The following is a 72,089-nucleotide window of genomic DNA, read 5'->3' on the forward strand; positions in this document are numbered from 1 at the left end:
TTTGACGGTCACTTTGCATCCGACCATTGGATTCTTGTAGCTCATCAAGCTTCCTCTTCATACCCGTCGAATAGTTGTTGGCAAGCACGTGCAAACTTCTATTCTCGTACTTAAGCAGTTTGATCTCCTGCTTGAGACTTTCCACCTCTGCCATCAATGATTCCACCTGACGGGAGCGGGCAAGCAGGCGTTGGCCCATGTTGGACACAGAACTCGCACACTGAACACTAAGTGCGAGGGAATCGTGAACGGCCAACTCATCGGACCGTCCTGACAGCAGCCTACTATCTTTTGGAGTGAGGAGGTTTTTAGCTACTATTGTAGCTGTTGTGGCGTCCTGCATCACAGAGTCTTCACCTGAAAGAGGACCGTTAGAAGATAAAAAAGAAGGGCGCCATACATTACCTTGACGGGGCGCAACCGGATCGCTGCTGAGACTCAAATCTAAGCTAAGGTTCGATGAGTTTGCCATTTTTTTTTTTTTTTTTTCAAAAGTGTTCAAAGAGAAGGGGTGGATGGAGTTAAAATTTCACAAAGGGCCGGAGTCGAGTTTCAGGAATAGGAAATCTTCAGAGTGTGTGTGTTGGGGTGATTGATAGCTCTATAAAAAGCCAAGACGACGCGTCCACCGATTCAAAGAGCCGGATTTTCCGGCGTAATTTAGGCGACGCTCCCTCGGCTTTTCAGAAAACGCGTTTAACTTTGTCAAAAGATTTCTGACAAAGCTGAAAACACGTGGAGGCCATCATCGCATCTACACATCTTTAGCCGACAAGCGCAAAGTTCGGCGACGCTTTCTCTGCTTTTCAGAAGACGCGTGCAGCTTTGTCAAAAGGAGCCGCATCTGCACTACCACGTGTCGTTCAGAAAGCGAAGGGGCGTCGTTCAGAAATCGAAGGGGCGCCTGCTCAGAAATCGAAGAGGCGTATTCAAAGATCGAAGAGGCGCCACTATTTCAAAGAGCCGGATTTGCGGGATCAAAACGTTTGTCGACAAGGGTAAAAAGTACCACCACTTGATATTATCTCTATATATGTCGACCTTCGTCTTTTATGGCAGGGCAAACCTGAAGAAAATGCCCAACTCTCCCTCACCTCTGAGGGCGCACTCCCAGCAAAGCCTTTCAAAATACTCAATTCTTTCTTCTTCCCCAAAGATGATACCAGATGCCTGGAGTACATATGACCCAGGAGGAAACGGCGGATTGAAGCATGTGCTAATTCATTCACCGCTTCTTCAAAGCAAAGGTATCTCATATCATCAAGGTCAAAAGCAAAAGTATCTCATATCATGCTCTTTCCCTGTCTTTTTCTTTGTCCTTGTTCTTACTTGCATGGCAAAGTAAAAGAAGCAATCAGCCGGCACTTGGAGTCAGTCTTCCGATCTGGAGCCAACTGCCTGGAATCTATTCCTGATTGCTTACCTAGCGTTGCTCTCGAGTAGTCATCTTCAACGGTTGTTACACTTCCAGAGAAGGGACCACTCCTGCAAAGATTGAACAAAGAAACAGATAACAGGAGGAAGCTCAGACCTTCGGGGGAAACCAAAAGAACCATCCTGCTGCCCAGTTCAAGAAGTAGCACAAAGGAAAATCAACGATGGGCAGAAACCAGTTCAAGAGTAAGCCTGTGGAATCACAAAGATCAAAGCCTCAATGCAATCACCAAGGAGAAGAGGGAATTTACACTCCATAACCAGATTTGCGTCCCTAAACTCTTCTCTTTGTTAATTACATTATGCCATGTTTAATATGTTTAGTTGCTTTTTGTGTATTTACTTATGTTTTGTGTGAATCTATGCTTAAAACATTGAGGACAATGTTTGATTCAAGTGTGGGGGGGTAACTAAAGTGTTTTGATGCAAATTCGTAGGGTTTTATCCACCATAACTTCTAATGTTGTTCCTTGCTGTTTTAAGGTGTTTTTAAGTTGTTTTAGAGTGTTTTAGTGTGTTTTGTTTTATAATTCGAAAATCCCATAAAAATTTGAAAAATTGTTTTGAAAAATCCAAAAAGAGTTGTTTTAAAAGTCGTTTTTGTGTGTTTGTGTCTTAGGGTACCTTCCAACACAATGATAAGGATTTGGTTTATAATTGCATGACGGTTAGAAAGAGTTATAAACATAGAGAAAAGTTTGATTTACTCTTGGTATATGCTTGGTTATGGTTATAATGTATGACTTCACATGCAATCATAAAAGAAAAATTCGTTTTTGTAACATGCTTGAAGGAAGAAACTCAAACAAACGCTACATCCCTGTGAGACTCGAGCCATTACTTTCTTTGGAGAGTTATTTTCTGTGATTCTTTATTTTCTAAAGTTGTTGCATGATCTCATTATTCCTTGCTTGGTTGCTACTTAGAATGCAATTGTATCATGATAGAACTAAATGCTAGAACTCATGCCCATTTCATTCAAAGCATGTTATTGATTTGCATAACACATATTCAAGAAGAAGTTGTGTAGTGACCACCACCATAGCCAAATAGCCTTACTTCCCATACTTCGTATATGTTGTAAGTTTTAACCCCGTTGAGCCTTGTTTAGCCTTTATTCTTTGTTTACCCACATTTTCCTCACCTAGCCTAGTTTAGGACAATCCCCACCCTTGTTCTTAAAAGATAGTGAGCATGACTTAATTGAATTCGTTTTGAGTTACATTATGAAAGAAAATAAGTGTGGGGGAGAGAATGTTTAAGTGTTTATGTTTTGAGATTCAAAAGAAAAAAAAAAAAAAAAAAAAAAAAAAAAGAGAAAAGAAAGAAAGAAAGAAAAAAGAGCTTAAAAAAAAAAAAAAAATGAAAGAATAAGTGATTGAAGAAAGGTTCCAAACACCAATTCTGGGCGTAAATTGTCTAAATTCTCCCTTTTTGTTCAAAAGTTGAGTTTTCATTCAAAAGTGAATTCTAAGTTGATTCAAATGCTTTGCTCACTATTTCTTTAAAAACCTTTGTTTTCCATATCCCTTCTTTGTTATCCACATACCCCAAGCCCCGTTACAACCCTTGACTTCTATGTTGAGTGTTGTGTATTTCAATTTGTGGAGTTTGAACTTGGTATGAGCATATGGTATCACTGGTCCTCGCGTCTAAGTAGTAGCATTCCATTCATGAGATCATATCTAAACATGCTTATTAACTCCAGAAATTGCTTCCTTTGAAATACATATATGTGAGTGTTCGTTTTTATGATTACATCAATCTTCTCACATATACCTAGTGTAGGGTGTGTAGTCAGAAAATCTGTGTGAAAAACGAGAGTACATCTAGTAAGAAATTGAGGGAATTCTCTAAGGCATGTTACTACATTCAAAACATGGTTTTAAATGCTTAATTGTGAACTAGTATGTGGTGACTATGATTAAGAATGTACTTAAGTGTAAAGATGGCTCAAATCTGTGAGAATAATGATTTTTAACTTGTCATGTGCATTGGAAGTCCCTGATACGATTGTTGGAAGGTGTAGGTTGTGTTTTGTTCTTTTTGTTTTGTTTTTCTGTTTTGCTCGAGGACTAGCAAAAGCTAAGTGTGGGGGTATTTGATAGGAGCATATTTATGCGACTTAAATGGCTTGTTCTCGTACATTTACGTTATGTTTCTTTAGTTATTTTAGTACTTTAAGCTATTTTCATGTGTTTGTAGGTCCAAAGGGCTAAAGGAGCAAAAAGATGCATTTTGGAGACTTTTGGAGCACTTTTGGGCTAAGGACGGATAGCTTATGCTTGAAGCCAAAGTGTTGGACGAAATTGAAGACCTAATTGGAGCCAAAGTGTTGGAACCTTGTTCTCTTTAGTTTTAGGACATTTAAACCTTTCCTAATCCCAATCATGCCATGCATAGCACACATCCATTCTAACACATTGTCATTGCACATGCATTTCCTTCATTAGTTAACCCACATGCACTTATCACTTATCATCACCACATATCATATCACTTAATCACTTATCACTTATCATCACCACTTAACCACTTATCATATCATAACCACATATCATATCACTTATCACTTATCACTTAACATAACATCCACCTACTTCACCTACAACATCCACTTCACCTACAACATCCACCTACTTCACCTACAACATCCACCCACTTCACCTACAACATCCACCTACTTCACCTACAACATCCACTTCACCTACAACATCCACCTACTTCACCTACAACATCCACCTACTTCACCTACAAATGACATAGCCATATGTTCCCTCCACTACTCCTATAAATACCCTTGCATTCATTCATTCATGGACATCTCATTCCATTTCACAACACAACACCCCTCAAACACTTCCATTATTCCCTAACCGTGAGTCCCCCTTCCACCATTCCTCATCCATTTCCAGAATTCCCCAAACCTCACCTTAGACCTTGTGCTACAACAACGAGGAAGATAAGAGGGCCTAAACGTTCATACAATTCAAGTTTGAGTTGTTGGAATGTTTAGGTGTTTCTTTGATTTCAAAGTTTAAATTCAATTCTCTTTGTTTTGTACGTATGAGGAATGGAAGAGAAGAATGCCTAAACGTTCATACAATTCAAGTTTGAGTTGTTGGAATGTTTAGGTGTTTCTTTGATTTCAAAGTAATGAGGAACTAATCCCCCTTTAGCTAGGGGGTGATTCGAAACTATGTTTATATTTGCAATATGAATTGATTACTTTTGGTTGGAATTTCATAAGTTGTGGATTCAATTCGTTTAACTGTTTGATTGATAACTTATTTATGTATGTTCATTGAGATTGCAAGCTTAATTTTCATGCATGAATATGACGCTAGAATATAAGTGAGTTTCACCTAATCGTTATGAACTTATATTCACAAGTAGTGGAGGTTGCTTATAAACAATCGCGTTAAACGAATTCTTGGCATAAGTTTCATGCGTATTCCATAGTAACGAATGCCTCGTCAACACTTCTAATTTTCATTGAACTTAATGATCTTTGTTGAATGTCTCTATCATGCGTATTCCATAGTTAGGGACTTTGATTAAGAATAATTTGGTTGTAATGCGTATTCCATTCAATCCAATGAATTTAGGGAAATCTGAAAGTTAATTTAAGCGGACCTAATTAACTTGGAGCATTGAGTTTCATAATTTATCGAAAGACCAACTGAGAATCAATCTTGTATGCAAGTATAACATGTGTGGAGAAGAACCCCTTAGCTAGCCTTCATTCCATTTATTCCATCATCCATATTCACATTTACATTCTGCTTAGTTTATTAACTTGTTTTGTTATTTCAATTTTCGTCAAATCAAAACTCTTCCCCCCTTTTTCCTTATTGTTCAATTTAGTTTATGTTTTAAAGCATTTTGAGTCTTTGGTTTGTCTTAGTGGTTTAAAGTTTAGTTTTGCATTCTTTGAGTCTAGTATAGTGTTTTAAACTTTATTTTACGTTTTTGAGTCAAATCCAAGTGATTAACAATCCCTCCTAATCCCCGGTCCAGAACGATCCCTACTTATACATATACTACAATTGATAAAAAGAGGGTTTAATTTGTGTGCGCATAAATCACGCATCACCATGCAAAGAACCATCCATTCCATCAAAAACAATCCATCAATTCACATGCATTTCAAACCTTTCAACACCCTTTAATCATCCCCCTTTAAGTTATGATTTTATTTCCTAACCCTACATGCATTATTTATTAGCATCTTCACATGCATTCACACACACTTCACACAAACAAACAACTCAATACCGTGCATTTCCACAATCCCATTCAACACATGCATTCCCTTCACATTCACCCACATGCACATTCAATCATTCACTCATGCACCCTTTATTCTTCATCAATTCAGCCACAAGACATTATCATTGCATAACATTCCATTTCCACCTCTTTCCAACCTAATTCACATGCATATCAACCCTACATGCATTCACTTTTCATAATTCATCATCAATCTCACTCCTTTGCCGTGGCCCTTGCAAATCCATCCCATTTTCAGCCATTACACTCCTTCAATTCAGCCACCATTCATTCTTTATTCCACATACACTCATCATCACACACCCTAGCTATCATTTGCATTCACATGCATCACAACCCCAAAACCATCAAGAAAACACCCTTGCCGTGGCCTTCACTCACATTTCTAGCTTTCCACCTTGCATTTCCAGATTATTCCTTCATCATTGCATCCATTCCTCATGCATTCTTCATCATTGCTGCCACCTACATGCATTATTCATTAACCTTTCATCATGTAGCCAGAAAATTAGCAAGAAAACATCAATGCCGTGGGCTTTCAATGCAATTCCAGCATCTGCACATGCAATTCCAGCTTTCACATGCTTTCCTAGCTGTTTGTTCATCATTAATTAGCCACTTGCATGCTTAAACAAACAGCCATTTACACTTTCATTCTCCTATAAAAGCCCTTGCATTCACTCCCCATTAAAAACACATCTCATTTTTCATACACAACACACCACAAACACATCCCATTCTTCCATTGCCGTGAGTCCCACTTCCATTTCCTGCATCTTTTCTTCCATCTCCAACCACTCCTCACTCCATTCCACATACACCTAAAGCCCTAAACATCTCCTTAGACCTTGTGCCACAACGAAGAGGAAGAGAAGAGTGCCTAAACGTTCATACAATTCAAGTCCGAGTTGTTGGAATGTTTGGGTGTTTCTTTGATTTCAAAGTTATAATTTAATTCTCTTTGTTTTGTACGTATGAGGAATGGAAGATAAGAGGACCTAAACGTTCATACAATTCAAGTTTGAGTTGTTGGAATGTTTAGGTGTTTCTTTGATTTCAAAGTTATGAGGAACTAAACCCCCTTTAGCTAGGGGGTGATTCGAAACTATGTTTATATTTGCAATATGAATTGATTAACTTTCGTTGGAATTTCATAAGTTGTGGATTCAATTTGTTTAACCGTTTGATTGATAACTTATTTATGAATGTTTATTAAGAATGCGCGCTTAATTTTCATGCATAAATATGACGCTAGAATATAAGTGAATTTCACCTAATCGTTATGAACTTATATTTACAAGTAGTGGAGGTTGCTTATAAACAATCGCGTTAAATGAATTCTTGGCACTAGTTTCATGCTCATCATAGTAACGAATGTCTCGTCAACACTTATAGTTTTCATAATGCTTAATGATCTTTGATTGTATCTTTATTGTGCTTTTCACGTAAAGGACTTTTGGAGAAAGTGGTGAATTGCGTTGCGCTAACCCATCCAATTCATTAATTTAAGGAGAACTTGACGGTTAATTTAAGCGGACCTAATTAACCCGGGGAGTTGAGTTTCATAACTTATCGAAAGACCAACTGAAAATCAATCTTGTATGCAAGTGTAACATGTGTGGAGAAGAACCCCTTGGCTATTCCATCATCCATATTTTCATCACATTCATATTTACATTTTGCCTTTAATTATATTTTGTCCATTTAATTTAATATCGTCCAAACACATTTCCCCCATATTTCGTTGAGTCTTAATCATTCGTATTTGTTTTATTTTTGTATCTTTAAGCTTTTGGAGTCATAAACACTTTCAAATTCGTCTAAATCAAGTTCTAGTTTCTATTTGAGTCAATTTGATTGTTTTAGGCAGTTTGAGTTTTTCAAAGCCATTCTGAGTCATAGTAGTCTTGTTAAGAGTTTTTACATTTAGTTTTTGTGTTTTCAAGTCAATTCAAAATAGATTAGCATCCCTAGTTAATCCCCGGTTAGAACGATCCCTACTTACATCATTACTACAATTGTCACAAATAGGGTTTAATTTGTGTGCGCATAAATCACGCATCACATGTCCTTGTAATAGTAGCACTCCAAATCACAAGGCTCCATGAACCACGATTGTGTAGAAAACTCTCTCATATAGACTCAATGAGACTTTAATATTTACTGCACTATATGTATGATTATGTAAACAAATGAAAAGTTATTTTTGTAATATTTACTGCTCTCTAGTTCTTCTTTGCTTTTCACCATAGCTTTCTCTTAATGTTATCATGGTATCTTCGCTGACCATTGTTAACACCATTGCTTAACGATTCCTATGCTTCCGCTAGTCTTTATCGTTCCGGTGACCGGTATTGGTGGCTGTTTGCTGGTTGTTCGTGATTCCGATCAAGCGTCGATTAATCAAAAACCCTAAGTCGGTGGAATTTCTTCTTGTCGGTTGTTCGATTCTGTCGTCAGAGATTGTTGCTCTATTCGTTAATCTTTGCAATTGTTGTTGCTTCACAATTTGTTCAGCCGTGGTGGTACAATTAAAGTGTCTTCTTTCCATTTTGCTACTCAGTATTGTTTATTAATAGTTATGTATCTATCAAATTGTTGATTCTTGGCAATTCTTGCTACGTGATTCGTTGTGCTTCTGTTGATTTCTAAAGTAAAGGAGTTGTGTTAGTCGATTGTGTACTGTGGACGACAGATTTTGTGGTTCTTGAAAGTTACTTCCATTGTTGAATTGTTGATCTCTGTTGGTGCATTATAGTTACCACTGCAAAATTAGCCCTTAGACAATCTCCAATCTCTTCGCTTATACCTAGTGTTGGAAACACGGTTACTGTGAAATTGGATGATTCGAATTATGTTACTTGGAATTTTCAGATATCATTGTTACTAGAAGGGAATGGAATTATAAGGTTTATTGATGGATCCATTCCATGTCCTTAAAAATATACCGAATTGGAATCTGATGATGAGTCGGTTGTTAATAATTCTCCACTGACTGATGCTTATAAAGTTTGGAAAATCCATGATAAAGCTCTTGATCACTGCAACACTTTCTACTACTGCATTATCTTGTGTTATTGAATGTCAAAGCTCCAGTGATATGTGGAACAATTTGAAAGAAATATTTGCTCATATGACTCGCACTAGTATTGTTCAAATGAAGATTGACCTGCAAAACATTAAGAAAGGGCCATAATCCATTGATGCTTATATGCAGAGAATTAAATAGTGTAGGGATCAATTAGCTACTGCTAGTATTGTGATTTCTGATGAGGATATTATCATTGTGGCTTCACGAGGATTACCTACAGAATACAAAACCATTAAGTCTGTGATTCGGGGCAAAAAGAATTTGGTCTCATTGAAAGAGCTTAGGTCTCAGCTCAAGGCCGAAGAGTCTACATTAGAAGAAGTTCTTAAACCACAGCCTTTAATGGCAACTATGTTTGCCAATACTTCTGGTTCAACTTATGAAACTGGTGGCTCTTCCAACTCTCGATCACATATTGGCAGCTTTGATCTTGGATCTCATGGTTCTTCTTTTTCACCAATGGCTCAATTTCAATAATTGCCATTTCCTTCTTCCAATGGCCCTGTTGCTTTTGTTTCTCAAATTGGTTCTAGAACTTATAACAATTTCAGGGGGAATAACTATAGATCCAAAGGTAAAGGGAAGAGGTTCAATGCTGGTTATCAACAACCTTCTGGATATCTGAATTTTGCACAACCTCCACTCCAATCTCAGTCACAATTTCAAAATCCTGGAAATTAAATGGTTTCGGGTCAATCTTTTCAACCACTACTTGTTTGCCAAACATGTGATAAGAAGGGACATGTAGCTTTAAACTGTTTTTAGAATGGCTACCAAATCTGTCACAAAAAGGGACACACAGCTGCCACTTGTTTTGGCAAGAACAATCTTGCATCTATGACTATGCCTATGTCTCAGACTTTCTCCCCATCTCCTATGATGTTTCAGCAACATTCATAGCCTCTTACTCCTTCATAGTTACAGCCACATCTTCAGTCTCCAAATTCTTTTTCATCTCAAGTGCAGCCTCCCACTATGATGTCTCCATCTCAGCTTCCTCATGGGGTGATGTCTTCTCAACAGAATTTACCCATTGCATTTACTGCTAGAACCAATTTCTTTCCAACAGCCCCACAATAAGAGTATTGGTTGCTGGACTCTGGAGCAACTAATCATATGACATCCGATCTCTCTAATCTGCAAGTTGCTACTCCATATGCTTCCTCTGAGATTGTGACTAGTGCTAATGGTGAAGGTTTACAAATTTCACACAATGGTCAAGCTAGTTTATCTACTCATTCTCAAATACTTGAGTTAAAATCTGTGTTACATGTTCCACAACTATCACAACACTTACTGTCTCTGTATCAATTATGCAAAGACAACAATTGTAGGTGTATTGTTGATGAGTTTTCTATGTGTATATAGGACAAGGTCATCAACAGGGTTCTATATCAAGGACTGCGTCACCAAGTTGTCTACCCACTTCCTATTCTCAAATCACCAAAGACAAAACCTGCAGCATTTCTTGGACAAAATAAATGCATCTCTTTGGCATTGTAGATTGGGTCATCCCACCAATTCTGTAACTCAAGTAGCTCTTAGTAAGTCAGCCATTAATTTCCCTTGTAATTCACCACCTCAAACTTGTACTGTTTGTTTACAAGGCAAGTTCACCAAGTTGTCTTTTCCTATAATGGCTTCAAAGTCTCTTGTTCCCTTTGAAGCCATTCACAGATATGTATAGGGTCCCTCTCTTACTAAGTCTATAGAAAGGTATAGCTACTATGTGTCGTTTATTGATGAATGTACACGATATACATGGATCTTCCCCATGAATAATAAAGCTGCTGTCTTTGAGATATTTGTCCAATTTCATGTTTATGTTCACAACTACTTTTCTGCAAATATTAAAGTTTTGCAAAGTAATGGTAGAGGTGAATATATAAGTACTCTTTTTCAAAACTTTCTCACAACCAAAGGCATTGTTCATCAAAAATCTTGTCCATACACCCTTGAACAGAATGGTTTAGCTGAAAGAAAGAATAGGCATCTTGTTGAAATTGCTGTTACATTACTTCAAAAAGCCTCATTTTCATCTAAGTTCTGGTTTCATGCATGTGCCACAGTTGTCTATCTTATTAATAGACTGACTACTTCTATCTTAAAGATGCAATCTCCATTCGAAATGTTGTATAAATCTCCACCTCCACTTGATCATTTAAAGGTTTTTGGTTATGCTTATTACCCTTCCTTAAAACCTTATAGACATCATAAACTTGATCCTAAGACTACTCAGTGTATTTTCTTGGGATATGTTGCTCAATATAAGGGGTATATATGCGATGTTATAAGGGATAACAAGTTAATTGTTTCTAAGCATGTTTTGTTTGATGAAACTGTTTTTCCTAGTGAACATGGGTTGTCTTCTTCATTTTCCAGTCCTGCTATATCTTCTAAGTCACTTCCAGCTATCATAACTCATCCTACTACCTTTCATCATCCTCCCATTATTCCTATACCATCTCTATACATATCATCTTCTCTGATACTTGTTACTCAGTCATGTTCCCAATCAAATGGTGATCTTGGTCCTACTGGAGGTGTTTCTACTTCAGATTCTCCATCTTCCTTGATGCCATCTGAGAATCATCCTGATGTAACTAGTTCTCAAGCTCCAGATTTGCAACAAGTATCTGTGGTCAGTCTTAATACTCATTCAATGCAAAACATGTCCAAGTCTAGAATTTTTTTAAAAAAAGGCTTTTTCTGCTTCTGTTTAAGCAGATTCATCTCTGGACAAGGAACCTCAGTCTTTTCGAGTTGCTGCTAAATCCTCTCAGTGGCAACAAGCAATGATAGAAGAGATTGAGGCATTTCTCAAACAGAAAACGTGGACATTAATTCCTTTCCCACTTCATAAGAACTTGGTGGGTTGTAAATGGATATATAAAGTAAAAAGACATCCTGATGAATCGGTTGCCAGGTATAAGGCTCATTTAGTGGCCAAAGGATTTTCTCAAGAAACTGGTCTCGATTACTATGAGACTTTTAGCCCTATGGTTAAGCCTACAACAGTTCGATTGATGTTGTCATTGGCTGTAACAAAGGGCTGGAAACTTAAGCAGCTAGATGTGAAAAACGCTTTTTGCATAGCTTTCTAGATGAAGAAGTATACATGTCTCAACCATAAGGGTTTATTGACAAGGATCACTAGATTTTGTATGCAAATTAGAAAGGTCTTTGTATGGCCTTAAACAAGCTCCCTGAGCTTGGAATAAAAGATTTTCCAGATTCCTTCTTAGTTTGGGGTTCAAAGCTTCATATGCTAATCCTTCTTTATATGTCAAGAGTGATGGTCATTCTTTTGTTGTATTGCTGTTATATGTTGATGACATTATACTCAGTAGAGATGATGATTCCCTTGTTCAGTCTATGATTCATCAATTAACCAGGGAGTTTGATATGAAGGACTTAGGGATCTTACACTATTTTCTTGGGCTACAGATTGAGTATCAACCTCACGGATTGCTAGTTCATCAGTCTAAATATATCAAGGACTTGCTGCATAAGGCACATATATTTGATAGCAAGCCTTGTACCACTCCCTGTCATCCTCACCAAAAGCTCTTAAATCATGGTAGTCATCCATTTCATGAGCGAGGTCTTTACAGAATTATAGTTAGAGCCTTACAGTACTTGACTTTCACTCAACCTGATATAGCCTACTTAGTCAATCAGGTATGCCAGTTTATGCATTCTCCTCTTGAAAGTCATTTTGTTGTTGTGAAACGAATCTTGAGGTATCTAAAAGGATCAATGACTCTTGGTTTGTGCTTTAGACCTAGTAATCTGGATATAAGAGCTTACACATATGCTGATTGGGCTGGGGATCCCAATGACAGAAGGTCAACCACTGGTTTTGTTGTATTTTTAGGTGATAATCTGATTTCTTGGAGTTCTAAGAAACAACATACAGTTAGTCGTTCTTCGACTGAGGCAGAATATAGGGCAATGGCCATTACCACTGCTGAGGTTGTGCGGATTCAACAGTTACTCAAAGACCTATTTCTCTCTTCTGCAGCAACTCCATTGCTCCACTGTGACAATATATCAGTTATGGCCTTAGCAACTAATCCCATTTTACAGTCTAAAGCTAAACACATAGAGATTGACTGTCATTTTGTGCAGGAAAGAGTGCAGCAAGGCATAATTCTGTTGCAGTTAGTTAATTCCTCATAACAGTTTGATGATATTCTTACCAAGGGTCTATGTTTTCCATTGTTTAGTTCTCATTGCGCCAATCTTATGATTGGGAATGCCGAGCATAAGATTGAGGGGGAATGTTAGAATAAAAGTTAGTATTGTTTTACACTGCCATGTGTCACAATTGTATTGGAGATTCTAGAAGTTAGTTATGTGTGATTGTATTTATAAGGATGAATGATGTAGTAGTTGAGAAATAATGAAATAATAGTTTCTCTCTCTACACACACACTCTCTCTCTCTTCGAAAGCTCTCTAGTTCTTCTCTACCTTTCACCATAGCTTTCTCTTAGTGTTATCACATGTGACTATTCATGAAGAGTCAAAAGTTGCAACACTTCATTTAAGTGGATATATCTTTCTACCAAAATGTGACAACCTGTTCCAAATTTTACGTTTTTATTTTATTTTAAAAGCGTGAATTTACGAAATTGCCCTAGAGGAAAGGACTTTGACTTCCGTCGACCATCGACTTGAGAGATGTGGGACTTATTCTTTTAGCATATCCTCGTAGTACTCGTTGGTACGAACGTATAGGCGAAAGCCGTTTGCGAGTCCGGATTATAACGGTATAGTTACGGACGTTTGAAATTGGTTATTCAAGGTTTAGTGTTAATTAAATTAAATCCCCACTTTGTGGGGTGAAGCCCAATCAGAAATGGAGGAAAGAAAGAAAAGAAAAAAAAAAAAAATGGCTTTCCCGTCCACCCGCACCCACCACAAGTTCCCATTTTCCAAGGCCGATTCCGGCCAACTCCGGTGAAGTTTTTCGACGCCACCACCACCATCTTGAAGCTCTCATTCCCCTCTACAAAACCCACCCAAGAACCACCTTGATTAACCATGGTATGTGGCGGTTTGAGGCCACGAAAGTTGACGAAAATCAACGGTGCTCCGGCCACTCTTTTCGATTTTCCGGCAAATCAGCAAAGTGATGGCTGATGCCACCACTTGGGCTTTGTAGCCCATCATCCCAGGAGAAAAATCCAACCAACCTTGACCCCGTTGGACCACTGTAGAAGACGAATCGACATCAGGAAGTTTTAGGCACCCGCCGGCTTTGTGGGCAAAATTGACCATCTTTCGTCCACTTTTGGACCTCGTGGCAGGTATGAAAGTTGCTCCACTCACTGAGAGCTTCATTTCTGTGAAGTTTGAGAATTTTTGGAAATAGTTGGATTTTCCGGCGAGTCGGGGCGGCTGACCGCCACCCGCGGCGGCGCGTGGCTAGTGGGCCGCCAATGCTATTTTAGGCTATGTCGAATGTCTTGAATTCAGTTTTGTTATTTGAATGACTTAGGTTGATCGTTGGAACCTAAATTCGTTACGATACGTTGCTTGATGAAAATGTGAATCGACGATCCGGCTGTTGGATCGTCACCAAACTTGGATACATTATAATAAGTAATATTTAAAGATCATAGGAATTTATGGATCGGGAATCTGATGTACGGATCTTCCCGAATTGAATTTGTAAGTTAGTAAAATAAATGTTCACGTCCACTTGGTTTTGGGCAAATGGCGGAGATCCAACCGTTGGATCGTAATGAAATTTTAATATGTTAATTTAGAAACATATTGTGGATCGTTGGGAGTTGCAGATTATAAACATATTGTGGATCGTTGGGAGTTACCGACTCGTGTGCAGGTATACTTATTGAGCTATTGGCTAGCCATGATTGATGAGATATGGATAAGTCGTACAGGTCACAAGAGATGACTCTGACTTATATGCTAGCCATGATTGATGAGATATGGATAAGTCGTATAGGTCACTGTAGGTGACTCCGACTTATATGCTAGCCATGATTGATGAGATATGTATAAGTCGTATAGGTCACTGTAGGTGACTCCGACTTATATGCTAGCCATGATTGATGAGATATGGATAAGTTGTACATGTCATTTTAGATGACTCTGACTGATATATCACTTTGTATTGATTAAGTTCATTTGGCCTACTTATTAATGTATGGTGGAGTTAATGGCAAACCGTGGTTTTGGTCATTTCTGAGTATGGTTTGGATATATGTATATATGTTGTACTATCCTATAGAAAACGATAAGGGAATTACAGTGAGGGGTTATTACTGTTAGAAAGGTAATAGTTTTGGGAAGCTTGGTTTTACTGCTTACTCACACTTTCTGTTTTGTACCCCTTCAGGTTTTAACTGCTGAGTTTGTATCGACGAGGATATATAGTTAATCTTAGTATTGGTGGCTACTTTTAAGGGTATGATTCTTACCCACACTAATGTACCTTACTTATGCTCTAACATCACGTGTGAAATGGGTTCGCTCCCACTTGTAGCGCACTCTGGTGTTTAGACACTTTTAGATTCAAATTTATTCACTTTTTATACACTATCACATTTTATGGCTTCGTCACCTTCCAGGTGTCGGCCAACACAGCTCAATTTGGGGTCCTAGTGGACATTCCGGGTCGGGGGGTGTCAGTTTGGTATCAGAGCATATGTTAGGCAGTATTGTGTTCATCACACGCGTGATGTGAGCACTCTTGTTTTTGTGTTTGACGTTCGAATGATGCCACCTCGTCGAATATGGAAAAATATGCTAACTTTTCTTAAGTTTTGGACAATTATGTTGTCTTCACGACATTTTAGATGATCATTTTGGCCATGTCCTTAGAATTAAAACGAAGATTTCCCTTAAGGGGGGAAAATGTAGATTTGAGGCAAGTTGATGACCTAAATTAATGTATTGATAATCATGTATCACCAAAGGATTTACCAAATAATTTCATCATCATTCTTCCGTTGTTAGAATTGATCTTTTTGGGATTGGAAATCTCAGCTAGTTTTGATTTCTTGGTAGTATTGTTAGAATATCTCTTAATAGAAATCTTGCGAAGTCCCCTTTTTGTTAGGACTCTAGAAATGTCTCATGTGGCAAAGTGGTGTTAAAGTGGTAACACTCGACGGAAGAACATGTTGGGAAATTTCTTTTGGTCTCTGGTAGTTTAATATTTTGTGACATTACTTTTCGATCATCAAGAAATCTTGTTAGATTATTCTTAAATTTTACCTCTCTATTTTTTTGGCTTGGGATAATGTTGAAATTATTCAGTTTTTTGTTAACATAACTCATCACTTTTGGAATCGTTTGACTTTTTAATATTATTCTACGTCAGCTTTGTTCGTACCCTTAACTTCACCTCCTGGTATTAACAGCAATTGGGTTAATTTGGAGTCACCGGCCTATTTCCCATATCAGTTGGATAGGGACAAATTGTTCAAGAGGACCACTTAGATGTTGAAATTGTATATTTAATCCGGATATCTTGTACTCTAGATTTCGTGAACTATTTTGACCCTCAATTTCTTGAATGTTCTTTTAACCTTTATGACATGGTTTTACGCTTGGTTAGTGAGGAATTCATGACAGATTGATTTGGCGGGTGTATGCGCCACTTTTGCATCGATGCTAGCGAGAACTGTTTGGAATGAGTTATTTTATCCATGACTTGAAGTTAACATTTATTTATTTATTTACTTAGAAATCAAATGATATTTCTCGGTGGAGAACGTGTCCGAAATCCTTATCAACCTTAGAACTTCTTTGATACGCTCAAATTCTTGAAATGGACTAACTTTTTGACTGTGGCAGTGGGAGAATTTAATCAGCAATTATGAGTATCGATATGGAGTTACCTTTAACCTATCAAGAATTGGTTCGAATATGGTTCGAATGACTATGATCATTTTGTTATACGAGTGAAGGTTGGGAAGTATCATTGTTCACTATCAGTTCGGGATATTTTGTACATGTAGAGAATGTGAAAGTCAATAATTGTGATGCTGAACCAAGATTACACTCATGTGGTATTTCGATTGGTGGTTGTTTACTTAAGTAGAAAACAATATTCTTCTTGCTCTAAAAATTAAAGTATTGGCAATAGTTATTTCCTGAAAATGGGTGTTGAAATTTCAACAACAAGACACTTGTGAAGACCACTAAGATAAAAGTGGGATGTATTCAACCTCTTTGGGTGATGTGATCTAGAAGTTCTCTTTGTGACGTGATCAAATGTGGAAGTAAGGAAGAGATAAAATCGAGGCTCTCTTTGATGTGTTCGAAATGAATCCTCACTCTAGATGCACCCCGCTTTTGATTAATGTTTTTGGGATATTGAGGATATAAAGTTCAAACTTCCTGGACAACTACAATTTTCTAATTGCGTCCAGAGGACGATGACTTTTTGAGAAAACTACTCCTAGACTTCTATACAAATTCAGCAAACAGAAACCTGACAAGATTATCATCTTGGTGTATTTATATTTCATCGTGTTACATGTTTCATGAGGGTGCGGAGCGATGGTTAAAGCATATTGAGAAGATTTTTCGTGTTTTGCACAGTCAAGGGAATCTCCTTGTCGAGAAGTGGGTTGAGACGACATCGTGGTTTTTGGGTAAGGAGTCTACGTCCTGGTGGAAGCAGGAACTTCGTCGTTTGACTCCAGCTGAGAAGACGGATTGGGATGTTTTCCAAGAGTTGTTCAAGAGAAGGTTTGTGCCTCCTAAGTATATTGATCGAAAGAAGCAGGAATTTACTGAGTTGAGACAGGGGAAGTTGACAGCAAATGAGTACTACCGGAAGTTCACTGATTTGTCTCGCTATCATCCAGATGTTGTTGGTAATCCAGCGGAGATGCTTCGTCGTTTCCGTTTAGGCACTAAGAAGAAGTGGCGTTCGATGGCGACCACTACTCACTGTGATACCTACCAGGAGTTTTATGAGATTCTGCTGAGGATTGAGGATTCAGAAAATATGCCGAGCGAGAGTGAGGAGGAAGAGAATGATGGTAATCAGAAGAAGGATGATAAAAGTAAAGGTCAGGTGTCGCTCAGACCTTGTAGGACAAGGAACTTCAAGAGGGGTGGCACTAGTTCTAGCTCTTCTAGCGGTGGTTTTAGCGCCACTGGTCAGGGACGTGGAGGTAGGTTTTCTGGTGGTGCTAGAGGCTAGAGACAGGGTGATGCTGGTAGAGGTAGGGCCCTAGTTTGCTGCAGGTGTAATAATCGGCACTTTCGTGAGTGTAGGCGTGGCAGCAGTGGTTGCTTTACTTGTGGGCAGATGGGACATCGGGCTGCAAATTGTCCCCAAAGTCAGCAGCAGAAGCCGCATCAGACTTTCTTGCCACCACTTGTACCGATTCAGCAGATTCAGGGTTCGAGTAGTTATGGGCAGACAGGTCGAGGTGGTGCTTACTACTATCAGGGCGATGCTGTTCCTTATGCCCCGGGACAGTATCAGTATCCCCAGGACCCGTATTCCCAGGGCGGTTATCCTCCGTATTCCGGCGGCTATACGTCGTATCCTCCAGTTCCAGCAGGCGGTTCTCAGTGGTTTCAGGGAAGACAGATTCAGCAGGGGGAGATTGCTACGAGTAGTGCGGGGTCTTCGAGGCAGTTTGGTCAGCCCAGTCAGGGGCGTGGCATTCAGAGTCGTGGCGGCCAGACGAGCAGAGGTCGAGGTGAACGACAACAGACCCAGGGGCGTCTTCATAATATTTCTCTGCAGGATGCTCAGAACAATCCAGATTTGATCATGGGTACGTTAAATATCCTTGGTTATTTTGCTAGAGTATTAATTGATTGTGGTGCTACACATTCTGTGATTTCTCATACATTTGCTCAAGTGACGCAACCTCGCCCCACACCTCTAGGGTATGATTTAGAGTTCGCTATGCCTAGAGGGGAGAGGTGTATCGTAGATCGTGTGTACCCAGGATGTCCAGTAATAGTGGAGGATGTTGTTATGCCAACTGATCTTTTCTCGTTAGACATTGTTGACTTTGATGTGATTTCTGGGCACGGATTGGTTGCATTTCAATCGTGCCAATATTGATTGTTACGGGAAAATAGTTACGTTCCATCGTCCTGGACTACCTGTGGTTACTTTTGTGGGCGAGCAGAGTGGGATGAGACATGGTGTTATTTCGGCCGTGCGAGCAAAAAATTTGTTATCTAAGGGTTGCCAGGGGTACTTAGCTCATGTGGTGTTGGATGAAGCTGCTCCTAGTAGAGTAGAGGATGTGAGGGTAGTCAAACACTTTCCCGATGTTTTCCCTGAGGATTTACCTGGTTTACCACCATACCGAGACATGGAGTTCACTATTGAGTTGCTTCCAGGTACTAATCCTATTTCCTTGACTCCTTATCGTATGGCTCCCGCTGAGTTAAGGGAATTGAAAGTTCAGTTGCAGGAATTAGTGGATAAGGGTTTCATCCAGCCTAGTACTTCACCTTGGGGTGCTCCAGTATTGTTTGTGAGGAAGAAAGACGGAACCTTGAGGCTATGTATTGATTACAGGCAATTGAATCGGGTGACGATTAAAAACCGTTATCCGTTGCCGCGTATTGATGACTTGTTCGATCAGCTTCGAGATGCTTGTATATTCTCCAAGATTGACTTGAGGTCTGGTTACTATCAGTTGAAGATTAGTAGGGATGACGTTCCTAAGACGGCGTTCAGGACTCGTTATGGTCATTACGAGTTTCTGGTTATGCCATTTGGGTTGACGAATGCACCAGCTGCTTTTATGGATTTGATGAACCGGGTGTTCCAGCCATATTTGGATAGGTTTGTTATTGTTTTTATTGACGACATTCTGGTGTATTCTAAATCGAAAGCGGAGCATGTTCGACATCTTACTTTGGTGTTGAAAAGGTTGAGGGAACACCAATTGTATGCTAAGTTTACCAAGTACCAGTTTTGGTTAGACCAAGTTGCGTTTTTGGGGCACATCATTTCAGCTCAAGGTATTTTGGTGGATCCTCAGAAGGTCGCAGCTGTGGAAAAATGGGAGCAACCGCGAACCGTCACAGAGGTGAGGAGTTTCCTTGGTTTAGCAGGGTATTATCGGCGGTTTGTTAAGGATTTTTCTGTGATTGCTTTACCTCTGACGAGGTTAACGAGGAAAGACGTTAAATTTGAGTGGGATGATAAGTGTGAGCAGAGTTTCCAGCAGTTGAAGTATTGTCTCACTCATGCACCTGTTTTGGCACTCCCGGACGATAGTGGTGATTTTGAGGTTTATAGTGATGCTTCTTTGAATGGTCTGGGATGTGTGTTGATGCAACATGGTAGGGTGATTGCTTATGCTTCACGACAGTTGAAACCCCATGAGTTGAATTACCCTACACATGACTTGGAGTTAACAGCTATCATTTTTGCGTTGAAGTTATGGAGACACTACCTTTATGGAGAGAAATGTAGGATCTTTACAGATCATAAGAGTCTTCAGTATCTCTTTACGCAAAAAGATCTTAATCTTCGTCAGCGGAGGTGGTTGGAGTTGCTCAGTGATTATGACTGCATGATTGATTATCACCCTGGTCGTGCAAACGTAGTGGCTGATGCACTTAGCAGGAAGTCTCAGGGTCGTATCAATGCGTTGTATGCGAGTCGTATTCCTCTTTTGGTAGACTTACGTTCTACAGGAGTGAGGTTAGAAACAGAAGATCGAGATGTGGCTTTACTTGCTAATTTTCAAGTTAGGCCAATTTTGCTCGACCGGGTGCTTGAAGCTCAGGTAGCGGATAGAGAAACTCAAGAATTGATCCAAGCTCGAGATCGAGGAAGGAGGAGAGACCTCAGAGTTCGTGATTCGGATGACATGTTGATGCAGGAGGGTAGGACATTCGTGCCTAATAATTTGGATTTAAAGAAAGCAATTCTTGATGAAGCACATATCTCGGCTTATGCCATGCATCCATGAGCTATTAAAATGTATCATACCATTCGACCGTTTTATTATTGACCGGGTATGAAGAGGGAGGTAGCTGAGTATGTGAGTAGGTGTGCTATTTGTCAGCAAGTTAAGGCGGAAAGGAAGAAGCCGTTTGGGTTGTTGCAGTCGCTTCCCGTTCCAAAGTGGAAATGGGAAAATATTACTATGGATTTTATGTACAAGCTTCCACGTACACATAATGGTTTTGACGGCATTTGGGTGATTGTTGATCGACTTACTAAGTCGGCGCATTTTATTCCAGTGAGGGAGAAGTATTCTTTGGGCCGATTAGCAAAGTTGTTTATCTCAAAGATTGTGAAGTACCATGGTGTCCCTGTGAGTATTGTCTCGGATCGTGATCCATGATTTACATCTAAGTTTTGGGTGGCGTTTCAGGAAGCTTTGGGTACGAGACTACTTTATAGTACGGCGTATCATCCTCAGACGGACGGACAGTCAGAGAGAACTATTCAGACTTTGGAGGATATGTTGCGAGCTTTGGTGCTACAATTTGGTGATGCTTGGCACAAGCGGTTGGATTGTTGAGGAGACTACTCAAAATGTTCAGGTAATTAAGTCTAACCTGAAGGCAGCCCAAGACAGGCAAAAGAGTTTAGCAGATCGGCATGCTACTGACCGAGTTTATGAGGTTGGCGATTGGGTATTTTTGAAGCTTTCACCATGGAGAGGCGTTGTACGGTTTGGAAAGAAAGGTAAGTTGAGTCCCATGTACATTGGACCATACATGGTCACAGAGCGAGTTGGTGAGGTAGCTTACAGGTTGGAGTTGCCTCCGGAGTTAGCTAGAGTACATAACGTCTTCCACGTGTCCATGCTTCGACATTATGTTGCTGATCCGTCTCATGTGATACCTCATCAACCCTTGGAAATTAATCCAGATTTGACTTATGATGAGAAACCAGTGACGATACTAGATTGGAAGGAAAAGGTTCTGAGGAACAAGACAGTGAACTTAGTAAAAGTTTTGTGGAGAAATCATTCTGTGGAGGAAGCTACGTGGGAAACGGAAGATCGGATGAGGGATTTGTATCCTCAATTGTTCTTTGATCACTAGGGGTTTGTTGTATGGTTGTTTTGAATTTCGGGACAAAATTCTATTAAGGTGGGTAGGTTGTAACAGCCCGTTCCAAAAAATTTTAAAACGTACGCGTGAAAAGACGATTTTGCCCCTAGTGCGATTTCTTTACGTTTTGTGGTTGTTTTTGGGTTTTGTTGGCATGTTTTGGGCCACACACACTCACCCACACCCTACACCCTTTCCCCTATCCCTGCACCCTGTCTCGAGCTCCCTTTCTTTCCCATTTCCCATCTAAACGTACGGACACACACCCAAAACCCATCAAATTTTCACAGATCGAAGAAACAAAGTACATATCCATGCTCGTGAGGTTCATTGGAGTTTAACCATACCCATTTCAGGTAAGAATACCTTCGTTTTCACGTCGAACTCGGGATACCCGATTTTAGGTACTGTTCATGCACACGTAATTTCTCATGTTTTTGGGAATTTCAAGCTTGTAGGAAGCTTGGTGAGGTCCTTAGGAGGCTCGGGGTGGTTCGTTTGAATGTTTTGGACGTCGGGATCACGAGTTTCGAGGTTGGCCGGAGTTGGGGGTATTTTCCAGGCGAGATTTCGTGGATTTTAGCACTTGAAAGTGGTATGATTTTGTTCCTCTCGTTGTAAGCTTCATTTTGGTACCAATTTTGTGAAATTTGGTTGAAAAACGAAGAAGATATCACGATTTGAAAATTTCCCGATTTTCCGACGCCAGCTACGGCGCCGGAGTCTCGCCAGAGAAGACGACGGAATATTCTGTCAGTTTGGACGGAATATTCCTAACTTCGTTGACGGAATCCGTTAAAGATAACGGAATATTCCTGACAGCGTTAACTGACGCCGTCAGCGTGCCAGGCACGTGCCTGTGCGTGGCCGGCGCATGGGGGTGCGTGCGGCGATGAAAAATTATGTTAAAAATATGGGGATGATCCTGAGGTTGAGTAGATCACGTTGGTGTATTCATACACCCCATTTGAGCATTGTATGAGAAGTTATTTCTTAAGTTTGGTTATGTGCTTTAAAATTAACATTTTTATAGTTGTTTCGCATATAGGTGAATCCTATCCCGAGGACGAGCGTGGTCACTCGAGGCAGGGGGCTACAACCCTTCCACTTACCAGTGAGTGGGCTTTTGGTTTTCCGTATATACCTATATACTTATTTTTCCCCAGAAATTGATTTAAACGTTTATTAGTTATATGCCATATATTATATTGCCGTTTGTATGCATGGTTAGTTGCATTTATATATGTGTATGTATTGGTGCTGCGGACGCACAGGTAAGTGCCAGGTAAGTGTAATTCATGTTTACTTTCAGTAGTGATTTGAGATGCATAGAGAGCTCATAACCTGCACCCCCGGTGTTAGTGCTCCCGCCCAGAGTTGGGCACAGTCCTTCACGTGATGTTCACCTCTCACACCACACGCTCAGCTTGGATCCAAGTTAGGTGCACAGTCCTATCGTACAGACCACTCTAGGTGGTTCCGACTCGTAGGTGACCCGCGATTATTCGCCCAGCCTTCACGTGATCGTAGCACTTGAGCGTATATATATGTTACACCCAGGCCTGTCGTACATACCACTTTAGGTGGTTCTGACTCGTGTGCAGGTCTAGTTAGTGAGATTGAGATTTGAACTCTAGATTCAGCCGTAGAGGTCACGTTAGGTGACTCCGGCTGATAGTTTATATGATATTGATGTGTGATTACCTGAGCACTTGCATTTTACCTGAGATTTTGGCATAGCATATTCTTGAGCATTGGTGTGTGTGTGTGTATATATATATATAATATATCTATTTTCTGGGAAGTATACAGGTTTTACGGCGAGGGGTTAGAACTTATTTATTAAATGGTTTTCGAAAAGCTTTGTTTTTGCCCACTCACGCCTTTGTTTTGCGCCCCTCCAGGTTCTAGTTGGCTAGCACATTTGGTGGTTTTCCCTGAGGATTTTCCCAGCATATCTGATAAACGATCACCAGCGTAGGACCACCTTCGGGTGTACTTTGTTGCATCATTTTCTCCCAGACTGCTTTAGGCTTTATGCTCTGAACTTAGCGTCACACTTACGCTTGCACTTGTTATTACTTATTTAAAACTAGTTCTTATTTATTCGTATTATTATTTCTATTATTATTTTATTAGCTTCCGCACTGTGCACATGGTTACGTCACTTCCACGTGACGGCCAGCATGCCCTGATCTCGATCGGGGTGTGTCATTCTATGTGTGTGAACAATTTCTCTTTATTTTTTGTTTTTTTTTATTTTTTATTAAGGAGTGTGATTAGTTTTTAAAATTTAAAAGAGAGTATGAAAAAATGATGTGGGATAATTTCTCTTAACAAGTGCATATTTTATCTTAATATTACATAATTACTGTTTTTTGTCCTCCTTATGTAAATATTGTGTATCAAAAGTGAGGGTAAAATAGGAAAAATAGGGATATGATTCTCATTTTGTCAAAAGGTACAAAATTACTATTTTGCCCTCCTTATGTCAATATTGTGTATTCAAAAGTAAGGGCAAAATTGGAAAAAGTGGGGGAAAAAGTTGACAAGGTGACACAACCCGACCCGGAATGTCCACTAGGACTCTGAATCGAGCTATGCTGGCCAACACCCGGAGGGTGACGAAGCCATAAAATATAGTGATGTGGAAAATGTGAATAAATTTAAACCTAAAAAGTACCTAAAGACAAGAGTGCGCTGGGAGCTGGAATGAACCCATTTCACATACGACATCAAAGTATAAGTAAAGTACAGTAGTGTGGGTAAAGATCATACCCTCATAGGTTGCCACCTATACTGAGATTCGCCAAGAATCCTCGTCGATACAAATTTTCTGTAGCTAAAACCTGGAGGGGCGCAAAATAAGAGTGAGTGGGCCTAAAAATAAAGTTTTTAATAAAAACCTTTTGAAAACATTATAACCCATCACCGTAAAACCCGTATAATTTTCCAGAAAATAATAATACATACATATATAGAAATCATGTTCGAGAGTAGTGAAAACCAAGTATATGCCATGTCAAGTATCTTAACAATGAAATAAGAAAGCCAGGTGAAATAAATCAATGTAAAATGATATGCCAGTCGAAGTCACCTAACGTGACCTATACGACTGAATCTATAGCTCATCTACCAATTCCTGCACACGAGTTGGAACCACCTAATGTGGTATGTATGACAGGCTGAGTGTAAATAGATACGCTTAAGTGCTATGATCACATGAAGGCTGTGCGAAGTATCGCAAGTCACCTACGAGTCGGAACCACCTAATGTGGTCTATACGACAGGCTGACACCTGCCTTAGATCCAGGGTGAGCGTGCGGTGCAAGAGGCAAACGATCACGTTAAGGTTGGCCTTAGCCTTAGGCAAAGCACTAACACCGGGGTGCAGGATAATGAGCACTAAATGCAATTAAACATAACCATGCACACTGCAATTACTATCATCAATATGCACTCACCTGAAGCTTACCTAGGTGTTCGCAACGTCATGCAATAATATGCATATCTATACTAATGCATATACTAGAATGTAATGCAATTGACATGGCATTTAAAAACGTAAATCCATTCAAAACCATTTTTGGGAAAATGGAAAACATATATACGTATATATAGAAAACCAAAAGCCCACTCACCTGGAGTCCGCGCTACAACTCCCTAGCACAAGCATCAAGGCATCACGAACACATGTTGCCTAGAATAAATATTAAATCATGCCTTAGAATTCTTATCAATAGAACATATAACTTAAGTTTCTAATATCCTCAAATATTACATATTATAAAGTATGAAAGTTTGGTGACGATCTAATGGTCAAATCGTCGATTGCTATAATAATCAAGAGGTGGACCTTAACGGAACTACGTCCAAATGACGGAAATTCATCAATCGGACTTCACTAATGGAATTAGGGTACTCAAATTTAGCCTAGGAAGGTTAGGGGACGTCTCAGCCCACATGCCGCTTCAAGTGGCGGTCGGCCTCTCCGACTCGCCGAAAAATTTAACTATTTCTAAAAATTACCAAATTTTACAGGAATGAAGATCTCAATAAGTGGAGCAACTTTCATACCTATGACTAAGGCCAAGGGTGATTCTTGATTCGTCCTCAAATCTACTCCGACGCTCTAACCAATGATTAGGCTTTGTTCATGACCTCAAGGGGAGTCTAATGATGGTAGTAATTGAAGGAAAACATTTCGGAATTGGTGGATTTGGGGCAAGTCTTCCGCGGCACCCGTGGGGAATTCTTCGTGAAATCTCCACCATTTCGTGTCAATTTTGGCTAGAATTGGATGTTGGTATGTGGTGATGAGGTTTGGTGGTGGTGAATGGGTGGAAATCACCTAAAAAATGGGTGAGAATTGCCGGAAATTACTTCGAACCCAGCTGCACCGCCGGTCGGATACATGGGTATGCGGGTGAAGGGGATGGAGGTCTAGGTTGGGTGCCACTCACCTCTCTCATTTCCTCTCATTTCCTTCCCTTCTAATTGGTCACTCACCCTCACCCTTCTTTCTGATTGGTCCGGTTCCTTCCTCCTTTCTCTCATTTATACTTCATCTCCACCGCCCATCTTTTCTGTCTTTAAATTTGGGCCACACACATGGCTCTCTAGATTTTGCTCTAAAAATCTGGACCCTTCCAAAATATATCCAATTTACTAAAATGCCCCCGACTCTAAACGTTAATATCTATTTTGTTATAACTCCAAATCATGATCTGTTTGCGCCCACGTGTCCGTAGCGACAAATACTACGAGGATACGCCAAGAAAACGAACCTTACGTGACACGACACGACAGTCAACAAAAGTCAACACTTTGCCTCGAAGGGCATTTTCATAAATTCACTTTTTAAAATTATAAAAATCATAATAATTAGGGACGGGTCGTTACACAAGGGGTCTTCTCTTAATAGTTCAATTAATAAATTTAATATAATAATAATATTATTAACTGGGAGTTGGTAAAGAAGAGTGAGAAGTTGCTAAGAGAAGCCTTAAGACACCAAAAATGATGAAGAATGTAGTGGAAGAGTTCGGCCCATGTCCTTTTGCGTAGCTTAGGAAGGCTTTTTGGCACTTAAAGATAGTCTTTAAATTTTCTTAATTTTGTTAAGAACTTATTATGTGCCTTCATGTTTGGAATTGTCAACTTAAAGAGATAAGGCGAAGGATTTGGGGAGTTGGAGATGCTGAAAAATAAGAGGCCCTAGAGAGATGACAAGGATTTGGGATTTTAGGATTTCCTTCAATTGGGGATGATAGGATTGGTGAATTTTGACAGCACCATCTTTTTATTTTTATTAACCAAAAACTCCTCATGTTGCTTCTTTGCCATTGATTTCATCTTTAAGAACCATCCATGTTTGCTTTAATTAATACTAGCAAAGAGCACACATTTTATGTGTGTGAACAATTTCTCTTAATAAGTGCATATTTTATCTATTACATAATTACTATTTTTTGTCCTCCTTATGTAAATATTGTGTATCAAAAGTGAAGGTAAAATAGGAAAAATAGGGATAAGGTACAAAATTACTATTTTGCCCTTCTCATGTCAATATTGTGTATTCAAAAGTGAGGGCAAAATTGGAAAAAGTGGGGAAAAAAAATGTAACATCCCACATCGCCCAGGGAAGTAGATCCTGTAAGCCTTATATGCATATTACCATCTCTACCTAGCACGAGACCTTTTGCGAGATTACTGGCTTCGAATTCCATAGGAACTCCGAAGTTAAGCGAGTTCGTGCGAGATCAATCTCATGATGGGTGACCCACTGGGAAGTTCTCGTGTGAGTTCCCAGAAACATATCTGTGAGGGTGTGGTTTGGGCTCAAAGCGGACAATATCATGCTATGGTGGAGTCGAGCATGGGATGTGGTAGGGGGCCAGGCAGGGATGTGACAATTTGGTATCAGAGCCAATCTCTGGCTAGAAGTGTGCCGACGAGGACGTTGAACCCCTAAGGGGGTGGATTGTAATATCCCACATCGCCCAAGGAAGTGGATCCTGTAAGCCTTGTATGTATATTCCTATCTCTACCTAGCACGAAGCCTTTTGGGAGCTCACTGGCTTCAGATTCTATAGGAACTCCAAAGTTAAGCGAGTTCGCATGAGATCAATCCCATGATAGGTGACCCACTGGGAAGTTCTCGTGTGAGTTCCCAGAAACATAACCATGAGGGCGTGGTTCAGGCTCAAAGCGGACAATATTGTGCTACGGTGGAGTTGAGCCTGGGATGTGGTAGAGGGCCGGGCGGGGATGTGACAATTTGGTATCATAGCTAATCTCTGGCTGGAAGTGTGTCGACGAAGACGTTGGGCTCCTAAGGGGGTGGATTGTAATATCCCACATCACCTAGGGAAGTGGATCCTGTAAGCCTTGTATGTATATTCCTATCTCTACCTAGCACAAGGCCTTTTGGGAGCTCACTGGCTTTGGATTCTATAGGAACTCCAAAGTTAAGTGAGTTCGCGCGAGAGCAATCCCATGATGTGGTGGGGTCCCGGGTCGGTGAGTTCCCAAAAAAAGTTGACAAGGGCTCTTCTCTTAATAGTTCAATTAATAAATTTAATATAATAATATTATTATTAATTGGGAGTTGGTAAAGAAGAGTGAGAAGTTGTTAAGAGAAGTCTTAAGACACCAAAAATGATGAAGAATGGAGTGGAAAAGTTCGGCCCATGTCCTTTTGCGTTGCTTAGGAAGGCTTTTTGGCACTCAAAGATAGTCTTTAAATTTTCTTAATTTTGTTAAGAACTTATTATGTGCCTTCATGTTTGGAATTGTCGACTTAAAGAGATAAGGCGAAGGATTTGGGGAGTTGGAGATGCTGAAAAATAAGAGACCCTAGGGAGATGACAAGGATTTGGGATTTTAGGATTTCCTTCAATTGGGGATGATAGGATTGGTGAATTTTGACAGCAACGTCTTTTTATTTTTATTAACCAGAAACTCCTCATGTTGCTTCTTTGCTGTTGATTTCATCTTTAAGAACCATCCATGTTTGCTTTAATTAATACTAGCAGAGAGCACACATTCTATGTGTGTGAACAATTTTTCTTTATTTTTATTTTATTTATCAAGGAGTGTGATTAGTTTTAAAAATTTTAAAAAGTATGAAAAATAAGGATATGATTGTCATTTTGTCAAAAGGTACAAAATTACTATTTTACTCTCCTTATATCAATATTGCGCATTCAAAAGTGAGGGCAAAGTTGAAAAAAGTGGGGAAAAAAAGTTGACAAGGGTTCTTCTCTTAATAGAATATAATAGATAGAATAGATAGATAAAACATAATATTTTGGCATATGGGTTGGAAAACATTTTATCAATATATCAAATTGCCATGTAAGCTATTAAATTGTATTTAACATCTGCTTGGAGATGCTGTTATAAATTTATCCAAAGGATTCCGTACATCATTTTAACACGAGTTTCAGTAGTTAGTTCCATCTCTCTGAATCTCTCTCCTCTTACTGCAGGCGGGAAACTGATAGTTGGGAGCAAAACCCTCCCTCCCAAAAACCGCCGAGACACCTGTCAGATCCCTCTCTCTTCTTTCCTAAAATCCCCAACCCTAATCCTCCCAAACCCACAAACCCCCCAGAGAGATTTAGAGAGAGAGCAAAAGCGAGAAAGCCCCCCTCTTTGCTCTCTCTCCATGGCAGTTCCCCTCAAGCACCAAAACGACGACGCCTCAACCGACATCCACGCCTCCACGCCCCTCCGCTACCTATCTCTGAACCACGTCTATTCCGCCACCTCTCCTTGCGTCAGCGCCAGCGGGTCCTCCAACGTCATGTCCAAGAAGGTCAAAGCTCGCAAGCTCGACGACTTCGACGATGGCGATGCTGGCGATCAGAATCTTCAGAAGCCCTCTCCCAAACCCTCATTTGTCAATGTCTACTCCCGCCGGGCCAAGCGGCCTCGCCATTGCTCCTCCTTCTTCGATGCTTTGCTTGCCCGGAATGAGCCGCCGGCGGTGAAGATTGAGGCGGTTGATGATGTCGATGGTGAATTCGAGAGGATTTCGGAGACCAAGAAGAAGAGAAACCTCGGCTTTAACGAGTTACTCAAATTGGGGGTTGATTCTAGTGTTCTGTCTAATTTGGAGGGTCCTCGGTTAAGGGATTCTCGTAGCAATCCGAAACTCGATGGCAGTAAAAAAGGAGAGAAATTGGGCCTCAAGAAGCGGAATTCTTCTTCTAACTGTGAGAAAATTCTTTCGGATTCGCCTTCTGTGAAGAAATGGGTCGGGTATGTGTTAGTTTAGGGTTCCAATTATTTATCTTTTTGTTATTTGGTCGAAAGGGTTTCTCTTATATGTTTGAATGATTATTGGGAGAGTGTTAAGGGTTGATTTTCAACAGGTTGAGTTTCAAAGATGTCGATCCCAAAACTTTTATTGGATTAGAATGCAAGGCAAGCTCTCTGTAAGCTCTTTTTGACAATTGTTATAGTTTTGATCTTTATTTGAGTATGTGAGGAGCATAGCATTGCTGTGCTTGTCGCAAAATTCTGAACGTTTGCTTTGTTGAGTACAGGTCTATTGGCCATTGGATGCTGATTGGTATTCGGGTCGCATTGTGGGTTACAACTCTGACACTAAGAGACATCATGTATTGCTCTATCATATTCGTCCCATCTGATTTTGTTTAATCATTTTTATGTTCAGAGCGCCTGAGACAATTTGTGAAACTTAAGGCATGAAAACTTGTTGGAGCCATAACTTATGGATTTTGCAATGTAGGTTGAATATGAAGATGCTGATGAGGAGGATTTGCTTCTATCAAGCGAGAGAATCAAGTTTTATATCTCTCGAGAAGAAATGGAAAGTTTGAGTTTGAGTTGCAGTCCAAAGAGTACAAACAGTGATGTCTATGATTATAATGAAATGGTTGTGTTGGCTGCGAGTTTGGATGACTGCCAAGAACTAGAGCCTGGGGATATCGTATGGGCCAAGCTTACTGGTGTGTGATTATCTACTCTTTTGATTTTGTTCTAACTTGTTATTATATTTCTTATGGCTTGAGTGAGAGGATGGTCATATATGATAACAAATCACAAGGTAATCCCTTTGCATTGGAAAAAAAAATTGTTTCTTGGGCCTTTCAGGCACACATATCAGATGGTTTGTCCTAGATGAATCAGAGGCTCCTCTGTAGATAGTAGGTACCAGTTTTTTCTTAAGAGTATGTTTTCTAATTTCCAATTAATGTAAGGTTCAGTGGACGAAAACAGGAGTTAAGTGATCTTTGGCCCAACTGAACATGGTCTATGTTTGTTTATGGTTTAGGAGCAGCATTGGGGCTCTGATTGTGTTAGGCCTGAGTGGTTCCTTGCCTTCTGATTTTAACCAATGTAGAGTTAATGTTAATTATCCCTGCGTTTTCTTAATATATATTTGTTTTTGTGGATAAGAACACAAACTTTTATTGAAAAGAAAGAAAGAAAGGAAAGAGTCAACGGTGTTCATCAAAATCAGAATCATGAAATAAATATCATATTGCATTGATTGAACTCAAAACTAGGTCGGAATTGTTAACAGTGAAGTATCCAATTATCTGCATAATCTAATTTCTATTGCTTTGTTTTTGAGTGAAAGCATAAAACTATGGCTATTAGATCATTTTGTCTTCCCTGACTGTTGTCTGATTTAATATAAAGGCAATAGGTTTTTTGAATCATAGATACAAATATTCAGTTACATGTGTTGTGAGTTTCTTCCACTGTTATGCATCTATTTTTTATTCCTTTGAGCTCGCACCAACTGGTGATTTCAATTATTGGATTTCACACAAGCTTCTATCAACTGCTGTAGTGCAGGTTATGCTATGTGGCCAGCAATTGTGGTGGATGAATCCCTTATTGGTGATCGTAAGGGCTTAAGCAAAACTTTGGGAGGAATATCAGTTCCAGTGCAGTTTTTTGGTACCCATGACTTTGCAAGGTAATTCTTTGACATCTAAGGAACTTTTATCTATATTTTGTGCACTTAATTGCATATTATACCTGAATTTTCCATTTTTAACATGACATCGTTTTTTACTGTTGTTATCTATACAGGATTAAAGTGAAACAAGCAATCTCATTTCTCAAAGGACTTCTTTCTTCATTCCATTTGAAGTGCAAGAAGCCTGGATTCATGAAAAGCTTGGAAGAAGCAAAAATGTAATCTTATGTAATTTTTTACAATACCTTTTAATTTCTTCATGGTGCTAAACTCGTAAATTTAATCAATTTATAATCGTGCAATTGTTCTCATTTGTTAATATAACCTGCTTAAATTGTTCTCATTTGTTAATCACGCGTCCATCCCAAATTGGGCATCTTGAGATTATTGTGGTTTTGACCCTATCTGTACACGCTTTGATACGTTGTGCAAGTATATAATGACCTAATAGGCTAGGAGGCAAGTTTTGATGAGACTGTGTGTACTCACTCTAATTAATATTTATGCACAAAACAATTATGTGTTTGAGACATTATTATGCATGCTTTTAGACTTGGAGTCTATGAGATTTAAATGAGCAATTTTTTAATATGTGCATCCATCACCCTACATAGCTTTAAGTAGTAATGACTGCATTGAGTTTTTTTCTTATATTTATGTAATTTCTTGTGTTTGTAGTTTGTACCCATTCAAATTCTCCCAATCATTTGTATGATACAGGGTTTAACCTGATTAAATTTCTTTCTCAGTGCAGTATGAAGAACTTTTAGTTATTGCATAACTGGGTAATCTTTTGTTTTCATCAGGTATCTCAATGAACAAAAGCTTCCAAGAAGAATGCTACGGCTGCAAAACGGAATTAACATTGATGAATGTGAAAGTATAAGTGGAGAGGATGAAGTGAGTGCAGATTCTGATGAAGGATGTTTTGATGATGCAGGGATTCCGAGGACACTGGATTACCTTGGAACTTCTCCATTTGTGATCGGAGATTTGCAGATAATAAACCTAGGTAATTCTTTATACTCTTGTACTTCTTTGTTGACATTATATAATATAATCTGGATGGTTCCCATGCACTGTCCACATTTTGATGATATAATTGTTGAACGCATTTTCATTCTTCAAAGCTAGATTTTCTGAATCCCAACTGTGTGAGGAACCGCTACTAGTTTTGTAGCCAACTTTGTACCTTCCCCCCATCAAAGGGAGGGAAGGTATTGGGTTTAATCCATGCTGAGCCCTGGGGGGAGGGGGATTGGGAGAGGGAATGTTATTTTCCATTTTGTAGGCTCCACTTCTTGAGGAAAACAATGTATGAGAAAAGGTTGCCCCATCCTGATTGCTAACATTTTTTTCTTTTCTGTTTTTAGTATTTAATTGATTTAGAGATATTCAGACAAGAAATTATGGATTAATTTCAATAGTTTCTATAAAATTATTCTTTAAGATCTGGTAGTTCATAGAAATTATTTAATAACTGGTAGTTTATTAATTATTGGCTTCTGTATAAAGAATTATATCCAATTAACTTCTGGTATTTTATTAATTATGACATTGTTAACTTCTGTATATAGAATTATAAAATATTAAACCTTTTTTGTCCTGATTTGAATTTATCCTCGAGTGAAGGATAAAGAATGTTATGGGTAGGAAATTTAGTAGAGAGGAATGAAGTTTTGGTTGGAAAGTGGCTGTTGGGGATTCAAAGCAGAATTGACTTCCCCTTGGTGTGGTGTAATGGATGGGCTCCAGAGATTGTGGCTAGAGGCTCTAGTTAGTGTCCATGGACAGATATTTCTAAGGCGTTTCTGTCTTTTGCATCACTCTGCAGTTTTGGGAATAGGGTTGGGGTGGTCTTATTCTTTATCCTCATCTCTATAGATTTTCATTGATATTTTGTAAGGTGTAAATTTGTCTTCGTTTCCTCTTAGTTGGGATCTTGGGTTTCTAAGATATCTTAATGAACACAGTCTTGACTGTCAGACCTTGAAACGGTCTTGCTGGTCCTAAATAGAGTTGATAAGAGAATTTGGAGGCTTGAGTCATCGGGGAATTTTCGTGCAAGTCCGTTTCCAGGTACCTTTTGGATATCTTACTCTACCTAATTTCATTCCCTCCCTTGTCATATGGAAAACTGAAGTATCTACTTATGTATGGGTGTTGGCTTGGCTAATCACTCTCGGGAAAAGTAATAATTGTACATGGTCTTAAGAAGGCGTCCTTCATTCTATTTCTCCCTACTGGTGTGTCATGTGTAGGAAGGATGCTGAAAGGTTGGATCATCTGCTAGTGATGTCAAATTATTCTTTGATTGAAATAACAGAGAATAGGAGTGTTTCAAGGACGTTTCCATTGAGGAGCTGGGTTGTTTATAGGGTGGAGTTTGTTTTAGTCTTCTTTGCGGTAATCTACCGTATCAAAGCCTAGAGAGTTATCTTCTTCTTTTTTCTGTTATTTGTTCTGTTTGAAAAGCAGGTGTTCTGTAATATACAGGCTTCTCAGTTGTGGACTCTACTTTTCTTGTACCTTTTATATCTTAATAAAGGTTTCTGTTTCCTATGTATAAGAAATAAATATTTCCAGTTGGTTCTTGAGACTTCCATTCTACTCAGCACCATCTATAAGAAAGTATATCCAGTTGGTTCTTGAGGCTTCCATTCTACTCACCACCATATGGAATTTTCTTGCAGGAAAGATTGTCAGAGACTCGGAATGTTTTCAGGATGAGAAATACATTTGGCCTGAAGGTTATACTGCCTTGAGGAAATTTACTTCAATTACAGGTGGGACTCTCTCTTTTATATAGGCAGCTTTTCATACTAAAGTTATTCTTTTTATTTATGTTAAGGCCAATGTTATTGCAGTGATATTAGTCTTGTAACAATCTCGCTTCTGATAAATTTTTGGATCAGATCCAAGTGTACTTGCCTTATATAAGATGGAGGTGTTGAGAGATACCGAATCAAATATTCGACCTCTGTTCAAAGTGACAATTGATACAGGAGAGCAGGTTAGGCTTTCTCCAGTTACAATTTTGAGTGCATTTGATGGTATGTGATTGTCTCTTTGAGTTCCTTCACCAGGTTATCAGTTTGTACCTCAATAATTTACTTGTATTCTTATTGTTTCATATGTTATTAATCACTTTTGATATCTCAGACGTCTGAGTAAGACTCGATTGCATGTATAATATACGCTGCGTATAGGTCTAGCTCAGAGCAACAACTTTACCGGAGTTGATGACTCGTGTGCCATCTGGTAATCCCATTTTAGCAGAGACAGATTGTTGGGTAGTATTTGGGATTGGAAATTTGCACCCATGGATTACCACTGTTTCCCTTGAAGATTTTTCATTTGTGCTTTTTATTCTCCTCCGCACTTTCTTATAGGCCTAGCTCAGAGTAACAACTTTACCGGATAGGTTGATGACTCTGAATTCGAAATTGTTGCTTCTTGCCTTCTTGTCTTCCAAAAAGGCTCAGTTCCCGGATCACTTTGATACTGAATATTGGATCTTACATTTCTCAAAATCTAAAATCAATTTAGGTGGTTAGTGTCCGTGTACTTCTTTTCCCGATGTGTAATTATTGGTGTATAGCTTCACCACCTGTTAAGCTGTACTTATAACTCTTACTTCCACGGGGGTTTTCTTGCTGATAATCTTCTTGAATTATATAGTAAATGCACTTATGTTTTATTCGTAATGTATATAAACTCGTTAGGCATCTGATCAACGGTTAAGTCACTTATCATTGCTTAGTTTAAACTTTAAATCCCCTAAATATGGTCTACAATTACAATCCAGAATACATATTTATTTACAATTCAGAATACATATCCACTTGCAATGACAGCAGTGTATGCTCTCTTTCTAATTATGGTGCACTGCCTAGGTAGTACGTAATAAAAGGACGTTGTCTTGTTATATGTTTCATCTTCTATTTTGTGATTCCTTAGTTGAGTACAGTAGTATGTTGCACAAAAAAGTATCTGGAATGAATATCTGCCGATGTTGTTGTGTTATTTATTTTCCTTTCCGCTCATCTCTTCCAGTTCAAAGGATCTACACCATCAGCTTGCTGGAATAAAATATACAAAAGGATAAGGAAAGCACAAAACACTTCATTTGATGGTTCTAATGGCAATGCTGAAGGCAGATTAGAAGGGACCTATAAATCTGGTTCTCATATGTTTGGTTTCTCTATACCAGAAGTTGCTAAACTTATTCAGGTATGTAAGCTGAGTTGTGCATTAGCACTACTAAGTTTCTACTACCGTTATATCTGTGAATAAAATGTGATCCTTTTATTTTTCATTTTTTTCTTGGGCTTTGATGCCTATTTTTATTTATTTGTTCCGTCAAGATCAAGTATTTATTTTATTTTTGTAATAACGATTGTTATTAACTTTTAATTTTTAAGCATGTTCAACTGTTTAGTACTGCACCTCTCTAATGAGTAGTATCAAAGTAAGGATTGGGAATCTGGGCGAACTACTGTACTCTTGGGTTGGATATAGAATAAATGCCATGTCAACCGTGAAGATATATTATAAATTGTATATGCATGTGTTTGCTTGTATATATGCATTTGTGCGCACACATATAATTTCAGATCAATATTCTTCTTTATTATATCATTTTTACAATATACTTATCTGTTGAAAATGTGGAATCTTTTCTGTTGCTTAGTTAATGGTTCTTGACTAGTAGTTGTTTTGGATACATGTTGTAAAATCCCATTCCCTTTTAAGATGCTACACAGCTTTTTCTGCTTTTGCCCTTATTCCTTGATTTCTAGCCTAATATAAACATTTGGGGTTTTGGCAGAGGTTATCAAAATCCAGGCTTTCTTCAAATTTACCCAAGTGCAAGTTAGCCTCTAGGAGATATCGAGATGTTCCTGTTGGTTACAGACCTGTTCGTGTGGATTGGAAGGACCTTGATAAATGCAGTGTTTGCCACATGGATGAGGTAATCTCCAAAAGCTTTTCCACATCATTTTATAACTGACATTCTTTTTTCTGCTGTTCTGCATAATAGTTGTCTGTTGGTTTGCTGTATTTATTTTATCTTGTTTCTTTACTTTAAAAGATTTACTACATATCTATTGTTTCTCTGTCTTTTCCGCTAGTTGCTGTGTTTTATTTTTAAGTGGGAGTTCGTTTAAACTCTTTTCCCTATTGGTTTGCTAATTGGTGTTTTGTTTATAGGAGTATGAAAACAACCTGTTCCTGCAGTGTGACAAATGCAGAATGATGGTAAGGGTCTTTTGGTAGTGGGGATCTCAGTACTGTTAATGGTGGTTAAACTATGAAATTCAAGATAGATTTTGTCATATTCAACCAAATTTCTTTTTCAAGGCTATTTGAAACGCTTCATTCCTACTTTGTCGTGTTTTTGCTGGTCAGTTCCTTTTTTTCATCAGTAGTAATGTTTTGCAGGTCCATGCAAGATGCTATGGAGAATTGGAACCTGTTGGTGGGGTACTATGGTTATGCAACTTATGTCGGCCTGGGGCTCCTGAACCTCTACCACCTTGCTGCCTTTGTCCTGTAATAGGTACTTATAATTCATTAAATCTTTGAACTTTGTAACGCCATGGATTTCACATCATTAAATTATTGAACTGATTTTCGTCCAGGGGGTGCAATGAAGCCTACAACTGACCGGCGCTGGGCTCATCTAGCTTGTGCCATATGGATACCAGGTTCATGAAAATACAGTTTCCATTTTTGTTCATTGAATGTGTATTTATTTTTCTGTTAATGGTCTGAAAATGTTTCAGAAACCTGCCTATCTGATGTTAAGAGAATGGAGCCAATTGATGGGCTTAGCAGAATCAATAAGGTATTTCCTTGTTCACATTATATGTTTCCACACCACTATGGCTGCCTCCTTTTGTTCGCCCCTCCCCCATTTTCTTTGACGTGTGTCACCTTTTTTATGTTCATCTTGTGAGGATTTGTGTGGCAGTGGTCTCATATACTTTTGATCGTTCGGGATCAAAATGGCAAAAAACCATACTGTCAAGGTATTCCCGCCTCCACTAATCTTCTGTTTTGTAACAGGACCGTTGGAAGCTATTATGTAGTATCTGTGGCGTTTCGTATGGAGCCTGCATTCAAGTAAGTTCATTTATATTCCTATAACAGTAAACTGCTGGTCAATTTGTTGAATTTATAACATGTATCGTGATGTCAAACTGGCTGAATATTTTGTTGCAACCTGCGGGGAAGAAACACTTTGAATGTTTTTTCTTGTCTTTTTGGAAATTCACTGAATGAATGATTCATATTGAGGGATTTCTAGACTTATATTTTGGTCATCAATCTGCTTTATTTATTACATTTTTGAAGAAAAAAGGGTACCTGGTCCAAGTGAAATAATTAACATAATAAATGCTCTGGAGTTGAGTATTTGTTCTTCTTTATTCGGTGTTACATTTCTTGGAAAAAAGGGTTAGTCTGTCTTAGAGAAAAATATACTTTTAATCCATTTTAGAATATCATGTGTAAAGCTTAAATTTGTATTCTTTTTGTGCCATACATGATTGTAGCATCTATTTAGAAATTGGTTGGCTTTCATACGCCCTTTACTTATTTTCTATGTTATATCTACCTTCCTATATATATATATATATATATATATATATTATATTATATGCATCTTTGTATCTTCCCTGATTTATTTTTCCTTCTTAACGGTATAAAGTCAAAATTCATTGATAATAACCATCTGATTTTTTTGTCCCTTCCAGTGTTCAAACCATACCTGTTGTGCGGCATATCACCCACTTTGCGCGCGAGCCGCTGGTCTTTGTGTTGAGGTAGTTTTTTTTTTTTTTTTTTTTTTTTTTTCTCATTTTTACTTGACATTATTGGTTTTTTGTTACTCTTATTTTTTTCAGTAATTTGCTGGATGCATTACTGAATTATTTCGATGGAATTTTTTCCTCAAGTGGTTCTTAATTTGTTCCTATTTATTTTTATTCTATTATTATTATTACTACGAAGCTTGAGGATGAGGACAGACTACATCTACTGTCTGTGGACGATGATGAAGTAGAGCAGTGCATTCGTCTTCTTTCCTTCTGCAAGAAGCATAGGCAGGCAACAAATGACCGTTCAGCTGCTGATAACCGTATTGGTCGAACCGGGCGCCAGTGCTCAGAATACATTCCACCAACAAATCCATCTGGATGTGCTCGTACGGGTATGTAAATGTATAATCAGTCTACTTTAGATGAAATTTGATAATCCTACTGCAAATGGCCCCACAAGTTTGTTTACATTTCTGCGTCGCTTTTGGTACACTTGACAGATATGATGTTATAAATCATATTGTTTCTCCACTTTTTTTTTTTATTTTTTTATTTTTTTGTATTTTTTGTATTTTTTGGTTATGTACTGGTTCCAGTCCCCAGGTTCTGAGAAGATTTGTCTTTCTTGAAGTATTTGCAGTTCTTGCACAGATGGTCATTGCAATATTGCGTCTTTTTAAGGAAAATTGTACTATGAAGCCATGAGCTGTGGTCATAATTGTTTATTTATTTTTTATTTCTACGATATAGTGTGTCATCCATATTTGAGTTTGCCACCCTTTATTTATTGAAAGAGTCAAAGTTGATTATGATTTAATCTGCTTGTTCGTGTTTTGCATCATGTTCCAAATGAACTTGACTCTATTGTCAGTATGACTTCCTACATATCTTACCATCCCTCATCATCTCTCACTCATTTACTTATTTGGCCTTTGCTGCCACCATCGCTTTATTTCTTTATTCCAGATCATACTGAAAGATGATTAAATGCTTTACGGGATCGATACTTAATTCCAGATTTTCCACTGATCTTTTATGTAACTAGTCTTTATTAAACATCGAGTCCAGTGTCATATGCTGTAGGATAATAAACAATTGAGTGCATGTTTATCTGTCCTGTTTAATTAATGAGATTCGGTAGTGTTTGCGATCTTATTTTATGAATGCTCTTATAGTGTGTGCACTATTGTTGTACCATATTTGGGCCTCATGATTTAGCCCATGGACTATGTAAAAGGGAAGGGAAACCCTTGTCCTATAAAAGGGATCCCTCACCCTCACTCTAGACTTTAGAGTAAAAAACCCTAGCCTCTCTACTCTTTTAAAGGCAACAAGCAGCCTCTATTTACATTGTAACCCACATTTACACAGCCAAACTAGATCTACACCAACATGTATGTAGCCTCAACTCGGGGTAAACCCCGATATATATCCTTGTGTTCTTGTGCTTTTGTGTGATTTACAGTCGGATCTAAGTTGATCCAAAGTCCAACCGATTTTGTGCATAAACAACTATCATTGAATCATTGATTTAGATACTCAGTTTGTTGAATTTATTATTTTGAAATTCATTAATTTTTTGTTGCAATCTCTCAATCCAACCCTTGGGCAGAGCCATACAACTACTTTTGTAGAAGAGGGAGAAAAGAGCCTGAAGCCATAGCTGCTGCATCCTTAAAGCGTTTGTTTGTCGAGAACCAGCCTTATTTAGTTGGTGGTTACAGCCAACACCAATTGTCGAGTAAGTCACAGCCTCCGAATGGCTCTAAGTTCTGCTCTAGCCTTCAGAGGCTGAAAGCCTCCCAGCTTGATGCTCCTAATGACATACTTTCTATGGCTGAGAAGTATAAATACATGAGGGACACCTTTCGAAAAAGACTAGCATTTGGTAAGATATAATTTTCTTTCATATAGTTATCCGAGATTTCATTGAAGAAACAGTTAAGAATGTTGTATGTAGATAACAGCTTCTCCTATTTATGTTCACATTGGTTATCTTCACCAATCTCCCACCTGTTTCTTTAGATTTGTAATTTATTTTGGTAACAATATTGTGCTGCTAGTTTGAAGCTACTAGTAGATACCTAGGTCTTTCTAGGAGCACGTTGTAACACTTTGAGCTTATATAGTAAATGCATATATAATTTTAAAAATATCTCTCCAATTTAACTCATGTGGCTATTTGTAGACACTTGTTATTCTACTTATCAAACAGTTTCGTGACTGCTATTTTATATTTTCTTTTCTATTTTGAATAGAGAATGTGTATTCTTATATGTTGGTATTCCAAGTTTATTTCTTCGAGTATTTTTCCTATCATACATATTTTCATGACCTTGGTCGTGTAGGACTGTCACATCATTTAGTGTTATATTTTACTTATTATTCTGAATTTGTCTTTCGGAACTTCTTTTCTTTTAACTACAGGAAAATCGGGAATTCATGGTTTTGGTATCTTTGCAAAGCACCCACATAGAGCAGGGGACATGGTAAAGTAATTTTGTTAGTATATTTTGAACCTGTAAAAGAATACTTTGAATACTGATCATATCTCTTGTAGGTGATTGAATACACAGGCGAACTTGTTAGACCTCCTGTAGCTGACAGGAGGGAGCACTTCATATATAATTCATTGGTGGTAAGTTATGTACTAAAGTCATTGCTGTGCTCATTGGAACTTAGGCTTTATTATTTTTGCATGCATTTTATGTTGCATGACAATTCACGTCAGAATAGATGTCAAAATTGTTCATGGATAATTACTATGCAATCTTGGCTAGATGGAAGGCAATGTTGCCGTCTTCCCTTGAGCGTGCAGGTCTGCAAGTGTAAACCAGTAAAAGTGTCAAACCAATGTGATCTGTAACCTGCAAGTGTAAACTATTAAAATGTCCAACCAATGTGAGCCGTAGTTGTAAGCGCTAGCTGTATTAATAGACTGATACTTTATTTAGGATTAGAACTTCCATAAACTCCCCAAGCTTTAGTGAAAGAGGTGAGCTATTGTTTCTCGAGATTGAAGAATTCCTTTAGCCATGTAATTTTTAATTCTATTTGCATGGAAAAGCAGCTTGGCTAGGTGCATCCTCTCCTAAATTTAAGTCCACCAATCATGCGCTACTATTTTAGATTCCATCATGCTCAACAAAATTTTTAGGGGTTTGCACATAATTCCTAGGGTTGCATCCCAACTTTGGGGGTTTCCTCAAAATTGTTGAATTTTGTTATTGCCCACTTAAGCTATAGGAATGAATATTCATTAAAATCTAGCCCAAATTTATGGAGAATTGAAACAATCAGGCGTATCTATTATGGGTATGTTTGTTACTCGAGTTTTGGATTTTCTAGTATTTGTAAGGTTCTATAGTACTTCATGTTTATCTCCCGTTTAGAAACTTTTACATTTGTTGATGCTTGAGTATGAAATGAGAAAGAAATGGCGCTCTAAAGCCTTACCTTTTCCCATGCAGGGGGCTGGGACTTATATGTTCCGGATTGATGATGAACGAGTCATTGATGCCACAAGAGCTGGAAGCATTGCTCACCTAATTAATCACTCTTGTGAAGTGCGTATTAGCCAACCCTTATCTGCTTATTTAGTTTTACTTTTGTGAAGTATTTGTCATCTTGAATTGTCTTTATACTGAACATAATCCAGTAGGAACTGAACTTCACAAGGATGTCCAGAATCAAACTCTCCCGTAAATACATGCCCATCCCCACCCCCGCACTTAAAAATCTCCTACTTGTTTCGAAACTTAAAACCCATAAAAATATTGCCAGCACAGCACATCAACCTAGCAACAGGTCTCTTTTCCTCCCTCTAGAAACTTAGGGCACGTTTACTTATTTGGAATGGGAGAAGTCATGAATGAGAATCATACATGGTTGTTCAGGTATGGCATACCTACGTTCAACATGCACTTTTTCATTCATGATAAGTAGACATCCCTTTAGGCTTCTCACAAAGTAATGCATCACAAAGAGTCAAAATGTAGATTGATATGATATCGTTTTCATTTAATAAACAAGCTAAATGTGTAAACGTAAGAAATTATGGGAGAATGATGCCTCTCTTTGATACATAATGAGTTAATGAAAGAATTTAGTGATGAGAAGTTTTCCTTTTTGTATTGATTCTTTTGGATACAAAAATTCATCAAGGGAGAGGTGTTTGTTCTCAAGTAACCTCGTATAACATTTTACACACGGGTTTGTTGCCATTTCAGGTGTGGAAATCATAAAATTTATATTTTTAAATTGTGTACACTTTTGCAATTACTAAGTTTAAATTGGATGGGTTCTGCACAAGCTTTTTATTTGTTTATTTAACTTTGTACTTGCTCACCTTTACCTTTGTTGTGTGCAGCCAAATTGCTACTCAAGAGTCATTAGTGTTAATAATGATGAGCATATAATTATATTTGCAAAGAGAGACATTAAACGATGGGAAGAACTTACATATGATTATAGGTTATCCTCGATTCTTGTTGTATGCAATTTTTCTTTATTATTTCATTCCATGGGCTAACGTTCTTCTTATTATCGCAGATTCTTTTCAATAGATGAACAACTGGCATGTTGTTGTGGTTTCCCTAGATGTCGGGGGGTGGTTAATGATGTTGAATCCAAAGAGCGAGCAAGCAAGCTTTGTGCCCCTCGCAGCGAGTTAATAGATTGGAGTGGAGAATGATACAAGGTAGGTGAATTGTAAGTGTGTTAACTAAGGTGAATAGTAAGATAGGTGACCAGTAGTGCACTTTCTAAAATATTGCACAAGTACATTATGAAATATAAGGTTCAGCACGGAAGGTGTCAGTCTCTTAGGTTCTTTTTGGTTAACTTAGGTTCCCACAACGGACCATTAATCAGGTAGGGAAGCCTGTTTAGTTTCGGGTTTCACACAATTTTGTTTTCAGGCATACCCGACCATGTGTAATAAAATTGGAAGTAGGGTTGCTGTAAAGTTAATAGAAGTTGTATTTCTTGGTACACAACTAAATAAACACAATAAGTTTCAATATTTTGGTATCTGCTCGCTCTTTCTCGCTCTGTATTTATCTCTTCGCTGTCAATTATCATGACTGATTTGCATTGATAATTGTTTTCCTTGTGCTGATCGTTCCCTCAATTTTTGTTTGTGCAGAAATTATCTTGTAAAATGTGTTCAGTTGAGATCCGGAGGATGCAGATTTCTCCCAACAATCTGCTATAGCTTTTTATCTCTCAAGGCAGATAGGGTTGTGGAGTCCCCCGTTCTCTTGTTTTTACTTGACAAAAAACCGTGCGATTCAGCTTTCCGTTTTTCCTCAGGCTGATCCTCCTCTTGGTTCGCGCATGTAAATTTGAAGACGTCATTGAGAGATCCATAGCTGATGCAGTACAAGCTAACAAGGATACAAACGTAAACCCCTGAAGAACATTGTTTTGGAAATCTGAAAGGTGTAATTTGATTAATTCTTGAATGTGTATTACAACAGAAGCCGAAAGGCTTAATAAACTTACCCAGTCCTGGGGAAGTTGAGGGGTCTTGGGGAAATTGAAGTGTGACATAAATTGGGCGGAAAACTTAAAAGTTTAATTCTTATTACAAACTTTCAAACGCTGCTTGTGACATAAATTGGGCGGAAAACTAAAATTTTGATTTTTATTACAAGCTTTCAAACGCTGCTTTGGGGTATAAATGATCTCGGATGGTTAAAATTCATTACGTCACGGCAAAGCGGTGAGCTTGCAACGGAAAGGTATTGTGCATCTGAAACGAAGTTCGAACGTCAAATCTACTCGACCATTTGTTCTATATTAGTACTTTCCACTTCTGAAGATTTCGACATCAGTTTGTGGTTGGGCAATACGACAGCGACTCAAGGCAGTACCAAACAATCGCCACAAAGTAATCTAGAAATGGCTTAAGAACTTGGTGCCTCGATCATAAGTTACAGACTTAAGCTACTTCATGCAATCGAAACACTTTCCTAGAAAGCAGTTCGGCCATGTTTGATGCATCAGCGATCTTCTTGCAATCAATGAAGTAAGCCATCTTGGAGAACCTGTCATCCAACAAAAACAGAATCCACACCTCGTTGCGTACGAGGCAACCCGAGCACAAAGTCCATAGCCATATCCTTCTAAATGTTGTTGGGAACATGCGAATGCATGCAAAAACCAGTGTTTTAACTTGTCCCTTAGAAACCTGACAAGTATAACATTTTCGTACAATTGCTCCACTGTCCCGCTTTAACCGTGGCCAAAAATATATTTCCTTTACACTTGCTATTGTTTTATCACAATCCAGGTGATTGATAGCAATTTTCACCGTCTATGCAAATAGGGTCAAAATCACATGAAATACTTGCAAGAATACAAGGATGTTGTAGTATGGATGCTCATGCAAGGTCGTTCTCCTCAATGGCTATTTTAATAATTTATGCAAAAACAATTCCTAATCAACTTCTTAAAATTAAAAATTGAGAGAAGAGATTTTGATTTTGGGTAGTATTATAAACGAATTTTAATTAAAAAAAAACAAATATGATAAAAGAAAAGAGTTTTAAATACCAATTTATAAAAGCACTAGGGTTCCACTATCACCTAGCAATCCTATGAATTTTGAAGGTTAGGTTTTCCTAATTTATATTCTACTTGGAACCTCCAACATAGAACGTATATCTAACATGCAACCTGTGACATTCCACATTGCCCATGGGAGTGGATCCTGTAAGCCTTATATGTATATTCTCATCTCTACATAGCACGAGGCCTTTTGGGAGCTCACTGGCTTCGGATTCCGTAGGAACTTCGAAATTAAGTGAGTTCACGCGAGAGCAATCCCATGATGGGTAACCCACTGAGAAGTTCTCGTGTGAGTTCATAGAAACAAAACCGTGAGGGTGTGGTAGACGCCCAAAGCGGACAATATTGTGTTATGGTGGAGTCGAGCCCGGGGTGTGGTGGGGGCCCGGGCCAGGATGTAACATAACCCGTCCGGACGTTCGGATCAAATATGAACATGAAAGACTCATTATGCTTTATGAAAACCCTTTGAAAAACCATGCAACCCTTATGACGTGGTGTTCATCTTAAGTGAAATTACAATTATTAATCATAAGAAGCAAGCGTCAATTTCAAGGAACATTCCGACCAAAACTGCATCAAATTACTTTTCTAAAGATCCTAATGGTGATCAGGCATTAAGACAATTAGATAGTTTTAATTACGGTGATCAATAATTCAAAGTATGCATGCAATCAATCATAAGCAATTAAATAAAAATTACATATTCATGCTGAGGCTAAAGGCTTCGTCCTAGCAAAACGGATGCATAATCATAATTAAAATCATAGAAAATATGATTAAGAAAAGGATTGAAAACACCTTAAAGTAGAAAATCTTCAAGAACCCTAGCAATTCGCTCTGTCTCCAAAGTTTCATAAAAGAAAGTGTAGAGAAAACTAGGGCTGGCCAAACCTTTTTAAATCCCCCTAAAACCAACGCACAATCCCTAAAAACCATGTCCTTTATTCAACTAGGAAACTAAGAATAATAATAAAATATCTTAGAAAATAAAATCCTAATTAAGCTAGGAGAATCTGCCAAGTACTTGTCCAGCCACGTTTTAGCCTCAAATTTCCTCCAAATCGGGCCCAGGATAGCTTGTTTTAAAGATCAGGATGTTCTGAACACATCTCCAGAAGGCCACGAACCCATCAAAGGTCATCTTGGACTCCAAAAATGCAATTCAAGTCCAATACATCACTATTTCAGCACTGCACATCGCTCCTTTATTTTATTGCTAGAAAATCACCGCTAGGTAGAAAAATTCCAAATTATCACACGATCAAGCCAAGTGACTCACGAACGTCCTCCAACTGGAATTACTCTAAAATTTGTCCATTTGGCCAGTCAAAAGTCCTATATTGAAAATACAATTCAAAGTATCAAAATTCTTCCAAAATATACTAAGTGTGACGACCCGTCCCAAATTAAAATATATTTTATCCTTGAATGCTTGGAAATGATGATTTTACCTCATGAGTGTTGTGATGTGAATTGTGACAACCTGTCCCTAATTTTACGTTTTATAAATTGTAAAAGTGTGAATTGATGAAAATGCCCTAGAGGCAAGGATTTTGACTTCCGTTGGCCATTTTTTAGAGAGATGTATGAGTTATTCTTTTGGAATATTTGCGTCGTAATCATTGTCACGAACGCACAGGCGAAAGCCGTTTGCAAGTCAGGATTATAACGGTATAGTTACGGACGTTTGAAATTGGTTTTTTAAAGTTTAGCTATAAATAAATTGAACTCCCACCTTGTGGGAAAGAAACCAATAAGATTTTAAGCAAGAATAAGGGGGCCAATCAGCTATTTTGTTTAAGTGACTGATTAGATATGTTAGAAGGAGGACCAATTAGAAATTAGAGAGAGGGATCAACCAATCCGAAAGAGAGAGAAGAACATCATCCCCTTCCCTTTCAAACCGCGCACACCACACAACCCAGTTCGACCTCCTATTTTCCAAGGTCGATTTTGGCCAACTCTGGTGGAGTTTTTCGACGCCACCACCATCACCATCTTGAAGCTCTCATTCCCCTCTACAAAACCCACCCAAGAACCACTTTGATTAACCACGGTATGTGGCGGTTTGAGGCCACGAAAGTTTACGAAATCAACAGTGCTCCGGCCACTCTTTTCAAATTTTAGGCAAATTGGCAAAGCGATGGCTAATGCCACCACTTGGGCTTTGTTGCTCATCATCCCAGGATAAAATCCCAACCAACCTTGACCCCGTTGGACCACCGTAGATGACGAATCGACGTAGGGAAGCTTTAGGCACCCGTCGGCTTTGTGGGCAAAATTGACCATCTTCCGTCCACTTTTGGACTTCGTGGCCGGTATGAAAGTTGTTCCTCTCTTTGGTATTGGAGATTACCTTCGATGGTATGATTTTCCATCCACTCTACTGTACTTTACTTATGCTTTGACGTCATGTGTGAAATGGGTTCATTTCCGCTCACAGCGCACTTTCGTATGTAGGCACTTTTAGGTTTAAATTTATTCACATATTCCACATCACTATACTTTATGACTTCGTCACCTTCCAGATGTTGGCCATCATAACTCGATTCGAAGTCCTAGTGGACAATCCAGGTCGGGATGTGTCAGTTTGGTATCAGAGCATAAGTTGGGCAGTATTGTGTTCATCACATGCGTGATGTAAGCATTCTTGATTCTTGAACCTAATTTTTGAATCTTGCCACCTTGTCGAATATGAAAAATGTGTTAATTTTTCCTAAGTTTTGGGCAGTTTTGCCTACTTGTCGACATTTTAGAAGATCATTTTGGCAAATGCCTCTAAACTACAAGGGAAGAATTTTCTTACCAAGGAAGAATGTAGATTTGAGATAAGTTGATAGCCCTGAAGTAGGGCTACTATATTGATAGTTGTGTATCTCGGGGGGAGAATTTCCTACCAATTCCACTACTATCTGGTCATTTCTTCCAAACTTTTCGAGTTAGGAAGCCATCGATAGTCTTGATTCCTTGGCAGTACTTGTTAATGTTCCACTTATTAGAATCCTTACGAAGTTTTAATTTTCGCCAAAATTTCCAGAGATGTCTGGAGTGACAATGTGGTGCTACAGGGTAGCACTTGACGAATGAACATTTTGGGATAATCACTTTTGGTCCTCGATAGCACAAATTTTTCCAAACACACTAGTGATCATTCTGGATCTTCAAGAGGAAGATCGACTTCTATTTAAGTCCGTTCTAAAAGTAGATTACTAGAAAATTTTATTTTCTTTACAACACTCCAACCAATACAAATTTCCCACATTACTTTGGTGCTATACTTGTCATTTTGATGAGCATTGGCACGGGAGTAAGAATTGTTATATCTACGGTCAGTAGAAATCCCCAAAGTCGTAAGTATATTCCCTAGAATTATGGCACCAGTTCCTAGTACCAGATCTTTACCAGAAGACTGACTAACAGTTACTGCTAGAGCCTAAGAAAGTAAATCTTGGAAAGCTAGGGGCAAACTTTGTTTAAAGACAGTAAACCCATGGTTATGTCAACCATATTACCTATTTAGGTAATCAAACCTTCTTCAACTAGCCACCTCTTGATCACTTTCACAGGTAGATAGTAGAATCGAAATATGAGTTGATGTCTCACTATTAGGGTGATTTGAGTGTCAAGAAAGTTGCGAAGACCTTTTTAGTTCATGTCGTAAAGTTGGTTAGTAGTATAGTACGTTTTGAGGATGTATACCTTTGGTGTCATTTCTCAAAATTTTACTTGGGATGCTTCCGAATGTGAGAAGTAGAATACACCATTGATTTGCCTCATTAACACCACATTTATTCTCCCTATTTCTTATCGAACAACTCCTATATTTGTTTTCCTTATGACTATTCAAACATGTCATACTTCATTGAAAGAACTAAGTTATTAAACACTTTATCTTGGAAATCTCAAACTTATCTGCGAGGGTGAAAAACTGAGCTTCAAGATTGTACCTAGAATTTAACAACTTCTTCGGATGATGATTAAAAACCGCTATCCTCTACTTTGAATTGATGGTCTAATTGACCAACCTTTGTAAATCGAGTTTCCTTGTGTAGTTGATGAATTCAAAAGTCTTGTAGAAAAAGACATGTATACTTGAACACTTTCGGCCTGTCCTATCCCGCCTTAGTTGGAGTTCACAGGTATTGTTTTGATGTTACTTGCGAGATATCAAGAAATGGTTTGAATAGTCATAATCACTTCTTGTATATGAAGGGAGTTGGGAAATATCATCATGCACTTTCGGTATGAGGTATCTTGTACATGTGGAGATGATGATGATGATGTTTCGATGTCTACAAATCAACTTGACAAGATAACCCATTTTCTTTTCATTGGTCCAGAGGACTACATTTTTGACCACTTGGTAAAATTCCTCATTCATGAGATTATCAGATTTCTCGAGCGTTTAGACTAGCATCTATTCTAATGGGGATTCCATATTCATCTCTTTGTGTTGAAAGGTATTCTAGTCAATTTTGGGGTCCATGTCTACCCTACTACACTTTGTATTATTTTTTGAAACAAGCAAATCATCTAGAGGAGTTGCTAGGACATTGACAGTTAGTCGTGAACATTAAATTCTCAATCACTCAACAAATACTATGCTAAATGAATCTTAACCGTTGGTGATTGAATGTTTCAGAAGCTACCATTGTAGCGAGATGTCATACATTAATTTCAATTTCCTTGTATTCTAGATTTATTGGACTTGTTTGACTTTCAAATTCTTGATTGTTTTTATTGGTGTAGTTTTGCTAAACTCGAGGGAAAATTCCATACGAACTTGCTCACTATGGTGTTATGAACTGCATTGTTGGGTTATGTGGTGTGTATTCTCTACTATATCTCACAATGACACATGTTTCATTTCCAAGTCTTGGGAAGCCTTCTTGAAGGCTGTATGCATTAAGCTTTGTCACGTATCACATTTCATCCTCAGACTAATGGTTAGTTTGAATGAACTATCCGGATATTGAAGGACATATTGCTTTTGAAAATTTTACAGTTTAGCCAGTCATGGTAGGCACTTACCTTGGTTAGAGTTATGTGTAACTGCGGTTACATTTTTGGTTTGGCTATAGTATTGTTTGAGTCTTGGTATAGAGATTTTACGCACGAAACATGTTTGGCGGATGAGTATTGCGAACAGGTATTTGAATGATCGAGGTTACGATATAGAAATTATGATTATTGTTGATGCTACCCATGAGGGTAGTGCGTGAGCAAAATATTGCACCCTCGGAAATTTGTTACTTGCTTATCGAGACAACAGTGAGTTGTCGGTATTGCAGGTTGCAGACCGTAATATCAATAACTTATTTGTTGGGTTCATTAAGCAAGTAGACAAGTAAGTCATTTTATGTTAGCATTTGTATTTACTTATTTAATTAATTATTCATTGTTTGGGCTCGACCCAAATATGTTACATGCTTATCTCCGGAGTATGTGACACAATGAGTGCGTAGGTGAATTTTTTTTTATTTTATTTATTTATTTTTAATGTTTAGTTTGGATTTCAGTGCAATTATTTTAAATCTTACACTAATATACACGTAGTTTGGCATATGTTATTATATACCTACTTTGACTTTCTACTTTATAAAAGTATTGTATTATAGTATTATACTGAAGGAGAAGGAAAGTTTGAGTTTGGAGGCATGAAAGAGGAATCATTGCACTCTGATTGTGACACAATGGCATTCTTTTTTATGCAGGTGCTCTAACTTGATTTCTTCTTTATACATCTTCTTTCTATCTTAAGTATTTTAATGCGTAGCAAGTGATTTTAAATTTCGGGGACGAAATTTTTTAAGGTGGGTAGATTGTGACAACCTGTCCCTAATTCTAAGTTTTATAAATTTTAAAAGCGTGAATTGGCGAAAATACCCTAGAGGCAAGGATTTTGACTTCCGTTGGCCATTGTTTTCTTTTGGAGTATTTGCATAGTAATCATTGCCATGAACGCATAGACGAAAGCAGTTTGCAAGTCCGGATTATAACGGAATAGTTACAGATGTTTGAAATTGGTTATTTAAAGTTTAGCTATAAATAAATTGAACTCCCACTTTGTGGGAAGAAACCAATCAGATTTTAAGCAAGAATAAGGGAACCAATCAGCTATTTTATTTAAGTGACCAATTAGATACGTTAGAAGGAGGACCAATTAGAAATTAGGGAGAGGGATCAGCCAATCAGGAAGGAGAGAGAAGAACCTCATCCCCTTCCCTTTCAACTCGTGCACACAACACAACCCAGTTCGACCTCCCATTTTCCAAGGTCGATTATGGCCAGCTCCGACGGAGTTTTTTGACGCCACCACCACCATCTTGAAGCTCTCATTGCCCTCTACAAAACCCACCCAAAAACCACCTTGATTAACCATGGTATGTGGCGGTTTGAGACCACAAAAGTTTACGAAAATCAACAGTGCTCCGGCCACTTTTTTCAAATTTTCGGTGAATCGGCAAAGTGATGGCCGATGCCACCACTTGGGCTTTGTAGCCCATCATCCCAGGAGAAAATCTCACCCAACCTTGACCCCATTGGACCACTGTAGACGACGAATCGACGCAGGGAAGCTTTAGGCACCCGCCGGCTTTGTGGGCAAAATTGACCATATTCCGTCCATTTTTGAACTTCATGGGCAGTATGAAAGTTGTTCCTCTCTTTGAGATATTCATTACTATGAAATTTGAGAATTTGTAGAAATAGTGGAATTTTTCCGGTGAACGTGGTGGCCAACCACCGCGTGCGGCGACAGGTGGGCCGAGACCCCACCTGACCATCATTGGATAATTTGGATGCTCCAATTCTATATATGACATTTGTTTAGTGAAATTATGATGTTTTAATGTAGTTTCGTAGTTGACCACCTAGTTGGTTGTCACGGGGTCCTTGCATGAATTGATGATCTGACCGTTGGATCGACACAAAACCTTAGTACCTTATAATACATAATATTTGAGGACCATAGGAACTTATAGATCGAGAATCCAATGTATGGATCTTTCCAAATCAGGTTTGTAAGTGTGTAAAATAAAACATCGGCCACCACTTAATTTTAGCAATTGGCAGAGATCCGACCGTTGGATCGTTCCGAAACTTTAGGATGTTGTTCTAGAAGCATAATTTGTATCTTTGGAAGTTACGGATTGGAAATCCGAGGTATGAATCTTCCGAATCGAGTAACGTAGGGTTGTGGAGCCTATTGTTGATCTTTGACTGACGGTTGACTTTTGGTCAACGGGTCTCAAATCATTCTAGAACGTCCTTGGGATGTTTTTATGTACGTTATGTGTTTTATTAATAAGAGTTCTGAGACGTGATTGAATATTTGTTCTAGGTGATGATCGTTCGTGATGTCTCGATATTCGTGCTAAGAAGTTATGGCGCGGACCTCAGGTGAGTGGGTTTGTTCCTTTTTATAGTATATATATGATTGATAGTTCCACAAATGCTTTTAAATTGATTTATGCATTTTATGCCATATTAATATATATTTTAAAATACTATGATATGATTGAGTTTTAGATTGCATCATGGCATATCCATATGCATATTACCTGCATATAATTATTGTGAATGCTTGGAAGTGCTAAGGTGAACGCGGGATGCGCAGGTAAGTTCAGGTGAGTTTAGGGTGTTATTTGAAATGATTGAGTTATGGCTTGACTATATTTATGTTATAGGCAACTCCGACACTGTCGTACAGGTTACAATAATAGGCAACTCCAATATTGTCGTACAAGTTGCAATAATAATATCGACACTGTCGTACAGGTTGCAATAATAGGCAACTCTGACACTATTGTACAGGTTGCAATAATAGACAACTCCGACATTATCGTACAGGTTGCAATAAATGTTGCAATAATAGACAACTCCGACATTGTCGTACAAGTTGCAATAATAGGCAACTCCGACACTGTCGTATAGTTTGCCTATGAGTCGTACAAGTTGCATTAGACAACTCCAACTCATGTGTTATCATAGATTGATTTATGAGTTGTACAGGTTGCATTAGACAACTCCGACTCATGTGTTATCATAGATTGATGAGCACCTGATTTTTTTTATATACTGTTACCGATATGTAGTGATTTGGAATATTCCTGGATTTACCGTTGATTTACATTTGATTTCATACTTATACGTAATATGATTTCCTGAAACCTATACAGGTATTACGAGGGATTATAACGTTTAGAAGGTCTTTATTAAAGCGTTATTTTCAGGCCCACTCACTCTTGTTTTTTTTTTTATCCTTCCAGGTTCTAGTAGTAGAGTTTTCATATCGATGATGATTCGTGGCAAATCTTGGTATTGGAGATTACCTTTGATGGTATGATTTTCCATCCACTCTATTGTAATTTACTTATGCTTTGATGTCACTTGTGAAATGGGTTCATTTCCGCTCACAGTGCACTCTCGTATTTAAGCACATTTAGGTTTAAATTTATTCACATATTCCTCATCACTATACTTTATGGCTTTGTCACCTTCCAGGTGTCGGCCAGCACAACTCGATTCAAAGTCTTAGTGGACAATCCGGGTCGGGATGTGTCATGAATGTATGTATATGTTTTAAATTATTGCCCCATTTTCAAAAAATTATTGATATTTGAGGTTTCGAGGGTGTCGACGTGAATTAGTGGCCCAGTTGGATTCATAGTGGAAATATTAGTAAGGAAGAGAGGAAATTGGGTTGGACCCAAATTGCATGAGCTTGGCCATGTAGCCCAATTAGGACTTAGGACAATTTAAAATGCCTAATTCCGTTGGACACACATACACACACGTGCAACCTTCTTCCCTTCTCTCTCTTTTTCTTGAAAATTCTTTTTGTCTGTACAACTGAGCCTTCAACCTTCAAACACCATCAAAACACCACGGATCAAACTTTTAAGGACCACCTTTGGATTCCTTGCAAGCCTACGAACCTAATCATACGAATTGTTCAAAGAAAGGACGTCGGGAAATCGAGAACTCGCGAACTCCTACAGGGTACCCTGTTACTCCAATGTGATCGTGGATCTTTCATAGTATTTTAATGCTCAAAAAGGGTCCTAAATGTTTCTACTAGGATCCTAGGCTAGTTTTGGAGTGGTTAGAACATTGAAACACTTGGGTCTGTCGAGTTTCAGGTTTGGCCGGTTGTGTCGAGCTATTTTTTGACCGTTTTTAGTCGGTGTTAGGACTTCAAAGTGGTAAGATCATGTTCTACTTGTCCAGGGCTTCAATTTGATATAAATTTTATGAAATTTGGTTGAAAAATGGTGAAGATATTAAAGTTTAAAGTTTTTCTAGAAATCGGCGAGTACAGCGATGGCCGGCGCAGGAATTCGACGAACCATCGGAGAAGACAAGAAATATTCCGTCAACTTTGATGGAATATACTAACGGTGTAAGGTAACACCATTAGTTTTTAGACGGTATATGTTGATATTTAACGGAATATTCCCTAACGTCGTTAGGGAATCCGTTTGTGTGCCAGGCACGTGCTCGCGCGTGGCCGGCGCGTTGGACGTTGGTAAATTATTCTAAAAATACGGGGATGCTGGGGTGTTGAGCAGGCTACAATAGTATATTCAAAAGCCCCAATTGAGCAACGTATGAGAAGTTATTTCATAATGATGGATATGTGCTTAAAAATAACATTAAAATAGTTGTTTCACAAATAGGTGAGACGTTTCCAGAGGACGAGCACAGCCAGGCGAGACTTGGGGGTTACGACCCAGCTACATACCAATGAGTGGGCTTTTGAGTTATATATATATATATATATATATATATGTGCCTTATGTTTCCCAGAAATTGTTTAAATGGTTGCATTACATATTAGAATATGCTTTATTATAGCTGTGCATATTACTGCTCAACGCTGTGGATGCTCAAGTAAGCTTTAATTGAGTATATAGCGATGGTTGTGATGGTAGTGTGTATGATTATGATGAGTTGCTTTCAGTGATTTATATCCTGCACCCCGGTGTTAGTGCTCCGCCCGAGGGTAGGGCCTAGCCTTCATGTGATCGTTTACCTCCCGCACCATATGCTCACCTTGGATCCAAGGCCTGTCGTACAAACCACATTAGGTGGTTCCAACTCATAGGTGACTTGCGATACTTCACACAACCTTCATGTGATCGTAGCACCTGAGCATATTTGTTTATACCTAGCCTGTTGTATAGACCACATATGTGGTTTCGACTCGTGTGCAGGATTTGATTTGATTGTTGAGTTATTGATTCAGCCGTACAGGTCATGTTAGGTGACTCCGACTGACATGTCATTTTATATGAGTGTAATTCACCTGGCTTACTTATTCATGGTTGAGATGATTGTCATGGCATACACATGATTTGGTTATTTTCGAGTATAGTGTTCATATATGTTGACAGTATTATTTTCTAGGAAACTTATATGGGTTTTACAATGAGGGGCTATTACATTTGAAAAGATAAATAGTTTTGAAAGTTTTTTTTTTTGCCCACTCACACTTTCTGTTTTACGCCCCCCAGGTTCTAGATAGAAGTACGTGTCGGTGGCTCATGAGGACTTCTCGATGGTTCTAACAGACATCCACCAGTGTAGGGTTTCTTTTATGATCTGTATAATTATTACTTAGTCTTCTGGACTGCACTTCAATACCTATGCTCTGGTTGTGTGTGTCTTTACTCTAATCACTTTCACTCGTACTTATAGGCTAGTCTAAGGTAAGATAACTAGTGATTTTTATTTATTCGCATTTTCATATCATTACCACTTTCGCACAATGGATTGAGGTTGGGGTGTGTCACTAAGAATAGGGTTAAATATGTAATATAAAATCTACTCATCAGTGACCACTTAAACCTCCTTTATGCAAATCCTAAATAAGCTTTTCTCGCAAGGAAGACAAATGAATCCATTGTTGGAACCAAATATGCATGCCATTGCTGATGGTGAAGGCACATATTCAAGTAACCTACAAAACAAGAAACAACTGTGAGCAAGTCAAAGACTGGAGAGGTGTGCGCTAGTCAAAGGCTCTCCGATGATCAAGTTCTTCGATGGTCAAGTTAGTAAACATTTTTTCTCAAGTAATGGACAAGAGAATAAGTATGCTAAGGATGCGTTACTCGAGATGAACCCTAGATGGGTGTATTTATACTAATCAAGAGAGAGACCTTTTTATGACAGAATCCTTGTACTAAAACAGAAGAATCTTAGAGGATATCTAGGACTAGATATTGCGTCATTTTAAGAGTGTGATTACTTGCGACGCACGATAATTCCTAGACTGTAGGAACTCGACTTATGAGGATTTAATTATGTCCATATTCGGATCAGATCTTGTGTCTTGCAGAACAAGCATGGTCATCCACTAGAGTCACTTCACACTTCACCTATTGCCCTGGAACGAGGTGATGGTGGCACTGCTATTCCGTCCGATACAACTATGCTCGAAGTCGCTGAGTCCATGACCGGACTTCTAAGGTAATAGTATCTGGATCAGCCTTAGTTCATCTTTGGAAAATCATGGTCCCTCAATTGCCCCTAACTATGCATTTGAAAGACGACCTATTCCCTTTAAGGATGGATAGTTATCCAAAGACCATGACTTCCGAAGTAAGCTAGAATATGTACCATTTAGTCTTCTTTTTTTATTTGGTTATTCGACATGGAATGCAATGGAAATGTTTCAGATTCTGATGTGTGATCTTGATTGTTATGCCATAAAGATTGTAATGATTATACATATTGCTGGGCACAGTTTGCAAGTTTGCTTCATAGTCTTTATAGGAAATTTTTGTGCTAGGGGTGAGGGATTATCTCCCAACCAGTTGTACTTTTTCGTGCCCTTTCATGGGACTTTGATGATAAACATGTGCTTGCATGAAACTTCACCAAATTTCTCTTCTTTGCATTCTTTATCCTTAAAAAAAATCTTAATTCGATAAATCCTTCCAAAGTAAACGAACTTTTGAAGAAGACAAATAACAGAGCAGAAAAACGAGTAAGTTTGTGGGTCGGGGGTAGAGCTTAAAAGCCCTCCTTGGCAATGTTTGTTCGGAAAAACATTGCCTCCCAAACTTACTCGTTTGCTCTGTACTTGTCAAAACGCCCTCTTTTGCTCTATACTTGTCAAAACGCCTTTATCGGACTAAGGATAGGAAAATTTGGACTTGTACCTGAAATAATTTAATGAAAAATAAAACACTCTTTTTTATCTTGTCCTAGCTATTTGACCAGGAACTTCAATACTTACAACATGTTGTCAAGGGAGGATTTTTCCCTTAGCCCGAATTGTGTGTTCTTCCCCAGTGAATCTTAAACAAGAGTTCTTTGAGGACCTGGTCGTTGACATGTGGGTCGAAAACACTTTTGAATCCTTTTGCCAGACCTGTGTATGAGACCTGAGCATTTTCGATTGGACTACCTTGACTGGCTTGGTCAAAGCTGTTCCACGTATTGGAGCTCCATTGGAATAAAACTTCTTCTTAGGGATCGAAGTAGTCGTACTCAGGGTTGAAGTTTAGAGCACTTTCGGATGATTTTTGGATCGCCCTTTTGACTATTCCCTTGCATGGCGTAGAGCCTGGGTTTGAATGTTATAACCCACAACTTTGCTAGTTGTATAAACTTTTCGAAGGTCGAATAGTGCATTGGACTTCCGAGTCAAGGCGCCGTGTGTCCGTGCCCAGCTTCCCAATTGTAACCAGGTTTATTACGGTTCAAGTATCCCATGCTGCTAACCGTATAATACGGGATGGGCTAAGAAAAACTCTTCTAACGGTGTTTGATTTTTTAGACTTGTAATCGTGTTAAGTTTTTAAAGTTTACGCTCTGCTTAAGTGAGTGAGATATCTTCAGCATTATCAAAAAAACAAAGAGGAAAAAAATAGATTTTGAACATAAAACCAACAAATTTCATAAATCTTTTATGGAAGGAAATATAGATGATTAATAAGGAGGTGTGATTGAATCGGAAAATGATTGCCTATATATCTCTAGGAAGGAGAATCAAATCATTGTTGTAGTTTTAAGAAAAATATGATATAATGTAAGAATTACATAAGGGATCACTTTTGACGATAGGTCTATTGTGGGACGTTAGGAGATGAGTTCTGTGTGGACTTGTCTTGTGTGACGGCCCATCCCTACTTTTCACTGTGATTTCTTTTCGTTGAGGTGAGTTGACGATTTTACCCTTTTTGGATAAATGTGGAATCTGACGTGGACGTGGTTTTCGGCTTTCAGTTTCATTTTCCTGGTTTCGTACTAAATTAGTACTCGTCGCTATGAACATGTGAGCACGTGTTAGACTCGAATCAAATTTGTAATGAAAGAGTTACGCTCCGTTAAAGTATGTTAACGACAAGTATTTTTGTACACGCACGTACAAATTAACAGTGTTGGAAACACTATAAGAAATTAGATTTTGTACATTAAAAATTGTACAAAATATGAAATTCAAAATCCATCCATCCATTCCTTGATTGGTGGATCCGTGTTCCCCCTTCACCAGCAAATCAAATTTTCTTTTCCTTCTTTCCCTCTCAACCAATCAAGCACCATCCCACATTTTTGGCACCAATCAGTTTTCACTTTCATTTCACCCACAACCAATAAGAAACCACAACTCTCTCTCTTCTCCTTCTCACTCTCTCTAACCTAAGAACAATTCTTCTCTCTGCAACTCCCTTTTCAAAACACTCAAACGTGACCTGCAACCTACACCATTGAACTCCCCTCAACTCCACGAAAACAACCATGTAACCAGATTGCGATTTAGTTGAGTTTTAACTCACCAACTAGGAAGGTCCGACTTGGTGAGTTTTGGTTCAACGAGTTCGAGGCTAAGTCACGGGGTTTTGAAGGTCGGGGAAGCTTTTGTGCAGCTCCCTGAGGCTCCTAGGACAAGTTTGAGGAAGCTTTGACGTGAAACAACCTAGTTTCAAGAAGTTGAGTTTTTGGCTGAACCTTTCGAGGCATTTTCAGGCCATTTCCCGTCCGTTTTTGGACTTCCAAAAGGTATAGATTTGTTCTACTCCTCAAGAGCTTCATTTCCATATAAATTTCTTGAAAAATGGTTGAGTATTGAGCAAGTTATGAAGCTTTGAAATTTTGCCTAGAAACCGGTGAATATTTCTAGATTTCAGCAAGTTCAAACAGTGGCAACCGCACTGGAGAAGACGACGGAATATTCCATCAAAGTTGATGAAATATTCTAGAGGTGTCAGGTAACACCGTTAAACTCTGTTATTTATTTAATAGAATATTCCGTCAAACTGAAGGAATATTCCTGACAGACGTTAGGGGTCTGCCTGCGCTTGGTGGTGCATATGGCCGTGCCTTAGCCGGCGTGTGAGGGGGCGTCCAGCCTCCGATTTGCTTTTTTTCAATTTGTGTAGGTCCGTGATGTTGAGTAGATCGATTTCATGTATTTAAACACTAGGTTTGAGCAAACTATGGAGGTTTATGGAGGTTTTATTTAAGTTTCCATTTATGTGTTATTAAACTAAGTTAATCAGTAATTTCACATATATAGGAAACGTATCCTGAGAACGTACGGGGTCAAGAAAGGCTCGAAGGCTTTGTTTTGACTGCATATTTGTGAGTGGGCAACTTGTTTTTATATCTATACATAGTTTTGGTTTCCATAAATGCGTATTTACTCCATTATTACACTTATATTGCCAATTATCCTTATTGTGATATTAAATGTGATAAATGTTGCTATATGGTTGGGATATAACAATCATGACATTCATACATATTTGAACATGCTCATCTTGTGCACCCCGGTGTTAGTACTTCACCTAGGGCCAGGGCCAGTGCTTCACGTGTATGTTCACATCCACACCATTCGCTTGCCTTGGATCCAAGTTAGGTGCCAGTTAGGCCTGGCAAACGAGTCGTGTCTGTCGTGTTCGTGTCGTTTTCGTGTAACACCTGTTATCTTAACGGGTCGTGTTCTGTCACACCCGTTATCTTAACGGGTCCTTAACAAGTCGGATCACTTTACCCAACGGTTAAAGTGACCTGACCCGTTATGACCCGCTATGACCCGTTAAGAAAATGTATTTTTTTCTTAAATTTTCACATACCACACATTGCCACATAAATATTACTTCAAAACATTAAAACACATTTGTCATTTAAGTACTACATCTACACTTGAAAATAAAAGCCTAATAAACAAACATCCATACATTACTAGTCTATTACAAAATATTAAATGTGCAAGGATATGCAAAATGAAAGAGTTTTTGTTTTCAAGGTTGTGAAGCCCTTCTCAAAAGTTAAAACCTTGCCAATGGAACTCAAAGCTTGCATATTATTCATTTTACAAAATCCTCAATTTTCATCAATCATCATGACATAAGATTTTGTGGTATCCACTAGTGTAAATATTTTAAATTGAAGATCGAATTCATTCATTGTATTCATATAGGGTCAAGGAGTGTACTTGTAAATAATCATCAAAATCGGAGTTAAAATAACCGTTAAATCGTGATTTTTTTGTTAAAAAGTTTTGTCTCATTACTTGATCTTTGAATGTTTGTGTTTTGCGATTTTTGGCATATGCGATCTCGAAGCATATACAAACAAGTTTGACGGTTGGATCGTTGAAATTAATTTCGTAGGATGCGTATTGTGACATCCCGTCCCGGAAATATCGAAAACGTACATGTGAAATGACATTTTTACCCCTAGTTCGTTTCGTTTACGCTTAGTGGCTGTTTTGGGTTGTGTTGGCATGTGTTGGGCCACACACACACCCTCTCACTCTCACTGTCTCTCTGTCTTTCTCCCTGTCTCTCTCCTGTGCTCCCTTTCCTCTCCCTTTCAAACACATACGTACGGACACACCAAGAACCCATCAAATCTTTGCAGATTGAGGGAACTAAACCCATATTCGAGCTCGTGAGGTTGTGAGGAGCACGATCGTACCATTTTCAGGTAAGAACTCCGACGTTTTCACGTCGATTTCACAAGGTCCGACTTGAGTACTATTCATGCAAAAATAATTTAGCACGTTTTTGTGATTTTGAAGCTCGTAGGTGACTTGGTGAGGTCCCAAGGAGCCTCGGAGTGCTTCGTTTGAAGAGTTTTGACGTCGGAATCACTGCGTTCGAAGTTGGCCGGAGTTGGGAGGTTTGGACAGGTATGATCGAGTAGTTTTGACCCTCAAACGTAGTATATTTATGTTCTCCTAGTTCTAGGCGTCATTTTGGTACAAGAATCGTGAAAAATGGTTGAAAAACGAGAGAGAAAACGAAGTTTTAAAATTCCCCAGTTTTCCGGCGCCGGCGACGTCACCGGAGGTTCGCCGAGGAAGGAGACGGAATATTCCGTCAAGTCTGACGGAATATTCCTGACGCCGTTAACGGAATCCGTTAGAACTAATGGAATATTCCTTACGGCGTCAGTTGACGCCGTCAGCGTGCCAGGCACGTGCCTGCGCGTGGCCGGCGCGTGGGGGCGCGTGTGGCGGTGGAAAATTTTTCTAAAAATTTGGGTGTGATCCTGAGGTTGTGTAGAGCACGTTGGTATATTCATTTGTCCAATTTGAGCAATGTATGAGAAGTTATTACGAGAAGTTGGTTATGTGCTTTAAGATTAACGTTTCTATAGTTATTTCGCATATAGGTGATACGTATCCCGAGGACGAGCGTGGTCACTCGAGGCAGGGGGCTACGACCCTTCCACATATCAGTGAGTGGGCTTTTGGTTTTCCGTATATACCTATATACTATATTTTTCCCAGAAATTGATTTAAATGCTTATTAGTTATGCCATGCATTACATTATCGTTATTTATGCATCGTTGGTTACGTTAGTAGTTGCATATATATATACATATGCATATTGGGTGCTGTGGACGCACAGGTAAGTGCCAGGTAAGTGTTATTCATGTTTACATTCAATAGCGATTCGAGATACTTAGAGAGCTCATAACCTGCACCCCCGGTGTTAGTGCTCCCGCCCCGAGTAGGGCACAGTCCTTCACGTGATGTTCACCTCCCGCACCACACGCTCAGCTTGGATCCAAGTTAGGTGCACAGTCCTGTCGTACAGACCACTTTAGGTGGTTCCGACTCGTGGGCAGGTTCAGTTATTGAGTTTGAGATTTGAGCTCTAGATGCAGCCGTACAGGTCACGTTAGGTGACTCCGGCTGCCAGATTACATGTTATTGATATGATTATACCTGAGCACTTGCATATCATTATGAGGTTACAACATGGCATATATATTTGAGCATGTTTGGCATATGTACTATGCGTATATTTATTTTCTGGGAAGTATACAGGTTTTACGGCGAGGGGTTAGAAAGTATTTTTATAAATGGTTTTCGAAAGCTTTGTTTTTGCCCACTCACACTTTTGTTTTGCGCCCCTCCAGGTTCTAGTGGTCTAGCAGGTTCGGTGGTTTCCCAGAGGGCTTTCCCGGCATTTCTGACAGACACTCACCATTGTAGGGTCACCTTCGGGTGTACTGTTGTCGCATCTTTGTCTTTTGGACTGCTGTAGACTTATTGCTCTGAACTTAGCGTCTCACTTACGCTAGCAATTGTTTCTATCACTTTGTATGCTAGATTTTAATTATTTGTACTTTTATATTACTATTTTATTAGCTTCCGCACGTGCACATGGTTACGTCACCTCCGTGTGATGGCCAGCACGCCCTGATCTCGGTCGGGGTGTGTCACGTATCCCATCAAAACGATAGATTCACTAACACTTGAGTTTATTAATACTTTCATTAAGTATAACATAAGATTTTGTAGTATCCATTAGCGTAAATATTTTAAATTGAAGATCGAGTTCATTCATTGTATTCACATAGGGTTAAGGAGTGTACATGTAAAAATTCATCAAAATCAGAGTAAAATAACCGTTAAATCGTGATTTTTTGTTGATAACCGTTGAAAAGTTTTCTCCTGTTACTTGATATCAGAATGTTTGTTTTTTGCAATTTTTGGCGTATGCAATCTCAAAGTATATACAAACATGTTTGACGATTGGATCGTTGAAATTAGTTTCATAGAATGCGTATCCCATCAAAATAATAGATTCCCTAACACTTAAAGAGTTTATTCATACTTTCATTAAGTATACATAAGATTTTGTGGTATCCACTAGTGTAAATATTTTAAATTGAAGATCGAGTTGATTCATGTATTCGTATAGGGTCAAGGAGTGTAGCTGTAAAAAAATCATCAAAATCGAAGTTAAAATAACCGTTAAATTGTGATTTTTCATTGATAATCGTCGAAAAGTTTTGTCCCGTTACTTGATCTCTGAATGTTTGTTTTTTGCAATTTTTGGCATATGAGATCTCAAAGTATATACAAAAATGTTTGACAGCTGGATCGTTAAAACTAGTTTCGTAGAATGTGTATCCCATCAAAACAATTGATTCACTAACACTTAAGAGTTTGTTTATACTTTCATTAAGTATAACATAAGATTTTGTGGTATCCACTCGTGTAAATATGTTAAATTGAAGATCGAGTTCATTCATTGTATTCATATAGGGTCAAGGAGTTTAGCTGTAAAAAATCATCAAAATCGGAGTTAAAATAACCATTAAATCGTGATTTTTCTTTTTATAACCGTCGAAAAGTATTGTCCTGTTACTTGATCTTAGAATGTTTGTTTTTTGCAATTTTTGGTGTATGTGATCTCAAATTATATACAAACATGTTTGACGGTTGGATCATTGAAACTAGTTTCGTAGAATGCGTATCCCAACAAGTTCAATGGTGTGTGTATGTATATATATTTATTAAGTAGATTTAAATCTATTTATCTTGTACGTATAATTGACCGGTACACGGAGTAGTACATCATGTGTCATTATAAAAATAGTGGGATATGTGTGACAAAAAGTTAATAACTTAAAAAAATAAAAATTCTCACCACTTCTATTAAAACATATGGTGTACTATTTGTGTTCCCGTTATAATGAAAAATTTCTCAAGAAAAAAAGGAGAGAGAGAGGTAAAGGACGTACACGTGTCAGGAACACAGCTGTCAGATTTTATCCTAACAATAACAAGTGCACACTTGAGAGACCATGGTGGAAAAACCCACCCTACTAGCAAGCAAAATTGAAAATACCACTAGGTCTCATCTTTCCCTCTCTTTTTTGTTTCCTTTTCAGCTTTTCTTATAATTTTCGTTTTTCCCTCCCTTTTTCTTCAAAGGGCGGCATGATGCATATTAATTATTATAATTTTTAGGGGTATAAAATTTAATTTAAAATTTAATATATATATATATATATATATTTATTATAGTTTTTAGGGGTATAATATTGTTAAATTAATATATATATATATATATATATATATATAATTATAGTATTTTTGTATGGTTATAAAATTATTAAATTAATATTTTGCTTATCGTGTATCGTGTTATCCACGTGTATACCCGAACCAACCTGTTATCTTAACAGGTGCTTATCGGGTTACCCGATAACGACCCGATTCGTTATCGTGTCGACCCGAACACCTGTTAATTTCGTGTCGTGTCGTGTCGGGTTATCTGGTCGTGTCAGGAATTGCCAAGCCTAGTGCCAGTCCTATCGTACATATTACATTAGGCAATTTCGACTCGTATGTGACTGCGCCTCGGCACCAGTCTTCACGTGATCGTAGTACTAGAGTGTATTGATTACACCCAGTCATGTCGTATAGGTTGCGTTATCCAACTTTGACTTGTGTGCTAGTATAGATAGATGAGCAATTGATTATACTTGATTATCACATGGTTATATTACTGCGGCATTTGAAATATCATGACTTGGCATATTTCTGGTTATATTGCTGTTGTACTTTTGTTACATATTTATGTAGTATGTTTTACAGCGAGGGGTTACTATATTCGAAAATAAAGGTTCTCTTACAAACGTTGTTTTGCTGACCGATGGTGACTTGTTAGTCGACTAAAGCTTGCAGCACGCTTTTTCTCTTTCTGTACAAATCTCCCTCTGGCGTTCATGCTTTCTATTCAGGCGGTTGATTCCGATGAGAGACCCTTTTTGGGGGTATTGGGTTGGAAAGGGAATCTGTGTCTTTCTGGGCTTCCCACGCTGTGCTTCAAGCGCCACCTGAATCGCCTGCTGTTCTAGGTGAGATATGGTGTTTTCAATATCATTCATACGCTCTTCGAGTTTCCCTAGCCTTGCTCATTCTTTAGCCTGCGAGCTTCTTCGACGGTCAAGTTAGTAAACAGTTTTAGACTCAAGCAGTGGGTAAGAGAATAAGTACGCTAAGAATGTGTTACCTGAGAAGAACCCTAGATAGGTGTATTTATGCTGACCGGGAGAGAGACCTCTTTATGATAGAATCATTGTACTAAATCGGAAGAATCCTAGAGAATATCTAGGGCTAGATATTGTGTCCTCTTAGAAGTGTGATTGCATATGGCGCACACCAATTCCTAGATTGTAGGAACTCCAAGACAATGAGGATCTGATTGTGTACATATCCAGATCATATCTCGTGTCTTGCAGAAAAAGCATGGTCATCCAGCGGACTCCCTTCGAACTTCGCCTATTGCCACAAAACAAGGTGATGGTGGCACCACTATTCTGTTTGGTATAGCTTCGCTTGGAGCTGCTGAGTTCATAATCGGACTTTTGAGGTAATAGTATTCAGATCAACTTTACTCCGACTTTAGAAAATCATGGTCCCACACACAGTTGATTGCCCTTGAACAAATAACCTTCCTTGATAAAGTAATTTGTAATTGGCGCATGATTACAAATTTCTCCAGATTCCTTGAAAAACATCACAGGATTCAAACAAGTCCTTCAAGCATTTGAACCCCAAAACTTCTTGGGATAGGGTGACTAGCAAGGATGCCCGTCTACTTAGGGCATTGACAACACGGGTTTTAGCGCTAGATTTGTGTGCTTTGTAACAAATGGGATGTTTTGCTAAAAACAAAAAAAGGTTACTCATTTGATATGCATTTTATTAACATTTTTTTTTATTGCTAATAAACTTCAAATCTTGATGAAAGCCTCTTACGTCGCAGACTGACTTCGAAGTTGGCCAATCTCAGATGGCCTTGGTCTTCTCATCATCCACCTGAATTCCATTCTCGCCAACCATAAATCCCAGAAATAGCATTTTACAGAAAATGCATTTCTTCACATTCATACACAACTTATGTTCTTTCAACACACTCAAAACTTGCCGCAAATGCATCAAATGTTCTTCTTTGGTCTTGATATAGCTTAAACTATCGTTGAATAAACTCCAACAAAGAGACCAATAAAAGGACAAAGAACTTGATTCATAAGTATCATTAAGGTACTTGGTGTGTTAGACAGTCCAAATGGCATCACCTGTCACTTGAACAACACATCCTTGTGTTTGAACGCCGTTTTTCATTCATCTTCTGGCCTAATTCGAATCTGGTAATAACTGATGCAAAGGTCTAATTTTAGAACAATTTCGAATCTTCGAGCACATCCAACATATCATTCAACTGGGGTATAGGAAATTTGTATTTTATAATAATTTTGTTGATAGCTTGACTATCAACACACATACGCCACATCTTTTCCTTTCCCTTGGCCTTCTTTGGGACTAAGAGGGCAGACACCACGTAAGGACTTGTATTTTCCCTAATAATGCTCTTCCTCAGCAAATCTTCAATATGCTCCCTCAATATTTCATTATATGCGGGACTCATCCGACAATGGAGAAGATTTTTAGGCTAGCCTTGGGTACCAAATCAATTTGATGTTGGATGTTCTTTATGGGGCGGAAGTTCATTAGGCAACCTGTCCGAAATGAGTTCTTCAAACTCCCTTAATAACTGCTGCACTACCGGAGGGATTGGTTCCTTTTTTTTTTTTGCCTTAAGTCACCAACCTCTTCTTCACAATTGGAAAGGAGTCGTCTTCTTTGTGGCTTCTTTTATCTCCTACTCGTTACTAGTTAGAATTAAGAAACTAGTATTTTTCGTCTTCGGTGCATCGGAAGGCGAAATATGAGCCATTACAATCTTGTGGTTGGATTATCATGATTGTTCAATTTCGAATCCACATCAAACTGCCAAGGTTTCACTAACAGTAGATGACAAAATTTCATATCAATTACATCACATAATCATCTCGATAATGTGTACCGATGGAAAGCTGGACATGACAAGTTTCTGTGACACGAACCAAAGACCCCTTCTTCACCCAACCAAGTGCATGGGGAGTGATGTGCAGCTCAGTAGGTAGCTGCAGGCGATCCACCATTTTCTTGGCCACAAAATTTTTGCAACTCTCATTGGCTACAATCACCTCGTAGATATAGCAGTTAATAGAACACATAGAACAAAAATATAGTGTTGATGCCCGGCCTGTTTTGCTGCCAAGAGAACTCGCTGTAACGCCAAGGTGAGGTGTTATATTCCTTCTTTAGTTGCAAACTCAACCCCTAAGTAGTCACCATCGGCAATTTCATCTTCTTCTACATAATTCCCGTCACCATCGGCAACTTCTCTTTTTTCAACTAATTATTCCCTAAAAACCATGTTAATAGCCTATTGCAAAGGCCACAAATTCTACAATCCAGTCTTCTCTTGTATGCAGAGTTTTAGCTTATTTACATACCTCGCAACTTTCTAGTTTTCTGTCTCCATCAGATGGTTACATTCTGCAAGTCGCATGAAATTATCTATATAATCTGTCACTGTTCTATTGCCTAGTATCAGCTAATTTTCATACAGTACAAGATTTGCTCATGATCAGCAGGTAAGAATGGATCCATCATGAGCTGCTTCATTTTCCTCCTCGTTCGAACCCGATTCTTTCCTTGCCTCTGGTCGGGTGTTCTGTCCCACCAAACATTGTCAGTTGTTTTGAGATGGAAGGTAACCATCTTCACCATTTCGTTCATGACTTGGAAGAATCTATCTACTTCTACCAGCCAATCCAAAAACTCTTCGACCTTTAAATTTCCCTCGTAAATTTGAAATATCAGTTTTAATCCGTCATCATAGTTGTTGCGGTTTTGATGATTTGGATTGTTAGTTGGGGGCAGGTCTACAACTTCTTCTTCGGAATCTATGACATGCCCCGACTCCAATATCCCCAAATATCAAGATAGGCACGTGCTGGCCGACACCCAAGGGTGATGAAGTCATTTTACACATGCATGCAACATATAATGAAAGAACGAACGTAAACAAAATGTGTAAATTTAAATATAATGAAGTATACAGTTGCAGGAACGTGTTTAGAGCATACAACTAATTAAGAATAATGTGAAAGAATTATTATTAAAGGGTACGAATGAAGGAATGGGTCCTACACATAGAAGACTTGAAGATACCTATGCGGAAGTGTCTTGACGTTGGGACTGTATGCTTCGATTCTAACTCTTGAAGGGGGCGCAAAACAAAAGGTGAGTGGACCAAAGTTTATAATAATAATACTAATAATAAGAAAATCATTTTCTTTCTGAACATACTAACCCCCTGTTTTGAAAACGCATATAATACAACAGAGTAGGTTTTCTGAAAATTCTAGCATGCCATGAAAACGTTCGTAAAACATGTACGTGTAAAACAGTGCTCAATAATGGTGATATCGCCACCCAAACACAAATCCATAAATCTCATCAATGACGTACTCAACTAGGGCTACCATAGTCGCTCGAAGGCATAACCTGTCCATCACCCAAAGGTGAAGTTGTACGACACTGGGTTACGTTAGTGAAGAAAATAGGGATCCATCACCTGAAGGTGAAGCTACACGACTCTGGGTTGCGCTAGAGAAGAAACATATACATATAACATCACACATCGACACAAGCCGTGGCTAGTTAAGCTGTCCGACATTGGTTTTGCCAATGAAGCTGGGTGTATGGCATAAATATCCTCAACTGTGTTTTATGGCTATAGACATCTACATACCCGTGTTGTGTGGATGTACTGTATAATAACCTACTAGATAAGCACCGAAAACATATCTCAAACCTCATATCAAATCCGGAGTTCAAAAGCTCAAAGTCTCATCTCATAAATCCAAATAAATCATAATCGTAAATCCATAGAGTTTCATATATGAAAAATCCAATGATTCATAACCTTTCGTAAAATGTAAACCCAATAAACCATAAATAATGCATAAAACGTAAAATCATGAAATCATGCTTTTCGTGAATGCAAGCCTAATATTTTATAAAAACTTGCAAGTTAAGAAGGCATTCACTCACATATATTCCATTGCTCAGGAGTTGCTCGAACTAGAGAGGATGGTGTCACTTCCCACTGATGCACCTAAACACAAATAGAGGCCATTTAATAAAACTGTACTAAAATGACAGAATTTAGGAAAACGGACAGCGGATTTGGATTCAGCATGTCGAAAAACCTTTCATAAAATGTAAACCCAATAAACCATAAATAATGCATAAAACGTAAAATCATGAAATCATGCTTTTCGTGAATGCAAGCCTAATATTTTATAAAAACTTGCAAGTTAAGAAGGCATTCACTCACATATATTCCATTGCTCAGGAGTCGCTCGAACTAGAGAGGATGGTGTCACTTCCCACCGATGCACCTAAACACAAATAGAGGCCATTTAATAAAACTGTACTAAAATGACAGAATTTAGGAAAACGGATAGCAAATTTGGATTCAGCATGTCGAAAAACCTAAGGAGGGACCTCTGGTTCCCCCACGCGCCACCACAGGGCGACGGCCCATGAGGCTACGTGCCACTGTATGCGTCGAGATGGGTCACTGGAAAAGTCGTTGGTGCCTTCAATGGAGGCACATGTGCTCCACACGTTGGCCATGATAGCCTGCCATGCGCACCCATGCGCGACACATGCACCGACCATGGAACTGGCTTAGGTTTGGGTTGAGTCGGATCTGAGCTTGGGTTGCTGGGTTGGGCTTGGTATTGGGTTGAGGTTAATTGGTCATGGATTTGGGCTGGATCTCGGATCGAGTTTGGGCCGATTTCGGGTTACGGGTCGGGTTTGACCCGTTTAGGCTCACGGGTTACACCCGCCGGAGCCAAACGTAGAAGAAGGCCAAAAACTGGGGAAATCTTCCTGAGCTCTGATCAAGGTCAAAACTCAACCATTTTCAACGTATAAATAGTCAAATTGAAGTTAGGGATATAAGGAGTGAGATTATACCATCGTGGTCTCTCGCTGTGGTCTGAAAAAGGGTCTGAAACCTTCGAACTTCGCTGGAATATAGAAATTAGTTTCCCCGAGCTATCTTCTGTCATAAAACCAATCTAAAACAGACATGCATGCTCAAAATCGAACCATGAAGATGAATGTATGAGATTTAAAGTATTACCAAGGCTCACCTTGGCCGAGATTGTGAAGAACTTGCTGGAGTTCAAGAGGTTAGGTGGTGGTGGTGCTGCCTTCGTGTTTGCAGAGTGAAAGAGAGATAGATGGCTACTAAGGGAGCATCATGGTTGTTGGTGAGTTGCTGCGAGGCCTGCAGCGAATGGGTGAATCAGCTGTGCTCGTCAGAGATGGCAGATAGCAACAATGGTGGTGGGTGTTGCTCGGAGAGAGGAAGAGAATAATGAGAGGAAGGGAGAGATCGAGAGAGTCCTAGAGATTGGGGGAAAAAGGCACGGGGAAGAAGGGAAGGTAGGTTGTGGGTCGCCGGAGCTGCGAGCAGTGAGTGGTTGTGTGGTGTGTGTGTTTACCGAGAAGGAAAGAGAGATAACTGAGAGAGAAGAGATGAGAGCTGAGGGAGGATATCGTTTCTTGAGGAGAGACAAGGAGAAAGAAAGCGAAAGAGAGAAAGAGAGAGAATCGGGAGGGATGACACGTGGCAAAAAGAGAAGTGGGGTGTGGGCCCCATGTGATAGAAAATCATAAAATTATAAAATATCTAATCCTAATATCTAGAATAGTGAAATGACTATTTTGCCTCTCAACTTTGTAGTTCTGTAAAATTCTCATCGTAGCTCCAAATTTGATTTTGATTGTACCTACACATTCGTAGGGATGAGTGCTACAAGGATACGCCAAGGAAAAGAGCCTTACATGACAAGACAAGGTGGTCAGCAAAAGTCAACGTTTTTGCCTTGAAGGACATTTTCGTAAATTCACACTTTAAAATTATAAAAACAGTAATATTTGGGGATGGGTCATTACAATATGATTCACTTTCTTAGATAAATACTACAAAGCCTCCAACTGCCCTGAGTATTGCCTCCGGTATCTCTTCTGTTATTTGACCAAATGGCTTGATGCATCTCACAAAATTCCTCTGAATAGATTGGTCAAGTTTTTAATCCATCATTAGCGTCTAGGTCTGCTCGAGTGATGTGAGAAGTAGGATCATGATTACCTATGGATAAAACCAATGATGCCACGACAGGAGAAATCCGCTCTGGTACAATTGATGCACCACAAGCTAACAAGTTATACAAACGTAAATCCTGGAAGAATAATATTCTGGAATGTGTATAAAGGTGCATTTGATTAATTCTTGAATGTGTATAACAATAGAAGCCGAAAGGCTTAAATAAACATAAATTCAACCATGGGAAGTTCATGGGTCTTCGGTGATCTACTTATTGAATAGTCATTAGATGCCTAAATGATTTTGTATTTAATTAATTTTTTTAATAGATGGTCTTTGCCAAAAGCCTTTTTTTCCTTCCAATTGCATGTGACACTGTAGACATGTAAATTTCGTTGCAAACAAATGATGCATCATAAAGCTCCACGTGGCATATGACTCATCACAAACGAACAAGTCATCAATGACATGTGGCATAAATCAAGCAAAGGAAGCTCAAAAACATTCCTAAAATGTGGCAAAAGGGAGAAAATGTCTCTTCAAATTGGCAAGGGGTCCAAATTGCTCCCAAA

The 72,089-nt window shown here is 38.7% G+C and overlaps 2 protein-coding genes across 3 annotated transcripts; both read left to right on the forward strand.

The window, feature by feature from the left end:
* The first annotated feature begins 17,335 nt into the window (after positions 1–17,335).
* On the forward strand, positions 17,336–18,010 carry LOC137737399 (uncharacterized). The gene has a single exon (XM_068476858.1). The coding sequence runs from the start codon at positions 17,336–17,338 to the stop codon at positions 18,008–18,010; it is 675 nt and encodes a 224-aa protein (XP_068332959.1).
* An 11,281-nt stretch (positions 18,011–29,291) lies between these two features.
* LOC137736873 (histone-lysine N-methyltransferase ATX2-like) lies at positions 29,292–44,299 on the forward strand. Of its 2 annotated transcripts, none has more exons than XM_068476174.1 (24): positions 29,292–30,129; positions 30,243–30,294; positions 30,417–30,491; positions 30,623–30,842; positions 31,699–31,822; positions 31,939–32,043; positions 32,632–32,837; positions 34,519–34,611; positions 34,741–34,838; positions 35,882–36,058; positions 36,657–36,800; positions 37,040–37,087; positions 37,271–37,388; positions 37,471–37,536; positions 37,615–37,676; positions 37,898–37,954; positions 38,587–38,655; positions 38,843–39,041; positions 40,262–40,537; positions 41,077–41,138; positions 41,210–41,287; positions 42,120–42,215; positions 43,019–43,122; positions 43,201–44,299. In XM_068476174.1, the coding sequence occupies exons 1-24, from the start codon at positions 29,534–29,536 to the stop codon at positions 43,340–43,342; spliced, it is 3,267 nt and encodes a 1,088-aa protein (XP_068332275.1). In that variant the 5' UTR covers positions 29,292–29,533; the 3' UTR covers positions 43,343–44,299. The 2 variants fall into 2 exon arrangements, with proteins under 2 accessions (XP_068332275.1, XP_068332277.1); XM_068476176.1 differs by having other exon boundaries at positions 29,992–30,129; positions 30,243–30,305.
* The last annotated feature ends 27,790 nt before the right edge of the window (positions 44,300–72,089 follow it).

This window comes from Pyrus communis, chromosome 6, assembly GCF_963583255.1.
Source record: "Pyrus communis chromosome 6, drPyrComm1.1, whole genome shotgun sequence".
NCBI classification, from domain to species: Eukaryota; Viridiplantae; Streptophyta; class Magnoliopsida; order Rosales; family Rosaceae; genus Pyrus; species Pyrus communis.

What these genes read in the sequence shown, in the direction of transcription:
- LOC137737399 (XM_068476858.1), top strand. Translation starts at nt 17,336, where the DNA reads ATGTTTCATGAGGGTGCGGAGCGATGGTTAAAGCATATTGAGAAGATT.
- LOC137736873 (XM_068476174.1), top strand. Translation starts at nt 29,534, where the DNA reads ATGGCAGTTCCCCTCAAGCACCAAAACGACGACGCCTCAACCGACATC. An exon ending in TTTGCAGATAATAAACCTAG is followed by an intron (nt 32,838 to 34,518) that starts GTAATTCTTTAT and finishes ATTTTCTTGCAG; the next exon opens with GAAAGATTGTCAGAGACTCG. An exon ending in ATCTGGATGTGCTCGTACGG is followed by an intron (nt 39,042 to 40,261) that starts GTATGTAAATGT and finishes ACCCTTGGGCAG; the next exon opens with AGCCATACAACTACTTTTGT.